This window comes from Schistocerca gregaria, chromosome 10 (genome assembly GCF_023897955.1).
Source record: "Schistocerca gregaria isolate iqSchGreg1 chromosome 10, iqSchGreg1.2, whole genome shotgun sequence".
Lineage (NCBI taxonomy): Eukaryota > Metazoa > Arthropoda > Insecta > Orthoptera > Acrididae > Schistocerca > Schistocerca gregaria.
In genome coordinates this window covers 134,548,530-134,620,618 of record NC_064929.1, presented here as the reverse complement: position 1 = coordinate 134,620,618, position 72,089 = coordinate 134,548,530, and positions in this window count along the sequence as shown.

Here is a 72,089-nt window from a genome sequence, read left to right as displayed (position 1 = left end):
GTAAGTTCTCGTGACCTGCGATTGCTCTGGAAAGCACCAGTCCTCCTATGCATGTGGTAAGTTTTCGAGAATGAGGCATATGCTCTTAAGACTGAATATATTTGAAACTTCCTGTAGTTGTTGCGAGCTCGAAAGAGCAGCTGAACGGTTGGACAGTGTCTTGAAAGAAGCGTGTAACATTTGTATTAGCACAAGCAGAACAAGGGTAAGGGACTATAGTGGTATTAAATAAGACAATTCTGAAGGAATTAGATTAGGAAATAAGACACTAAAAGTAGTATATGAGTTCGCTATTCTAGCTGAAGTAGAGAGGATAAAAATCACTGACAAAAGCAAGAAAAGCATTTCTGAAAACAAAAGGAATGTGTTAAGACTGAATATAGATTTAAGAACACAGAAATGTGTTCCGAAAATATTTCTTTGGTGTGTAGCGGTGTCTTAAGGTGAAATGTGAATGGTAAGCAGTTAAGTCAAGAAAAGGGTAGAAGCTGTAACATGTGGTGCTACAGAAAAATGCTGAAGGTTAAGTGATTGAAAGGAATAACTAATGAAGAGGAATCGAATTGGTGGAAAAAGAAATTTATTGCACAAATTGATTAAAAGAAGAGCTGGGTTCATAGCTTGCCTCAAGAATTGGTGGGTTGTACAGAGAGATTAAAGCCTGATGACCACAGAAAGGCACAAATGTATCTAGGTTCCAGTAGTTATGCAGAGACGTAGAGGATTGTGACGAACTTGGAACCGAAGAGCATGCTGCTATTGTTTGCTCAAATTTTAAGTCGAATGAAGTCTTAATCGTCCTTTCTTTTGCAGTGGAGACTAACGCTTTCGAAAGATTACAACTATTAGTCACTCCAGTGGTTACTGCGAAGCTCTCTCTGATTTTATTGCACAGTTTTGCTTCTCAAAAATATGGTTCAAATGGCTCTGAGCACTATGGCACTCAACTGCTGTGGTCATCAGTCCCCTAGAACGTAGAACTACTTATACCTAACTAACCTAAGGACATCACACACATCCATGCACGAGGCAGGATTCGAACCTGCGACCGTAGCAGTCACACGGTTCCGGACTGCGCGCCTAGTACCGCGATTTTGCTTCTCATCTGTAGTCCAGAAATGTATACTTTTCAGAGGAAACTTTTGGGAACAACACAGCGAACAGTTTGGCTCTGTTACATTTATGGAGACTCGACCGTTACTTTACGCGCGCGCGCGCGCGCGCACACGCGCACACACACACACACACACACACACACACACACACACACACACACACACACACACACACACACACCACTCACGGAGGCCTAGTTAGCGCCGCCACAGCAAACAGCGGTCGGTGCCGTAATGTTGGCGAGCCTGCTTGTCGACTGCGCGCGGCCATTGTTTGCCGGCCAGCGATATTAACTCCGCAGCGCGCGGACGCCATGTTGACGAAACTGTCACTAGTACCCGAAACAAACAAACAAACACAGGAAAATAAAAAAAAGCGCACTGAAAAGCGGAAAAACTGTCGGAGTGGGGGGTGGGGGGGATGGAGGACGGATTCGGCAACAGAGAGGGCAGCTGATCCCTGTCCGAACGGTCGTGGTCCTCTGGCCGAAAACAGTTTGTTCAAATTTGCCATTTCGCCGGATATGCGCGTGAGTGGCAAATAATCCCGCTGCATTTAAATGTAATCTCGTTTGCAGCCGTAGCCTGTAAACAGGTCACAGGCGGGGCGCCATCAATGGCCTGTACATATTCGCCACAGGGCCTCGTCTGTCGGTGCGCGTGTTTTCTCTCTGCATATCCTACTTTGTCATACAGCCAACAACAGTGACGCCACACTGGGGAGTTGGAATTGCATTCTCTCCACGAACTGCAAATTATTTATCCTTTCTTACAATTTTTCCCATGCAGCATGATGGAGATCCGAAATGTGAAATAATTTGGGTGAAGATCAGGCTCAGACATGGTAATTGAATGTCTCTATAGGCCCCCTGGCTCTGCAGCTGTTGTGGCTGAGCACCTGAAGGATAATTTGGAAAATATTTCGAGTAGATTTCCCCACCACGTTATAGTTCTGGGTGGAGATTTTAATTTTCCGAAAATAGACTGGGAGACTCAAACGTTCATAACGGGTGGCAGGGACAAAGAATCTGGTGAAATTTTTTTAAGTGCTTTATCTGAAAACTGCCTTGAGCAGTTAAACAGAGCGATAACATATTAGATAATTAGACCTTCTGGTGACAAACAGACCCTAACTATCTGAAACAGATAACTCAGAACAGGGAATCAGCGATCATAATGCGGTTACTGCATCGATTAGTTCTGCCGTAAATAGAAATATTAAAAAAAGGTAGGAAGATTTTTCTGTTTAGCAAAAGTGACAAACAGCAGATTACAGTGTACCTGAAGCCTCAACACAAAAGTTTTGTCTCAAGTACAGATAGTGTAGAGGATCAGTGGACAAAGTTCAAAACCATGGTACAATATGCGTTAGATGAGTATGTGCCAAGCAAGATCGTAAGAGATGGAAAAGAGCCACCGTGGTACAACAACCGAGTTAGAAAACTGCTGCGGAAGCAAAGGGAACTTCACAGCAAACATAAACATAGCCAAAGCCTTGCAGACAAACAAAAATTACGCGAAGCGAAATGTAGTGTGAGAAGGGCTATGCGAGAGGCTTTCAATGAATTCGAAAGCAAAGTTCTATGTACTGACTTGGCAGAAAATGCTAAGAAATTTTGGTCGTATGTACAAGCGGTAGGTGGATCAAAACAAAATGTCCAGACACTCTGTGACCAAAATGGTACTGAAACAGAGGATGACAGACTAAAGGCCGAAATACTAAATGTCTTCTTCCAAAGCTGTTTCACAGAGGAAGACTGCACTGTGCTTCCTTCTCTAGATTGTCGCACAGATGACAAAATGGCAGATATCGAAATAGACGACAGAGGAATAGGGAAACAATTAAAATCGCTCAAAAGAGGAAAGGCCGCTGGACCTGATGGGATACCCCCCCCCCCCCCCTCCTCCTAGCAGCGGTGTACCGTAGAACTCTATAAGAGCGTAGCGTTCCAAAGGATTGGAAAAGGGCACAGGTCATCCCCGTTTTCAAGGAGGGACGTCGAACAGATGTGCAGAACTATAGACCTATATCTCTAACGTCGATCAGTTGTAGAATTGTGGAACACGTATTATGTTCGAGGATAATGACTTTTCTGGAGACTAGAAATCTACTCTGCAGGAATCAGCATGGGTTTCGAAAAAGACGATCGTGTGAAACCCAGCTCGCGCTATTCGTCCACGAGACTCAGAGGGCCATAGACACGGGTTCACAGGTAGATGCCGTGTTTCTTGACTTGCGCAAGGCGTTTGACACAGTTCCCCACAGTCGTTTAATGAACAAAGTAAGAGCATACGGACTATCAGATTAATTGTGTGATTGGATTGAGGAGTTCCTAGATAACAGAACGCAGCAGGTCATTCTCAATGGAGAGAAGTCTTCCGAAGTGAGAGTGATTTCAGATGTGCCGCAGGGGAGTGTCGTAGGACCATTGCTATTCACAATATACATAAATGACCTTGTGGATGACATCGGAAGTTCACTGAGGCTTTTTGCAGATGATGCTGTGGTGTGTCGAGAGGTTGTAACAATTGAAAATTGTACTGAAATACAGGAGGTATGGTGCAGGGAATGGAAATTGAATCTCAATGTAGACAAGTGTAATGTGCTGCGAATACATAGAAAGAAAGATCCCTTATCATTTAGCTACAATATAGCAGGTCAGCAACAGTTAATTCCATAAATTATCTGGGAGTAGGCATTAGGAGTGATTTAAAATGGAATGCCCATGTAAAATTAATCGTCAGTAAATCAGATGCCAGACTGAGATTCATTGGAAGAATCCTAAGGAAATGCAATCCGAAAACAAAGGAAGTAGGTTACAGCACGCTTGTTCGCCCACTGCTTGAATACTGCTCAGCAGTGTGGGATCCGCACCAGATAGGGTTGATAGAAGAGATAGAGAAGATCCAACGGAGAGCAGCGCGCTTCGTTACAGGATCATTTAGTAATCGCGAAAGCGTTACGGAGATGATAGATAAACTCCAGTGGAAAACCCTGCAGGAGAGACGCTTAGTAGCTAGGTATGGGATTTTGTTGAAGTTTCGAGAACATACCTTCACAGTCAAGCAGTATATTGCTCCCTCCTACGTATATCTCGCGAAGAGACCATGAGGATAAAATCAGAGAGATTAGAACCCACACAGAGGCATACCGACAATCCTTCTTTCCACGAACAATACGAGACTGGAATAGAAGGGAGAACCGATAGAGGTACTCAAGGTACCCTCCACCACACGCCGTCAGGTGGCTTGCGCAGTATGGATGAAGATGTAGATCTTGGTTTGTTTTGCTAAAGTGTTGCAATATTGTCATGTCATATATGTTGGCTTTTTAAATTGTTCTGACTGAAGCCTGTTTATTATAATACACAACCTGACAAAAAAGGCGAGGCACCAAAAAGAAGAGGATGAAACAAAATGAGACCTCACGAGTGGAGACGGTATGTGATGCTATTTCACTGGTTATGAAATAATGTCGATTTTACAAAGAACTGCAGTTTGCGTCCACTTACAGCATGGCGTCGCATTCCCTTTGGTCTGGGTACAAGGCCTGGAGGGAAGAATGTCTTAATGACTTTGTCTCCTGTTCTGAGATAAGTTGGCCCACAGCAGGTCCATGATATCTCGGATACAGCCATGGGGATGGAGCTGATGTCAGAGCTGTTTCGACACATGATATTATCAGGGGCAGGTAAGAGTATGTAGCTGAAATCAAATGGTTCTGAGCACTATGGGACTTAACTTCTGAGGTCATCAGTCCCCTGGAACTTACAACTACTTAAACCTAGCTAACGTAAGGACATCACACACTTCCATGCCCGAGGCAGGATTCGAACCTGTGACAGTAGCGGTCGCGCGGTTCCAGACTGAAGCGCCTAGAACTGCTCGGCCGGTAAGGTGGTTGTTGCGGGTTCTGATTTCTCAGGAGCTATGCACCTAAATTGTGTGAAAATGTAATCACATGTCAGTTCTAGTATGATATATTTGTCCAATGAATACCCGTTTATCATCTGCATTGCTTCTTGGTGTAGCAATTTTACTGGCCAGTAGCGTAGTTAGGAATATGAACAGTATTGCATTCTTAGGATGGCGCCAATATTGATAAAATGACCCTACCAAGAGTTTTTTTTCCCCTGTAGAGACGTTAAAGGTAATGTAGTAGATCTCACCCCACATTTATGTGAATGTATTGACTGCGAGGAGTGTGGCACTCTTTCGTCCAAATCCGGTGATAGTACCTGTAGCAAGGTGTGAAATCCATGTTTGTGTCATCAGCGTCTGTGCTTTGACCTTATGTGGAGGAACACTTGCATAATTAGCCGCAATGGGTGTTTTGCTGCTGCCACTGTGCGCTCTTGTAGTCCTTACGGTTTTTTCGCCCCTGGCTCCTCTCGCTCCTTGTGTAGGAAAGGGTGAGATACGCAAAAAAGGAGAGAGAGAGGGGAGGGGGGGAGGTGGGGGGCCAGTGGCGTGTCTCAGCTTTCATTTGGAACCGAGGCGGGGAGTTCGCACCAGCAGATAGGCGCTTACGACTTCCGCTCAGCTTCTCGCCCTGAATGCCCGCCGGTCTTTTTCGCGTGTCGCGCCACCGCCGCTGACGCGTCAGATACCGCGGCGGGAGCGTGCGTACGTGAGCGCGCGGGTAGGGGCGGTCGGGAATGGTGGCAGCCCTGCTCGCCGCGGGAGCAGCCGCGCGTTAAAAACACTTTGCCGGGTGTCGGGGGTTGGGGTGGCGTGGTGGGGGTGGCTGAGGCGGCGCCAGCTGAACTTCACAGACCAGTGAGCCGTGTGCTGTCTCCCCCACACCCACACACGTGTTGGGCAGACTGCGGCGCGGCGTATGTGACTCTTGGCGACGCCCACTGCTGCCAACATCACACACTGAGCTGCAGGTGCTAGCGTGGGCCTGCATGTGTTTGGTTTCTGAGGATCGCGAATGTAGTCTTCTACAGATTGTTGTTGTTGTGGTCTTCAGTCCTGAGACTGGTTTGATGCAGCACTCCATGCTACTCTATCCTGTGCAAGCTTCTTCATGTCCCAGTACCTATGCAACCTACATCCTTCTGAATCTGCTTAGTGTATTCATTTCTTGATCTCCCTCTACCATTTTTACCCTCCACGCTGCCCTCCAATGCTAAACTTGTGATCCCTTGATGCCTCACAACATCTCCTACCAACCGGTCCCTTCTTCTTGTCAAGTTGTGCCTCAAACTCCTCTTCTCCCCAATTCTATTAAAAACCACCTCATTAGTTATGTGATCTACCCATCTAATCTTCAGCATTCTTCTGTAGCACCACATTTCGAAAGCTTCTATTCTCTTCTTGTCCAAAATATTTATCGTCCATGTTTCACTTCCATACATGGCTACACTCCATACAAATACTTTCAGACACGACTTCCTGACACTTAAATCTATAGTCGATGTTAACAAATTTCTCTTCTACAGAAACGCTTTCCTTACCATTGCCAGTCTACTTTTTACATCCTCTCAACTTCGACCATCAGCAGTTATTTTGCTCCCCTAATCTAATTCCCTCAGCATCACCCGATTTAATTCGACTACATTCCATTATCCTCGTTTTGCTTTTGTTGGTGTTCATCTTATACCCTCCTTTCAAGATACTGTCCATTCCGTTCAGCTGTGCTCTTCCAAATTCTTTGCTGCCTGTGACAGAATTACAATGTCATATGCGAACCTCAAGGTTTTTATTTCTTCTCCATGAATTTTAATGGTTCAAATGGCTCTGAGCACTACGGGACTCAACATCTTAGGTCATAAGTTCCCTAGAACGTAGAACTACTTAAACCTAACTAACCTAAGGACATCACACACACCCATGCCCGAGGCAGGATTCGAACCTGCGACCGTAGCAGCCCCGCGGTTCCGAACTGTACCGCGGCTAGCTAATGGAAAGTAGTCGAATTAAATCAAGTGATGCTGAGGTGATTAGATTAGGGGAGCAAAATAACTGATGATGGCCGAAGTAGAGAGGATATAAAATGTAGACTGGCAATGGCAAGGTAAGCGTTTCTGAAGACGAGAAATTTCTTAACATCGAGTATAGATTTAAGTGTCAGGAAGTCGTTTCTGAAAGTATCTGTATGGAGTGCAGCCATTTATGGTGTGAAACATGGACCATAAATAGTTTGGACAACAAGAGAAAAGAAGCTTTCAAGATGTTGTGCCACAGAAGAATGCTGAAGATTAGATGGGTAGATCACATAACTAATGAGGAGGTGTTGAATAGGATTGGGGAGAAGAGAAGTTTGTGGCACAGCTTGACTAGAAGAAGGGATCGGTTGGTAGGACATGTTCTGAGGCATCAAGGGATCACCAGTTTAGTATTGGAGGGCATCGTGGAGGGTAAAAGTCGTAGAGGGAGACCAAGCGATGAATACACTAAGCAGATTCAGAAGGATGTAGGTTGCAGTAGGTACTGGGAGATGAAGAAGCTTGCGCAGGATAGAGTAGCATGGAGAGCTGCATCAAACCAGTCTCAGGACTGAAGACCACAACATCCTGTAGGTTGCTAAGCGATTTACGAACAGTGTACAGAATGACCTGTAGGTAGCAGCATATTGCAGATGCACACATACCGTCACAGAATCAGTATGAAGATAGCTGCCCCACTTGCGACTTGCACCAGGGAAGAACAGCGTTCTGTTACTCGGATTTTGGGTAGTGAAGGTGTGAAACCTATTTAAATTCATCGACGAATGAAGATTCAGTACGGTGATGCATGTTTGTTACAGCAGCAAGTCTACGAATGGAGTAGGAAGTTCGCAAATGATGCGACATCAGTGAAAAATGTTCCTTGTAAAGGTCAGGCACAACGAGTTGTGACTCCACAGAACATTGCAGCAGTTGAAGCTGTAGTGAAGTAAAACCGCTGAGTGGCACTGAATGACATTGCAGCATGTTTACAGATTAGGTATGAGTGAGTACACCACATTGTGCATGATGTGCTCCAGTTTCACGAAGTGTTTGCAAGATGAGTGCCACGGCAGCTGACTTCTGAAATGAGAGAACGAAGTGTTGATGCTTGTGAAGAACTTCTTTGTAGCTTTGAACGAAAAGGTGATGGCTTCCTTGCAAGAATCGTTACTGGGGACGAAACCTGAGTTCACGCCCACCAACCGGAACGAAGAGAGCGAGCGAGGAATGGCGCCATTCCACATCATCAAAACCAAAGACGTTTCGAATAGAACCATCAGCACGGAAGGTTATGCTGACGCTCTTTTGAGACGAAAAAGGCGTCAGTTTGAAACATTACATACCTAGAGGGACCACTGTCACCAGAGCATCATACACAGATCTGCCAAAAAGTCTTCTGCGGCCTGCAATCAAATCGAAGTGTCGTGGAATGCTGTCAGCAGCTGCCCTTTTGCAACACGACAATGCAAGGCCCCACACTGCCCGTACAACAGTTGAAACAATCACAGACCTGCATTTCGAGTGTCTTCCTCATCCACCATACTCACCAGACCTTGCCCCAAGTGATTTCCATATGTTTGGACCACTCAAAGACGCAATAAGGGGAAAGAAGTTCCGTTCTGATGAAGAGGTACGTCACGCGGTGCATGAGTGGTTGCACAGACTACCAAAAGAATTTTTTCTAAAGGAATTTATGCAATTTGTAAGCGCTGGAGGACTTGCATTGAGTGTGGGGGAGATTATGTTGAAAAGGGATACAGCTTTGTACCAATTCTGCAGAATAAATAATATTTCAAAAAAATATTTAAGGTTTTCATTTGTCTCACCCTCGTATTAAAAAGTAATATCAGGAATCCCTTAAGGTTCGGTTTTAGGTCCTGTAGTCTCTCCATTGTGACGCTTGGCTACACCCAATGTTGCCAATAGAGCTGCAGGTTATAATGTAGACGTGTAGTTGTCTTCAGGAGTATCGTGAAACCAGTTACATACAGTCCATACTCTGTCATTAAGCAGAAGTGCATGGCAGAGGATATTGTTAGTGCGCCATGTATTAATGAATGGTGGTATTATGTATGCCCTTAGTATTGGGTCCTACACTCTTGTCAGTGAACACCAATGAATTGTTACCTCTTCTCTGCTACTGTTAATAGCAGGTATGTGTTGATCACGTGTTGCATTTAAGAGCAAAACCAATAACCTTGGACACATCTATCGATAATTTCCATGCTGCCCAGCGTGCATTGTCGAAATTGATACAATATATAACGTCGAACTCCATTCCATCCTTAGCCCAAGCAGCCCTGGTTGATTATTTTAGACTCATTACCCCGAAATATCGAGAATACTTAGCATTTTTAATCCTAAATTGCTCAGTTACCAACATCTCTCCCTCAGCCAAATGTCTGGGATTAATAATTGGTGAAAATTTAAACTGGGCTAAACACGTCCTTAAAATGTGCAAGGAGGCCTCAGCATCTCACCATGCCCAACAAAAACATAAAAAGCTCTTCCCTTTTTACCTGAGCCGTAAAGTTCTAAATACGTTTGTAGTTCCTGCTGCAGATAATTGATTACAACAATGTTATCTTACAAGGTCCTTCTCAGGAAATCTCAGTACTTGTAACTAGTGACAAACGGCTGCTTTTGATGTATCTGATAATATTGCAGCATCATATTTCACGCAGCTATGTCCCCTATGTGCAAACAAGCGCAGAGATTTCTACATGCTGTGTCTCCTCTACCGTCGTACCATCATACACAGCTCCTCATATTCGTCCTCGGCGATGACTCTCATGACTGAACTACATACCAGAAATTCCTATCAGGGTAAAATCCTTTGTGTACCATTACATCGCTGAGCTAATTTCAAAAGTCTCTGTCCAGTAGCAAGAATCCCAATATGGATTTACCCCCCTCACTACACCACAGAACTGAACAACAGCCAGTTCCAAATACAATGAATCCCACACCTACTAAAACAACAAAAATGTTTGCCTTTGTTTCTGTACACAGTGCTTTTTCCATCCACATGTTCCTTGAAACTTCCTGGCAGATTAAAACTGTGTGCCGGACCGAGGCACGAACTCGGGGCGTTTCCCATTCGCGGGCAAGTGCTCTACCGACTTTTTTGCTCTATATTGGTCGAAGAATTTGTTCGTGGCGGATGTTCGATGAACGCCGCTCAGGTTCTTTGTTGATCCATTCACTTAGTTTTTTATTACAGAGGGTAGCTAACCATGTGACCGAGCACGCTGAGTTACCGTGCCAGCATTCCGACTGAGCCACCCAAACACGAGTCGGGACCCGTTCTCAAAGCTTCAATTCTGCCAGTACCTCGTGCTTGGGTAGCTCAATCGGTAGAGCACTTGAAGGGCATATTTCAGTAGTGGTACAAGTCTATTTTTGTTCATTCTGAGATACAGAGTCCTGAAGTTAAATGACCACTGAAAAATCTGCAGTTGAGATACCAGAAATATTCAAGTCTATATACTCAAGTATATATTCAAGTATATATACTTGAATATTTCTGGTATCTCAACTGCAGATATATATACTTGAATATTTCTTGTATCTCAACTGCACATTTTTCAGCGCTCATTTAGCTTTAGGACTCTGTATCTACGAATTAACAAAAATTGACTTGTACAACTATTGAAATAAGCCCTTCACTTGGCCGCTAAAGGCAAAGGTCCCGATTTCGAGTCTCGGTCTGGCGCACAGTTTCAACATGCCAGGAACTTTCATATCAGCGCACACACTGCTGCAGAGTTAAAATTTCATTCTGCCAGATCTCCCTTATTTCCCGAAGCTCTTAGCTGGTACAGTGTGCCGAAATTTCCCTTCCATAGAACTACTCATCACAAAAATATCAGTTCTGCACTCCCATAGACTTATTTTGCATCTGCTGCTATCACTATTGTTGTTGTTATTATTATTAATTGTTTACGAACCCATGGTGTTATGGCAATACACTATAAAATTTGGGTAAATGTTGTCGAACTTTCGGCAGAGTTTTCATATGATTGCTGCCAGCGTCTTTACAGAGGCGCACTTCCTTTTGTGACGTCACATAATTATGCCAATGTTTGACTGTGATCCTTCCGAGCGCAGTTCAACCTTCCGACGGTCGGCTCTGATGCTGTACTTTGCGCCCGCCGTCATATTTGTTGATGGTGGTGTCTGAAATTTTTATCTCGATCGCTTCTTTATGACAGCATACCGGAAACTATTTGTCCGTTTCGTAACGGATTCCTCGTCGAAGGCAATTCGTAATCAGTTTCCCAGAACGTGCCCTGCTACGGCTGATTTCTCATATCATTGAGGGGACCCCTCCAGTGTTCTACACTGGGCTTCTCAGTAGTGGCCACAATCTGTCCAACATGAAACTGTCCACCCATCCGCCATTCTGGCTTTCTAAGGCATCATGAGTCGTCGAATATTTTTCTGGAGGCCTGAAGACCTAATCGGTTTCATGCCCCTTTAGTAGATGATTAATCTTTCCTGTCACTGAGCCACAGAACGACAAACACGCAAGCTTCTTCGGATTCTGCTCGGTGGCATTCTGCCTACTTGTTGTCAGAGAGACGGATTGTGAAATCTATCGGTTGTTAAAGCCGTTTTCGTGGAACACTTCCCGTCAGAGACTCGGTTCCTTCGTCACCTTCATAGCGTTGTAAATGACTTCTGCTCTATGCACCAAGTCCCACGGAACAGATAGTTTCTGCGGTGGGTGGTGGCAGCTGGTGGCGTGCTGATACTGGTTCATATGGGCGCGCCTCCAGTAAACACTGTGGCTGAGACACCTTTGTTGCATTTGAGCGGACGTGGACGTCAGGAAACGACAAGGTACCTCCCGTCTCGGTCTACATCGTAAACTCGATGTTTTCATGGATGATGCTGATGTGGTCCAAAACTTTGCCAGTATTGCGCCAATAATACGCATCGTGCCATTTAATTTACGTACAATGGAACGTATGTGATGGTCCTACCTCACAAATCTACACATTTGCCACTCTGAAATATTTTCATTTTACTACATTAAGCGATAGTTACAGTCAACGTACGTGGTCTACACTTAACCGAGGCGTAACCGAATATTACTTGCAAACACAGTCCCCTAGGGCGCACTTTATGTTCTTTCAGTGCCTTTAGATACACTGCATCCAAAACAACAGGTAGAATCCTCCTCATTGGGAAAGTGTAGAGTCGGTCACTCATAGGAACGTGTTTTCTTTAGAACTGAGGTCCACGTGATGACTGTTCTCTGAATACCCGTACATTTCTGCAGAGAACATTATTTTGTTCAAAGCAGATTATCGTACTTCACATGGGAATATTTTCTTGGGTTGTGATGATAATAGGTAAGATCGATTCTACTTCCTTTTCTGTAGAAAAGTGCAGCTTTTTCTGTTTTCCAGCCATGTAAAATATTTAGCCTGCCAAAAGCTTAGCGGTAAGTAAAATTTGACAACGCAGATAATTCACGCGCCAGTTCTCTATACAGCTTGATGAGGATTTGGGAGCCACTTTATACTATTCAGTCAGCACTTAATTGTCGTACACCTTCGCGTAACGTAATCGTCCTATGGTTTCATATGCCCAAATTGTCGTACGTCTTCCGATAATCTACTCGTCCTCCATTTTCACATAACGTAATCGTCCTATATTTGCATATGTCGCAATCATTCAAAATCTTTGTACATCCTGACCGTCGTGTGCCTTCATAAAACCAAATCATTCTATGGCTTTGCGTAGCTCAATCGTCCCCTGTCTCAGATTATTGAACTGAAGGGCTCGGCGAAGAAAGTACTGCTTATTGTATGATTAATTAAACTCAAAGACAAGAACATAAATTCAGTAAGACAAAAAAATAGTACACACATCTTTCTAGCTGCACATGTGGCAAAAGTTTTTGCCAATACGTGTTGCACTCGAAAACAGAACAGACAGTTTGATTAGACTAATCCTTACTTCAATGAGTGTTAGCAGTCTCGTTAGTCAACGCCCTTCACTTTCTCTGTGTATTCATATATCCTAATCGCCCATTTTCTTTGTCTACCCTAATCTTCCTATGTTTTTCCATAACCTAATATATCTTATGTCTTCATTAACACTTACTGTCCTATATCTTTGCATAACCTAATCATCCTCTGTTTTTGTATACCCTAGTTGTAGTATGTCTTCACATATCCTAATCGTCATTTGTCTCTTTCTATATAATGATTTTGCTACTTTACTACATATCCCAATCATTAAATGTATCTTACGCTTATTGTCTTATGTCTCCTTTTCCTCCACTCTTTCTTCTTCCTTACTGTACATTCTTTTACTCCGTAATCATCCTTCTTTTATTCTAGTTGACCTTCCTTTCTTCCCTTTTTCTCCTATTACTACTTCTGTAATCCCTCTGCTCCTTCCTGTATTCCTCTACTCCTCCTCTGATTGCCCTACCACATCTCTGACACTAGCTCTTCCCCTTTACCCTTCCTCCCTACTTACTTCTCCTTTTCACATCTTCTATCTTCTTCCTCTCATACTAGTTCAACTTTCTTTCATCTCCTCTTCCTCCCCCTCTCCTTCATCCACATTGGCATCTCTTACTCCTGGTCATACTTCTCCTCTGCCCTTCTTCTCCTCGATCTTCGTTCCTCCTCCTCGATCTTCCTCCTCCTCCTCTTCCCCCCTTTCACCTACTCCTCTTCCTCCCTTTCACCTACTCCTCTTCCCCCTTTCACCTACTCCTCTTCCCCCTTTCACCTACTCCTATTCCCCCCTTTCACCTACTCCTGTTCCGCCCTTTCACCTACTCCTCTTCCTCTCTTCCACCACCACCACCTCCTCCTCCTCCTCTCGCGTCTTCCTTCCTACTTCTACTCATACTCGTATTAGTGCCAGTCCATAACTGCAGCCTTTTTTTCCTCCACTTGTTCCTTCTCGTCTTCGTCATCCTCCTCCCCATCTTTGTCCTCCTCCTTCTCCTCCTCCTCCTTCTCCTCCATCATTTCCTTCTTCTATACTCCCCATATGAGACGGCTGTGTTTTCATATGGTTCAAATGGCTCCGAGCACTACGTGACTTAACTTCTGAACTAATTAAACCTAACTAATCGAAGAACATCACACACATCCATGCCCGAGGCAGAATTCTAACTTGCGACCGTAGCCGTCGCTCTGTTCCAGACTGCAGCTCCTAGAACCGCACGGCCACTCCCGCTGGCGACTGTGTTTTCAGATATTGCGTTTAGATCCAACTTAATTTCTGGTGTCCACTGGTTGGTACAATATCACTTGCTTCATTGATGATTTTCAACTATTTTTCCGAAATGTCCTCGTCTCTATAATTATAATTGCATTTGTTGTTGCCCACAGCTTTTCCATCCGTCTCTTGCCTATAGTATTCGACGTCCTGATGGTCAAGTAGAGACCAGAGCCGAGAGCACGACCACTGCACTCGCTCTGCAGACTGAACATTAGCCACGCAGGTCGGGGCATGACGTGCTCGCCGTCTAGACGCCAGACTGGCCGAGCGCCGCTCGTCCCACGCTCAGAACAAACACAGCCGCGACGTAACCGGCGGGGCCGGAGCTCGCAGCATGCAGCACGCAGCCAGCACCCAGCCACTTGCACACCAGCGGCCGCCTCTAAATGCCGGCAGAAACCCTACCGCTGCTACACAGCGCAGCCACGCTCCATTTCCTCCCGGCCGGCACGCTTCCTGCCGACTAATTAATTAATTAACTAATTGCTCCGGCGGCGGAAGCCTCGCATTCCACCCGTCTCCCCCTCCCCTCCTCTCCACCTACCACTAACCCTACCCCTGCCTTCCCTCGACTGCTGCCACCAGCTTCACTTACTCCCACTCCTCACACCCCCTCAGCTCTCTTCGCCCATGCGATCCCTGCGCCGAGGACACACCGCACTGCTGAGTGTCGGCTCCCTGTGTGTGTCGTTTGCGGCTGGACTCGAGAGCAGACGGCGTCTCGTTTGCCGTGTGTGTGTGTGTGTGTGTGTGTGTGTGTGTGTGTGTGTGTGTGTGTTTGCCTCCTGTTGCTTCACGGCCGCCGCTTATGAAACTCCATCAGGCGCAGCGAAGACCTCTGTTTGGCTTCAACTAGCGAAAACACACACACACACACACACACACACACACACACACACACACAAACACACACGTGGGCGCAGCGTTACGAAAACATTTCACTGCGGAATTCACAGCCGAAGCATGCGAGATTCATAACAACACGAAATCCCGAAGATAGGCTAAAATTTACAGACGCGCGAAATTTGGGACGGACTTCAACGCGAGATCCCTATAACAGGTTCCACAACGAAACATTGTCCCCAAATTTGGTAGAAAATCCGAAGAAATTCTGGTCGTATGTATAGTACACAAGCGGCAAGACGCAGTCAATACCTTCGCTACGCAGTGCCGATGGTACTGTTACCGACGACCGTGCCGCTAAAGCGGAGTTATTGAACGCAGTTTTCCGAAATTCCTTCACCAGGGAAGACGAATGGAATATTCCAGAATTTGAAACACGAACATCTGCTAGCATGAGTTTCTTAGAAGTAGATACCTTAGGGGTTGCGAAGCAACTCAAATCACTTGATACGGGCAAGTCTTCAGGTCCAGATTGTATACCGATTAGGTTCCTTTCAGATTACGCTGATACTATAGCTCCCTACTTAGCACTCATATACAACCGCTCGCTCACCGATAGATCTGTACCTACAGATTGGAAAATTGCGCAGGTCGCACCAGTGTTCAAGAAGGGTAGTAGGAGTAATCCATTTAACTACAGACCTATATCATTGACGTCGGTTTGCAGTAGGGTTTTGGAGCATATACTGTATTCAAACATTATGAATCACCTCGAAGAGAACGATCTATTGACACGTAATCAGCATGGCTTCAGAAAACATCGCTCTTGTGCAACGCAGCTAGCTCTTTATTCGCACGAAGTAATGGCCGCTATCGACAGGGGATCTCAAGTTGATTCCGTATTTCTAGATATCCGGAAGGCTTTTGACACCGTTCCTCACAAGCGACATCTAATCAAGCTGCGGAGCTATGGGGTATCGTCTCAGTTGTACGACTGGATTCGTGATTTCCCCTCAGGAAGGTCGCAGTTCGTAGTAATAGACGGCAAATCATCGATTAAAACAAGTGATATCAGGTGTTCCCCAGGGAAGCGTCCTGGGACCTCTGCTGTTCCTGATCTATATAAATGACCTGTGTGACAATCTGAGCAGTTGTCTTAGGTTGTTCGCAGATGATGCTGTAATTTACCGTCTAGTAAGGTCATCCGAAGACCAGTATCAGTTGCAAAGCGATTTTGAAAAGATTGCTGTATGGTGTGGCAGGTGGCAGTTGACGCTAAATAACGAAAACTGTGAGGTGATCCACATGAGTTCCAAAAGAAATCTGTTTGAATTCGATTACTCGATAAATAGCACAATTCTCAAGGCTGGGTGTTAAAATTACGAACAACTTCAGTTGGAAGGACCACATAGATAATATTGTCGGGAAGGCGAGCCAAAGGTTGCGTTTCATTGGCAGGACACTTAGAAGATGCAACAAGTCCACTAAAGAGACAGCTTACACTACACTCGTTCGTCCTCTGTTAGAATATTGCTGCGCGGTGTGGGATCCTTACCAGGTATGATTGACGGAGGACATCTAAAGCGTGCAAAAAAAGGGCAGTTCGTTTTGTATTATCACGTAATAGGGGGGAGAGTGTATCAGATATGATACACGAGTTGGGATGGAAGTCATTAAAGCAAATACGTTTTTCGTCGCGGCGAGATCTATTTACGAAGTTTCAGTCACCAAATTTCTCTTCCGAATGCGAAAATATTTTGTTGAGCCCAACCTACATAGGTAGGAATGACCACCAAAATAAAGTAAGAGATTTCAGAGCTCGAACAGAAAGGTTTAGGTGTACGTTTTTCCCGCGCACTGTTTGGGAGTGGAATGGTAGAGAAATAGTATGATTGTGGTTCGATGAACCCTGTGCCAAGCACTTAAATGTGAATTGCGGAGTAATCATGTAGATGTAAAAGTCACCTACAGCACTAACACAAGTGAAATACAACGTACTGATTTTGCAGACCACACTGATGAGAAAGTAAAGGAGAACTCCGCATTCTGGCCCTGATGAAACAATCGAGACCGACCGACCGCCGTGTCACCCTCGGACAATGGCGTCTTTACACGTGGTGTAGAGGGGCGTGGGCCAGCACATCGCTCTTCCGGCAATTAGTGGCTTTGTTGACGTTGCAGCCTCTACTTCCCACTCACGAAGATCCTCAGCTGGCCTCGCGAGGCTAAGTGCGCCCGTTGTAGTTCTCACACGAAAGAAAAATAAAGGGTGGCTCAAGAAATGTGTTACCGAGCGAGGTGGCGCAGTGGTTACACACTGGACTCGCCTTCGGGAGGACGACGGCTCAATCCCGTCTCTGGCCATCCTGATTTAGGTTTTCCGTGATTTCCCTAAATCGCTTCAGGCAAATGCCGGGATGGTTCCTTGGAAAGGGCACGGCCGATTTCCTTCCCCATCCTTCTCTCACCCGAGCTTGCGCTCCGTCTCTAATGACCTCGTTCTCGACGAAACGTTAAACACTAATCTCCTCCTCCTCCTCCTCCGAAATGTGTTACCATTTTCTTTTTAAATATATACTTTATTGTCAATACAATCTGTAAGGAACATATACTACAATGAAGAGCCGTCCATGGAGATTCGTTCTAATTCAGCATATGCTCAGTATGTCATCCATTTCGTTTCCTAACTTCCTTCAAACGAACACTGAAGTTAGTGATTACCCTACGGCACATGTCTTCCATAATATCACTGCAAGCGTGCACAATAAGTCTTCAGAGCTCCATGAAATCACGTGGACGTTTCGGGAATTTTTTTTCTTTTAGGTACCCCCAAGAAAAAAGTCACGTGGGTTGAGATCTGGACTATAGGGGGGCCAATTTTGTCTGTCATTGAAGCGACCTTGAAACGAGAGTGAAATCCGCATGTCGAAATGCTCGTGTAAAAACTCCAACACAGTGTTTGCAGTATGTGGCCTTGCTCCATCTTGCATGAACCACTGCGTGCTGAAGGGCAAGGCAGTAGCAAGAAGCTGTGGAATTTAATGGAGCTCAGAAGACTTATTCTTCAAGCTTACAGCGAAATTACGGAAGACCTGTGCCGTAGGGTAATCACTAACTTCAGTGGTCGTTTGAAGGAAGTTAGGAAACGAAATGGTGGCATATCTAGCATGTGCTGAGTTATAACAAATCTCCATGGACGGCCCTTCAATGTATTATATGATCCTTTCAGATTGTATTGACAATAAAGTTTATCAGAACGAGATTTTCACTCTGCATCGGAGTGCGCGCTGATATGAAACTTCCTGGCAGATTAAAACTGTGTGCTCGACCAAGATTCGAACTCGGGACCTTTGGTTTTCGCGGGCAAGTGCCCTACCATCTGAGCTACCGAAGTACGACTCACGCCCGGTACTCACAGCTTTACTTTTGCCAGTACCTCGTCTTCTACCTTCCAAACTTTACAGAAGCTCTCCTGCGAACCTTGCAGATCTAGCACTCCTGAAAGAAAGGATATTGCGGAGACATGGCTTAGCCACCGCCTAGGGGATGTTTCCAGAATGAGATTTTCACTCTGCAGCGGAGTGTGCGCTGATATGAAACTTCCTGGCAGATTAAAACTGTGTTCCTGACCGAGACTCGAGACTCGTGTAGGAAGCAGATACGATGATCCCTTGCCTACCGTACTCTGAGGAGCCAAGATATTATTGCTACTGTTCACTGGCTTACTGAATTCCCTCTGGTGGCGGTGCTACAACGCGACCAGCAAAGTTGAGCTCTACCAAAACTACGGTTCGATAGTTTTGGTATGCTACATAAATGACATTAGTAGATAATAGATTTATCGATAGTATTTGCAGAACTGGTAGGGAAAGAAAGATAAATGATTCTTTAACATAGAAACTTGTTTACTGTTTCGTTTCGCACATAATTAGAGCCACACGTCATTCAGCGTTAGTCCATCGTAATTTTATATCCTTACAGATGTTCCGTTTTATAGGTAATAAAAACTAGTTGACCACTTAATTTCCGCGCTTTTATGTAACCTTAGGAATGAATTTTGATGCGACTACAGTTATCGCGCACAAACACAAAAAACAATAATAATTATTGTTGTTATTTTGTACTCAATAGCACCTTCGTCGTGATCAAAGGCATGAAATTCCTGTTATTATTGACATACGATAAAATCTTTATGAATAACAAAAACATGTTTTATATATGTTCAACGAAGTATTGAAGCGATTTTTTGTATACTATTCTTTTGTTTTTCTTTAATTTTACCTTTTTGTTGAGGAAATTGCGTTTCCTAACGCTGTATGATGAATCAGTACGGTTTTCTTTACTTTTAACACAACATCCCTATGTGCTGCGATTATTTACCATTTATTATTATTATTTATCTTGGAAATGGATAAAGATATCAAGAAAATTTTCAGGGCTGTCCGAGATCGCGATCTTAAGATTATCGTAAAAAATTCAGCGTCTTTCTGCGAATCGGCTGCAAAGGTTTGATCCTCTAGTGACGGTAAACATACAGTAAAACGCCGTCCTGAGTTTTGATATCGATACTGTTTATTGTTAAGTAACAGATGGTAAGATAAATATGTAGAACAAAATAGTTCTGTAGGTAACCTGGATCTTCGTGTATTCTCACTCAGTCTCTAGACGTTTCACCAGCTCCGGTTTTTAGGGACTTTAGTAGGGCACTGATTGCATACGTAACGAAAGCGAGCGTTATGAGGTAACGCCTGATAAGTATGCAACACATCCAACATACATGTAACGTGGGTTCGGACTTTAAATGACCAAAGCTACAAGGAGAACTACCGTAGTCTACGGTTATTTATGGTAGTCTGCGGTAGCTTACGGTAGTTTTTTTAGCGAGCAGTTAAGTAGAATGTACAAGTGGAGCAGCTACGAACAGAGGAACCATTCAAGTCACAGTATGAGGAATCAACTGAGATACGCGACTCTGACAGAGGGCAGATTGTTATGCTCTAATGCCAAGAAACGAGCATGTAGGAGTCGGCTGACCTAGTTGGCCGAGCATCTAGGAATCGGCAGACCTAGTTGGCTGCTCACGTCCTGCTCTCGTGAGCATCTATACAAAAGTGGTTGAAGGACGGTGAGACCATGAGTAGGCGGCAAGGTGTTGGACACACACGCCTCGTCACAGAATGTGGAGTTCGGCGGCTGGAACCCAGTGTGAAGCAGAACAGGAGACGTTCTGTGGTGCTTCTGACGTCACGGTACAGTATTGGTGCACGCACAAAGTGTTTTGGAGCTCACCGCCCAGCTCACACTGTTGAATATGGGGCTCCACAGCATCTGACTGCTAGGGATTCCCATGTAGACACGATGACACAGTCCACTGCTTCAACAGAGTATATGCGTCTTGAGAATTTATTCGTTCGAACTAAGTGCAGAAATCACTAAGTTTGACCATTTCAATTACTAGTGCTCGTCAACAGACAGTCCCACATTTGTCATTCGAATACGTTTAGTTAGCATTTTCAGACGGAAAATGTTTATAGCTGTTGAAGGAAACAGGACAATTTTTTTTAAAAGGAATAACTTTTTAACAGTAGATACAAGTATTAAAATAATTATTAGCCTAATAGCGTAAGAAAGTAAACTTTTGTGCCGGTTTTTAAACTAGACTGTCAGACACTGATATAGTTTTGTTCTCATTGGCACCCACTTCGCTGACGAGTGATGAGTTTGTCTCCTGCAGCATGTAAATTGGAAAACTGTACACAGCACGTGTCTCTGAAATTATTCATCACCATTGGTATTAAGTTAATGGTTTACAGCAAGAGGAGTTTCCTTCTTTAGATGACTGAGATATTATTAAGGACAAAGCTGTTCAATGTTCGCGTAGCAGCTTGGAATGGAAAAGTAGAACCGGTTAGTAGTCGAAACTTCCAAGAAAGATGCGGCACGTACAGAATTTTTCCTGCTGAAGAACTGGAGAATTAACACCGTTTTTTTTTTTGTTTAAACTTTAACGTGTATCTTTGCTGAAATACCTGAGTTGACATAACGCTATAAATTGCAAAATTATACAAAGTTCTTGCTTTCTCGTCTTCGTTTTCTCCTGGAACGCTACAGCCCATGGGGCGCTTTTCCTCCAAATCTGTACTAACACTCTTGCATTGCAGGCATTATATGCGCGGCATGGCATCATCAACCTTAATATGTGCTACTTTCTCAAATTTCATCCACTGGAGGCATTTAAAGTCTACAATAAGCTTGAACAATTTCGTTTTTTCACGAAAAACTTTACATTCCTTTTAAAATTCTATTTTCATGCGACAATTCAGTGAGTTTCCTACGTCTAGAGCTAGGAATTCATCAGTTAACCCGCAGTTCTTTAGAAAATGAACCTCCCATATATAAAACAGCGCCAACGTCTGATTATTTTACAAATGAGTAAAATTTCTGATACTCTCTGCAGGCTGTGTCACGAGTAGGGTCGGTAGTAGCAATAAATTAAAACGCCATGCGTAATGCTTAAGTTTTACTACATAAACAGCGAAAATGTAATAACCAATCAACTTCTTTCGTGTGACCATTTTTATGGGAAAGGGGGAGATGGATGGGGCAGGGAGGTGCGGGGGTGGGGGGGGGGCATGAAAAAGCTTTGCAAAGGTTAAAAATTATTTGAAATAATGAAATAATATTTAAAGTTTGTAGGAAGTCAATAAGTGCTCTTAGTCTCAAATACTGGACGACTAAATCCCGGATATTTGCTCACCATCAGTTACGCTACCTCAAAACAATCACGCAATTTCTAACCTCAATCCTTGTTTTATTCTGTTCATCTTTCAACATAACTGTATACCTCTTTACGAATAGAATATGTCAGCATTTTAAATTTTTAAATTCTGTCAATAATAACTCGAAATATTGCCGATCAAATGACTTGTTGCTCCTGGAACTCGTTAGATAGGCAACATGCAGCAACCAAGGGATACTGGGTTCCAGGTTCCCGGGTAATCACTCAGTAATGTAGACTTTTCAGTCCGTACTTTCAGAGATGCAAGAGGAGAAAAAAACTGTTCCACGTACTTCAACAATGGAATAATATTGCCCTTTATTGCAAACATATTGCAATAAGATATAACTATAGTGGAGTGAAACAACCAACGATATGAGTTCAGACTATTTCTCTTAAGAGAATGACCTGATTAATACTGATGCGGATTAAGATTGTCGAAGAGAAAATAATACTCTAGAGCAGAGCACATTTTAACAGGTCTCTCTACGGAATGATATAATCTCACGTGTCTAGTTTTGCAAGAACTCAAAACGTCTGGTATTAGTCGACCACGATACTGTTGCACCTAAGAGTGAGGGTGTTTCCGGTCGGTATATCGTGAGATTGTATCGTGATATTTCACGATGGCATGCTTAACCACTTCATAATACGTGCACAGCTGTCCTAAAAGTATTTACTGAATCAGTTTACAGTAACGTCACCGCCTGTTTCTAATAACGGCCACAGGAGGCCAAGTACAATAATATCGTTGACCAGTAGTAAGTGTTATTCCTGTTATTGTTACTGTTGTTTTTTTGTTGTTGTTGTGGTCTTCAGTCAGAGTGCTATGATACAGGTCTCCGCGCTACTCTATCCTCTGCAGGCTTCTTAATCTCGGAGTAACTACTGCAACCAACATCCATCTGAATCTCATTACTGTAAGCAGCTCTTGGTCTCCGTCTGTAATTTTTACAGCCTACACGAAACTGACCATCACCTGACGTCTCAGAATGTGTCCTATCAACAATCCCTTCTTTCAGAGAAGCTATGTCACAAATTTCTTTTCTTCTCGATTCTCTTTACTACTTCCTCATTACTTACACTATCGACCCATTCAATATACAACATAGTTCTACATCACCACATTTAGGAAGCTTCTATTTTATTTACGACCAAACTGTTCATCGTTTTCGTGTCACTTCTGTACGAGGTTGGACTCGAGATGAATGTTCTCAGACAAGACATCCTAAAACTTAAATCTATATTTTTGTTATCAAATTTATCTTTTTCAGAAACGCTTTTCTTGTGATTGCCAATCTACATTTTGTATCCTCTCTACTTAGGGAAACGTAAGATATTTTTACTGCCCAAATACCAAAACTCATCTACTACTTTTGGTCTCTCATTTCCTTATCTAATTCCCTCTACATAGCCTGCTTTATTTCTGCTACATTCAGTTGTCACTATTTTTCTCTCGATAATGTGCACCTTCAACTCTCCTCAGCAGACTGTCGTTTCCGTTCAACTGCACTTCTAATTCCTTTGCTATCTCTGACATAATTACACTGTCGCCAACAAACCACAATGTTACTATTTCTTCTCCCTCGAATTTAATCGTCTTTCCATATTTCTCCTTGCTTTCCTTCACAGTTTGCTCATTGTAGATGGTGAATAACATCGGGTATAGCCTAACGCTGCCTCAATCCATTATTAACCGCTGCTTCCCTTCCACGCCCCTCGACTCCTATAACTGCCCTCTGGTTGCTGTACAAGATTTTGATAGCCTTTTGTTCCCAGTATATTTTACACCTACTGCCCTCAGTATTAAAAAGAGAGCATTCCTGTCAACACTGTCAAAACCTTTCTGCAAATTCTATAAACGCAGGTTCGCCTTTCCCTAACTTATCATCTAAGATAAGTGGTAGAGTCAGTGATGTCTTTCGTGTTCCAATATTTATGCGGAAGCCTAAGTGATCTTTCTCAAGTCACTGGTAAGCAATATGAACTGCTTCTATCTGGGGTGGCCACTCACAGTTAAGTGACAACGAGATGACGTCTGGGTACGATTACCTTTTCTGGAATTTCACAGCGCACTGAAAGCCAACGCAGGTGTGCACTCTGTTAAATCCTGTCATTGACCTAACTACAACGGTGGCCATCACGTAGATTTCGTACATGCGGGAACGTCCCTTTGCTTAAAACAATTCCATGTGCAATATTGTAATGTCACAGCTTCATATTTTTTCACCCGATCAAAATACAGACCTTGTGAATAGGTTGTTGTCCTCCCTCGTTCAGTTTTGAACGCTGGTTTCTGCAAGAGGCTAACACATACCCTGAGTCTCCTAAGGCTGTTTGCTTTACGGATGGGGCTCAATTTAATGGCGATGGCATGTGACCCTCTTGTGTGATACGTTTGGCTATTTGCGTGATTTGAAAAAAATTACCTTATTGTTGTTTTAAGCAGCAGAGGCATGGAAAAGTTACTTTAAGCTTGCAAGACGTGGTCGTACTCACAGGACACGAATCTCTGCTTCATGCACGCTAACAAGTTCTCATTGCGTGCGCTGGGAATAAATTATTTAACCAAATTAATTGCTTGGGAAATAATTTCTGTTGCACGACAAATTCTTCACCAGCTCACAGCCACCTAGTTGGCCCCTCCATCCCTTGCCATACAGTAAAATTGTGCAATAATTTTAGTTTCCCTCAATTCGAATAGCTACCCCTGCAATAATCTTCAGAACTTTTATTTAATACCACATTTCAGAAGATTCTGTTCTCTTCTTCCATGAGCAGTTTGTCGTTCATATTACACTTTCATACATTAAAAATATATTTTCTGTTTTCCAGAAACGCTTTTCTTGCTACTGCTACTTTGCAATTTATAACCCTCTACCTCCGGCGTGATCAGCTGTTTCACTGCCCAAATCGCAGAATCCGTCTGCTACTCTTAATTTACCATTTCCTAATTTAATTTCGTCAGTGTCGTTGGAAATAATTTGGCAACAATCCATTACCCTTGTTTAACTTAAGTTAATATTCGTCTGGTACCCTCATTTTAAGACAGCATCAGTTCCGCTCAACTGATCTTCCTTATACTTCGCCGTACCTGCCAGAATTCAAATGTCTTCGGCAAACATTTACTTTCTTTTTTTCTTTTCCTTGCACTTCAATTTACTTTCCGTACATCTCGATGGTTTCCTTTGTCACCTATTCAATGAACATATTGAATAACATGGGGATAAGCTTGAACCATGTCTCATTCTGTTCTCAGCTACCGCTTCCATTTCATGTACGTCGATTCTTAAAACTGCCACGAGGTTTCGGTACGAGTTATAAATAACCTTCCTCTCCCTGTATTGTATTCCTTCTACCTTTAGAATCTCGAAGAGAGTACTCCAGTCAACATTGTCAAAAGATTTCTCTACGTCTACATCAACTAAACATGTTGGATCGTCTACATTCAGTACATTTCCTAAGATAGATCATATTGTAAAATTAACTTGCATCTTCCTATAGACTACTTCTGCGGAACCAAATTTGACTATTCATACACAACGGAAACACGTCGTTAATTTATCTGAAAAATAAACATGTCGGTAAACAAATCTGAGTAAAATTTCTGTGTGCACAGTCCTGATTCCCACCGTAGATTTTTCTTGAAAACATCGCGATAATATAGTGACAAGTGTTTTGTATTAATGTGAAATTTAATTATCGACCTCTTTTAATACAGTGGTTGCACAGAATAGTATAATAGCTGCAGAATAGATGAAGCACAAGTCTGGACTTTCGCGGGTCACTGTACGCCCGATGGAGCATCTACGAAATCTCTTGGTGCGTTTGCCATTTGCCATTCCATCGGCACTGGACTGTACATGCTTGGATTCCTTTCCACGCGAGCGTTTCTATAATTCCGATCATATTTCCGAGTCGTATGTTTCATTACTTCCTAATTTGAGGTTAATGCCGATTTTCACTTACAAATCTGGCGAATACTTTTTGTTTCACTTTGGGTGCTAGTAGAGTTTGCAAGCTCTTCAAGATGTCTCCCGAATCAGTATGCTGCACAAGCGCCTTTAGACATTACGCTAAGTTGTAACTTTACACGAAGCTCATTCGTAACAAACACGCTCATGTTCCTATGCTGTTACGATAGCGTCACTGGCAAAACAAATGTTGCACAACAACCGCGTGTACACGAGAATGTTTGACCGAATAGCAGATAGATGTTTTAACTTCAGGAAAAATCAGCATGCATAATGCCGAAACTGCGTATTGTCTGGAGTCCTCAGTGTTTTTTACTGTAAGATTCCGTATGAAACTGGAACATCCTGAAGAGAGTACGAGTTAAATGTAAGTGTAGCGTTGCTGCAACATAGGAGAGGATAATAAATTTGGCGTCTGCGCTGACAAAGCACCCCCGTGTTCTTCCGACGGATAATTTGGATGGAGGCAAAAAAGATCCTGTGATTTATGAGAGCCGCGGTGAAACGCGTTGAGAGAGACTTCATTAATTAATTGGAGGCTAGAGCAAGCAGACGATGGTGGAGTGTGGGGAGGAAGGATGGTTTACAGTTAGCTCAGAAAGATGGCTAGTGAACGACAGTCGTGTGAAATCCATGGCGCTCCCTTCGTTCACCTGACGCAAAAGGCAGAAGACACCGGCGGCCAGGTAGATGCCGCCTTCCTTCACTTCCGGAAGACTTTCGACAGATTTCCACTCTGTGGCGTAGCGAACAAACTAGGAGTGTGCGGTATATGAGACATGTGTGACTGGAGCCAATAATTACTACCAAACAGAAGGCAGCATGTAATTCTCAAAGAAAAGAAATCTTCACATGTAAAAGTATTTTCGTGCATACCCCAAGGCAGTGTTAGAGGAATACACCGCTTCACAATATACAGGGTGTAGATTTCAAGTTGGCAAACCAGAATAACTCGAAAAATAAGCTTCACACGAAAAAATGTGTAGAATCCAAAGTTGATTATTTTCGAGGGGGACATTTGCTGGTTCTAAAATTAGCCTGCCCCTGCGGGTGGGGCGAGAGGCAACTTTAAAATTTCTAATGGGAACCCCATTTTTTATTGGACAATCAGATTCTACATAAAAAACTACGTACATTTTGTCTTAAACATTTGTTTTGATTCTTGGTAGTTGGTGCTGTAATTGAAGAATATCCATGTTTTCATTTCTGCGTGGAAAATGGTTACGGATAAATAAAAAATACTTATTTACTTCGTAAATTTTGATTTGATAAAATTAAAACTCCCCCTCTCTCCACATATGGTGGTGTTTAAGAGCGAAGAATTAGAATTTTACAAATGTTGACTCAAATATTAATTTTTTCCGAATATTTGGGTAAGTTTAGGGTCAACATCTGTAAAAATCTAATTCCTCTCTCTCAAACCCCACCCTATGGGGACAGAGGGAGATTTTTAATTTTAGCGAATCAAAATTCACGAAGTAAATAAGTATTTTTTATCTGTCTGTAACCATTTACCGCGCAGAAATGAGAACATGGATTTTCTTGAATTACAGCGCCACCTACCAAGAATCAAAACAAATGTTTAAGACAAAATGAACGTAGTTTTTTTATATAGAATCTGATTCTGCAATAAAAAATGGGGGTTCCCATTAGAAATTTTAAAGTTGCCTCTCGCCCCACCCCTAAGGGGGCTCGGGTGGCAGGCTAATTATAGCATCAGCAGATGTCCCCCTCGAAAATAATCAACTTTGGATTTTACACATTTTTTCGTATGAAGCTTATTTTTCGAGTTATTCTGGTTTGTCAACTTAAAATTTACACCCTATATACACTCCTGGAAATTGAAATAAGAACACCGTGAATTCATTATCCCAGGAAGGGGAAACTTTATTGACACATTCCTGGGGTCAGATACATCACATGATCACACTGACAGAACCACAGGCACATAGACACAGGCAACAGAGCATGCACAATGTCGGCACTAGTACAGTGTATATCCACCTTTCGCAGCAATGCAGGCTGCTATTCTCCCATGGAGACGATCGTAGAGATGCTGGATGTAGTCCTGTGGAACGGCTTGCCATGCCATTTCCACCTGGCGCCCCAGTTGGACCAGCGTTCTTGCTGGACGTGTAGACCGCGTGAGACGACGCTTCATCTAGTCCCAAACATGCTCAATGGGGGACAGATCCGGAGATCTTGCTGGCCAGGGTAGTTGACTTACACCTTCTAGAGCACGTTGGGTAGCACGGGATACATGCGGATGTGCATTGTCCTGTTGGAACAGCAAGTTCCCTTGCCGGTCTAGGTATGGTAGAACGATGGGTTCGATGACGGTTTGGATGTACCGTACACTATTCAGTATCCCCTCGACGATCACCAGAGGTGTACGGCCAGTGTAGGAGATCGCTCCCCACACCATGATGCCGGGTGTTGGCCCTGTGTTCCTCGGTCCTATGCAGTCCTGATTGTGGCGCTCACCTGCACGGTGCCAAACACGCATACGACCATCATTGGCACAAAGGCAGAAGCGACTCTCATCGCTGAAGACGACACGTCTCCATTCGTCCCTCCATTCACGCCTGTCGCGACACCACTGGAGGCGGGCTGCACGATGTTGGGGCGTGAGCGGAAGTCGGCCTAACGGTGTGCGGGACCGTAGCCCAGCTTCATGAAGACGGTTGCGAATGGTCCTCGCCGATACCCCAGGAGCAACAGTGTCCCTAATTTGCTGGGAAGTGGCGGTGCGGTCCCCTACGGCACTGCGTAGGATCCTACGGTCTTGGCGTGCATCCGTGCGTCACTGCTGTCCGGTCCCAGGTCGACGGGCACGTGCACCTTCCGCCGACCACTGGCGACAACATCGATGTACTGTGGAGACCTCACGCCCCACGTGTTGAGCAATTCGGCGGTACGTCCACCCGGCCTCCCGCATGCCCACTATACGCCCTCGCTCAAAGTCCGTCAACTGCACATACGGTTCACGTCCACGCTGTCGCGGCATACTACCAGTGTTAAAGACTGCGATGGAGCTCCGTATGCCACGGCAAACTGGCTAACACTGACGGCGGAGGTGCACAAATGCTGCGCAGCTAGCGCCATTCGACGGCCAACACCGCGGTTCCTGGTGTGTCCGCTGTGCCGTGCGTGTGATCATTGCTTGCACAGCCCTCTCGCAGTGTCCGGAGCAAGTATGGTGGGTCTGACACACCGGTGTCAATGTGTTCTTTTTTCCATTTCCAGGAGTGTATGAATGACCTAGTGGGTAAGGTCAGAAGTCCCATGAAGCTTTTCATGAGTGGTTCTGTGAAATCCGGAGATGTTACAATATCAGAAAACTGCACCAGCTGACGTTGTACATAAATAATTGCAGCGCGTGTAGGTGGAAAAGCCCTTAATCGTATGATCGTAGGGCTGCCTAAATCATTCGAAGCATTCATAGCCATTAACTATCTGAGTGTGTTCGTATAGTGTGTTTAAAACTCGAACTATCGTATAAAACTAACCACAAGTTAAGCTGATGTTAAACCCAGATTCATTTGGAGACTCCTCAGGAAGTGTAGTCATGCTACAAAGGGGATATCTTATTTGGATCAATAGTTAAATATTGCTCGTCAGTGCGTGGTGCATACCAGATAGGAATGAGAGAGAAAATAGACTAAATCCCAAGAAGAATAGCAAGTTTCGTCACAGGTTCTTTTAGCAAGTGCAGATGTGTATAAGGAAACTCCAGAGGCAGATGGTAAAAGAGTGGCGTTGCGCATCACCGTCTGATTTGTCTGTTGTTATTCCGAGATCATACGATCCTCGCATTATCAGTCGATATGTTGCTTTCCCTTACCTATGTCTGGCGACAGGGCCATGAAGACCAAATGAGAGGGATCCGAAATCACACAGTGGCCTATCAGAAATCATTTTCGTCGCATAACGTTCATGACTGGAATATGAAAGGGGGAACTGTCAATGATATCCTCCACCACAGTCTGTAAGGTGGCTTGTGAAGTATAGCCGTAGATGCATGACAATCGATCAGAACTAACCAGTTACGGAGTTGGTTACATTCGCAAGCAGCCTTCAACGCGTTCTTGAAGATAGCTAGATTGCAATGCACGTGTTTTTCTGTTGTCTCCGTATGACCTGTTACGAGAAGTTAAATTAACTGAAATTTAAGCTCCCACATCTAAACATCCATGCTTTGGAAGGCATTCTAAATACGCGTGGTAGAGGGTATTTTCCTTTGTTTCTCGTATTGAATTTTGTTGCTCTTCCAAACTGAATTGGCCCACACCGGATTGTATGTAGGGAAACTAAAGCCCAGATAGAAGAGGAGGAACAGGAAGAGGAGAAAGACATCAGTGTTTAATGTCCCGGCGACAACGTGGTCATTAGGGGCGGAGCACAGTCTCAATTAGGGAAGCATCGGGAAGGGAAGTGGCCGTTCGCTTTCGAAGAAACCATCCCTTCATTTGCCTTAAGCGATTTAGAGAAATGACTGAAAACCAAAATCAGGATAGCCGGACGCGTATTTGAATCGTCGTCCCGAATGCGAGTACAGTTTGTTAACCACTGTCCGACCCCACTCGGTGTCCAGACGGACAATGAGAGGCAAGTTTGTAGAAATGAACATAGAACTGCAATTCTCCGTCTTCGGCGCATAAATACACAGCACAAGAAATTGTCGGGAATGAAGCATCTGTCTTTGAAGTGGGTGAGATACCCAAGACTGGTGGACCGTCAGTCAGTGACAACTGGATCGCAGTTACTAGAATCAAGGTACTGGTTGACTAGGAACTGGTCGTCTCTAGTTTCACACACGCTATGATGGGCTAAAGTATCAAAGTCCTAGAGGTCTGCCCTTTAATGCACAAGCCCCTGTGTAGCTCAGGGGCGACTGCTGCTGCACTATCAGAAACGAAGAACCCAAACAGGTAGAGTGGCATCAGACAACTGTATTGCAGGAGAGTTTGAGAAATTGCAGAGAACTCTAACATCTAATTCGGTGTTATGACGTTCCATGTTCTTAGGGAATATGACCTTTATTGCAAATTTTGACTTCATACGTCATGATGATGGTGGGCAGTACTTACTGTTCTTATCTGCATGCTCTAGGGAAGGGATAATGGTAAGATTTACCTGCATTCAAAGGAATAGGGTCTTGTTTTAAACAACTTCAGTAAAAGTGCATGGCGACAGTGGACTGTGGGAAGTGCATTTCTTCTGTGAAACCTGGGGGAGACGTTTCCAGACAGCCGAGATTCGCAGTCTTATTCTGCAGGCACTTTGGTTGCCGCCGGTTGGGAGGCAGCTGCGTCCAGGTGGACTGACCACCGCCAAGAAGTCACTGCTGCAATGGCCAGTGCGTTGTAGACCGGCGGTAAAGCAGAGGACAGACTCTTGTTAGGCAGGAAGCCGACAAAACAACTGTGAGCGTTCTGCGAATTTCTATGAGACAGGTCACTGGGGCCCAGACATTCAGACTCTCTTACACAACATATTTGTAAAAGCAAGAGGCTTTTAGCGAGTTTATGGACGTTCTTTGGAAACTCTGAAATAGACACAACAGGAGAGATAACAAGCTGTTGTGGAGGGATGTAGTTCCATACTGATCATGTTTTTAGAAAAAAGACATGGCAAACTCACGGGTAGAGGCAACGAAGCTAAATTTCTTTCCCTTTTCTCACAATTAACTTTAAAGTCTCTGATTGGTCAAATCGGTGTATGCAGAGGAACAGCCGCTCTCCCAGCTTCGAATGCCGGGTACCAGCGCGTGATTGGCTTTTGCTAAAGTGGGGGAAGTGTAAGATGTAAATGTGCTTTGCTACTGAGCTGAGGAGGAAGCGGACGGAAGAAGAAGAGAAGTGACTCTTGTAGTGTCGCTTCGCTAGTAAAGAACTGCAGGTCTCTACCTAAATGCTGAGACTTGTGTCCTTTCTTAGTGTGCCACAGAGCCTGTTCCTCTCACCTTCTGAACCATCAGAAGTACTGCTTCTAGCAACGCATACACGAGTAGGGCTAAAATATGTGTTTCTCAGCACCCTGTTCTTTCGAACTATATTTTTCTTTATGGAATGGTAGAATATAGATGCTTCATGGTGGCGTAGTTTTGTGCCATAACCCGGATTCACATGTATGAAGTCAGATAAAGCGATTAGTGTTCCAGTTAGTGTCATGTGTCAAGCTCCAGCTGATCACTTTGTCCACCATAGAATCTATGGTTGTGTGACGCTTCTTTAGTCATTTCTGTTGTCTTGTGAATTTAAGAATGAATAAATCTATGATCATTTAGATCACAACTTTTCCCAGAGTTCTGATTAACAGTACCTTCCCATTTTATTATTAAAATCGAGATTTGAAACGGATGTAAGAGATTTCAATTGGGTCCCCTGCCACGATCTCTTACTTCATTAACGTTATCCTTGAAGTTCCTGATTGAGGAATCGCGCCAGCAGTCGGCGTAAGACCCAGCGAGTTCGTCTGTGGAAAGCTGACCAGCTGTAGCCGCGCAGCGGTCTAACCACCGTTGAGTTGCCAGGATACGGTGAGACCTATTTTCGAGAACATGAACCAGCGGAAACCAGTAGGATCGATGTCGCCGCAGCCTGTCGGCGAGTGGTGCTCTCGGCACTGCTATTGTGATTTGCGCCGTTGTAGCCTCTGCGACTTCTGCTATAGGCCACCCGTGAAGCAGCGATGTTACGCTGGACGGCTACGAGCCCCTTCATTGCAAGAATGACTGCTTACCACTCCCACCACAGCGATACCCAGTGATACTAGGAAGAACACACCACCACCTGAGACAACAATGGCTAACAATTTCATTGTTGCAGTTTTTTTTGGATAAGCATATTCAACGGTAAAGTTCATTATTCAGTTTTCATAAATCTTAAATTCAAGAAAAAAATAATTTACATGGGAGCCATGTTGACCCTTAGAGGTATTCAGTTCCAAAATCACGAATAAATTTTAATGCGTTTTGAAAAATAATAGTTTTGGAAACGATAGAAATATGTGTCTGCAATGAGATTATTGACTCGAGTGTACTAGTAAGGTTAAATGCCTTGGTGGAGATGGTAGTTGGTCTAATCTACTTTTCGCAGTCCCTACTGCTGTGATAAGTATGGAATGCACAACATTCCTAGATTCTTCAATTTATACTCCTACATGAAAGTTGCTTAAGCAGGCTTTCGAGGGATTGTTAATGCGATCTTCAAGAGTTTCACCTGAGGTCCTTCAGCTTTGCACTGATGTCCTCCCTTGAGTTAAACACACCTGTGAGCACTGTGGCTGTCCTCCTTTGTTTACTTTCGGTATTCGCCGTCAGACTTATTTCGTACGGCTCGTAACACTCCAGCAAAATTATAAAATCTTATGCACGACTGTTTTGTAATCAGTTTCGTTTATTTCGTTTATATAGTTCAAATGGGTCTGTGCACTATGGGACTTACGCCGCGCGGGATTCGCCGAGCGGTCTAAGGCGTTGCAGTCATGGACAGTGCGGCTGGTCCCGGTGGAGGTACGAGTCCTCTCTCGGGCATGGGTGTGTGTGTTTGTCCTCAGGATAATTTAGGTTAAGTAGTGTGTAAGCTTAGGGACTGATGACCTAAGCAATTACGTCCCATAACATTTCACACACATTTGAACTGTGGGACTTAATATCAGAGGTCATCAGTCCCCTAGAACTTAGAACTACTTAAACCTAACTAACCTAAGGACAGCATACACATCCATGCTCGAGGCAGGATTCAAACCTGCGACCGTAGCATCAACGCGGTTCCGGACTGAAGCGCCTAGAACCGCTTGGCCACAGCCGCCAGCTCAGCGTAAATCAGTGATAGTGAAAATGCGGCCCACGGCCCGATTCAAGTATCGATGCGGCCCGCAATTGTCAGCCGTATTTCGTAATAATACGCATCTAGCAGGTGACAAGCTTCTCCAGAATCGTCAACAGCTTGCTAAGAGTGTGTAGTTTTCCTGCTCACTAACAAACAGCAACCCTTAGGGAGACAGTAATAGTCCAGTGAAACTGTCAGAAAAAAACGCCTGTACCTTGCTAAAGGTGGGGTAGATGATTTTTTTTTTAACTCGTTCATATTGTTGGACAGGTTAGAAAACCAAGTTGTGCCAACAAAATTTCTCTTGGGGAAAACTTTCTGCAGTCAAAAAACTTCGAAAATATCGGATTTTTTCAGTTATTTTCAAAATATCTCAGTTCATTTGCTCCTATCGCTTTGACGTCTATTTTCTTTTTTAAAGAGCACAAAAGTCTCTACAAATTTGATTTTTACTATTTTTTTCTACTCCTAATATCTAAGGCGCTACAGCGCGTCAAAAAATACCAATTTTTCAAATTTCGAGAGAAGTGGCAAATTACGTAATTTTTGAACACTGTTATTTCAGTTTCTATTTGTGTGGTATAAACATATTACTCATCATATTCTTCATTGGAATTTACCATCTCACTCTGCTGCAGGGCCAGGACAAGCAGCATCATATTCAGTAACTACGAACACATTCACGTCGCACTGCGTGAAGTTTATTTGTGTTACAATATGTAATACGATTGCATGTAGGTGCCGTACATTTTCTACAGTTGATTGACGTTAATGATCAGTTACAAGAAAAAGTATGTAGGAATTGTTCTTTAGCGGACAAGAGAGTATTTATTCTTTGGCGGGCGGAAGGCAATTACCTATAGTGATTGTTCACAGCGCGCTGACAGCTATTAGCACACAACAAGAAGGGTCCTACAGTTTGGAGTTGCTTCCATTCATTATATGTAGTGGTGCTGAAAATGAGTATGTCTGACATGAATTTGTGTTTCATTTGCGAAAAAACTGTGGTGAGTGGTGGATGCGATGTGAAAAAAAAAGGACTGAGCACACTTATCGATTGTACTGCTAAACGCAGGGAGTCTGCTCACACCCGTTTTTTTGAAAACGCTCAGTGAAGTGATGGTGCATGAAGCATGCTACAAGAAGTACATTAATGAGAGAATGATAGCAGCTAGCCTTCGACATCCTCAGTTGCTTCTTATGTGCTAAAGGGAATTCTGATGACTTTTTAACCAAGCAGTTAAGACTGCCATATGTCAAACGAAATTTTGATGGAGGGTACCTTACCCCCAAAGTGACTTGGACTCGAAACGTTTGCTTCAAGTCAATAGCCTAAAGCTGTGTTTCCTACCTGCAACTTCAATTTGTATCTCAATTTGCTATTGTATTTGATGGGTATCCATGTGAGAGAGACAAATGTAGCACAAAGAGTGCTGAGAGGATTCGTAGGTCCAAAAAACATTCTTCGATTGACGTTGTGGTTGAACCATAGATGGTGAACCAAGTCCCTCAGGACAAGTTCTTGTACAACAAAAGAAACAAGATGCGTTTGATCGCACTTCTTAAAAATGAATTTCTGGAGTGTAGCGTTGAAGTGCACCAGCCACAAGAAGATGCTGGCGTTATGATTGTAACATCTGTCATTTCAAGAACCAAAGATTTTGGAAGTGTTGTCATTGTAGGAGAAGATGTTGACCTGCTTGTGCTCATGACCGGTTTGGGTCAAGGAATTGAAAACTTATTTTTCTTAATACCAGGAAGAGGAAATGCAGAAGACAAGTGGTTTTCCACTGCATCTTACAAGTTTGACAGTGAATATATTCTGTTCTCACGGCTTTAGCGGATGTGATTCAACATCCGCTTTTTTTGGTCAAGGAAAAATTAAGTGCATCAATATTGTTGCGAAAAATGAACACCTAACCTCAGCGCTTTGCACGCTCAATAAACCACATGCTACCCGTGAAGAAATAATAACAGCAACAAAACAGGTTACTATCGCATTGTATAGTGGAGGTGTCACCAGTTCCCACACATCAGACCATTTGCAGTACCAGCTATTCGTCAAGTCTGCCACAAAAAACAAACTAAATCTTGCACGGTTGCTACCTACACTAGATGCTGCACAACATCATTCGTTGCGGACTTACCAACAAGTCCAAAGTGGGGTGGGAAACTGGAAACCTCCTGAGAAATGGGGCTGGAATCACCATGACCACGGCCCAATACCCGTTATAATGAGCCAAGATCCAGCACCTGAAGCACTTCTTCAAATTGTTTCATGCTCATGCAAGCTGAACTGTGGCGGAGCGTGGTCCTGCAGAAAAGCGAGTTTGAAGTGTTCTTCCATTTGCAAGAAATGTATTGGGGTCAACTGTGAAAACGTGCCAAAATTTTTATATGAAGACAGTGAAGAAGATGTTATGGAAGATGTTGAGGAAACCGCTGACGAAATCAACGAACTTGCTGAGGCTGACTCGCTGTTTAAAAGAAGAGGTCAATCTGGGATCAACTCTAGGTACAGACCCTGAATCCGTAACTCACGGATCGCTGTAAAAGAAAAATATTTCGTAATTCACTGCTAATTTTACCTGCTCCCCATTTACAGGTTTGGTTAATTTTATAGCGGAACAATTTTTTAAATGTGCCGCCACCGCAAATCGTTCGGTCGCGGCACAGCCCAGCAACACCAACGATAATCGCTAAAAGTGCTGAAAATTCTTTAAAGAAATATTATAGATGACATGGGCAAGCTAATTTACATGAGTAATACAAAATTTTGATAAATTATAATGTATTTAGACCATAACAATAATTAAAATTACACACCTTTATAATTTCTCCTCTAATGGCGGCTAAAGATAGAAACAGACAAAAAGAAGTCTACTCATTCATATAATGCTACGTCACAGGTTCCTCTCTCTCTCTCTCTCTCTCTCTCTCTCTCTCTCTCTCTCTCTCTCAGCTCTCGAGGAAGGCGACAAAGAATGCTCATTATGTAGTGCCATTTATATTATTGCTGATTGTGAATGTCTCTTTGTATACTTACAACATTATTTTCCTCTGTGGCTATCTTTTACATTTTTTCATCGCAGATATTAACATATTTTGTAATTACATTATGAGTATAGAAATATTACACTCATAAATACATCGAGCATATTATTACAGAAAATATTACAATAATAACCAACGTCCTGCACACAAAATTAAATAATATTTTTTGCTAAACAATTACAGTACATACACTGTACGTAGTGTACCGTACACGTTCCTAACAGGCGTGCCACAGTTGTTGTTAAGCATTTGCAAATGTGCACGCTCGAGTTCAACAATTCTGTGTGTCATTTCATTTTATTAACAGTGTATGTGCTGCCAGGCAACACACCACCACTGTGTCAGGAAATAACAGTGACACAGCGACATAGCTTTGAGGTCACTGAGGGTGGTAGCAATCTGAAAGTATTCCGACTTTCAACGATCAGTAGTTGGGGGCCGCCGGCCAACGTATCGCGTCCCTGCTATGGCTAGTCTATGGGCATGAGGGACCTCGTAAAATGCTGGTTATTTAGGTTACTAATCAATGTTAAGTTTGTTACATGTACAGCCACGGTGGTGTCCCACAATGTCAGGAATCCACGAAGTTCCTTCGATGTTCTGCTGAGAGGCCGAATACCCAGCAGAACACGAGCTAGCGCTAGTGAATACGAGCCGAACGCTACCGAATGCTGTTTCGTTCGCAGTCCTCACTACCGTTCGCACCGAAAAGACTTTGAATTCGGTGATGCTCGTACGCGTATGTGTTCGCTACGGCGTGAACCGGTCTTCAGAGGAATCACCGTCGCGACACTGCTGACGACCCTCCTGCCCTTTAGGTCGTGGCCTCCTGCCCTTAAGGGCTTGTGCGGACAGCCCTTTCGCCCTGGAGATCGCGGATCCTGCCTCAGGATCCCGCGAGCGCAATCCTCAGGCGTGCAATTCGCCGCACGGAGCAATAATGCCGACCGCAGTGCCAGCTGGTGCGGATTTAATTAACTAATTAATTAGGGCCCGCCGAGCACAAGGCGAGGCGCAGCGCTGGAGCCCGGGGGGGGGGGGAGGGGGGGGGTGGCTGACATCTTGCGCGAGATTGGCCCGCGGAACCTTTTCTACCACCCCCTCCCCCCCTCCACCTCTGTTTTCCGTCTGCTGGTCTTCAACCTGGAGCCAGAACCGACTGGTCATTCCCGGCCTTTGTGCACCGGCGGCTTCTAATTGGCCGTCCCTGCCTTCCCCTCCCCCCTCCACCCCTACAGCATCTCTTTGTTGTTTTCACCGGGAGGACGGGGAATCCCCGTGTGCAGCGGCCCTCTACGGCCGAGAGTTTTTAAATTGGTGTTACTCGAGAAATGAGATTTCGTCAGAGAGAGAGAGAGAGAGTGTTAGAGTGGTGAGGCAGGGATACATAGAAAGGAAGAGGAAGAAGGGATACATAGAAGGAAGAGGAAGAAGAACAGAGACATATTTAACAGGGATCGTCAGGTGGAAGTGCAGAAGACCTGGATAAACGCTTGTCGGTACAGGAGGAGGCGGGGGTAGAGCATTTGGCATTTCCGTCTGGTGGATCTGTTTAATCTCTGGGGCTCTGTTGACTGCGCTACGAATTTAAATTGCTCTCCGCACTAGAGCGGTTTTCTCCGGTAAGCGTTATAAAGCAGTGTAACGAAACGACGTATTGCGAAATATATCTACATCTCTTCACTGCAACCAACTTTACGGTACGTGGAGGATAATACCTTGCCTGCCACTGTTAGGGAACGATCGGATGGTGTCGGACACGCAAGCTTTTTCACACTGTTACTCCCCACTGTCTTAAAACTGGACTAAATAAGTGGAAGTCGTGATAACATGTAATCTCGTCAAACTCAACAACAAAATGGCTCCCAACTTCATATGTTCATACTTTCTCTGTATAATTTAAAAATGAATTATGCAGTTTGACTAGGTGTTTCATTTTCTGAGGCTGGCCGCTATGACCGAGCGATTCTAGGCGCTACTGTCTGGAACCGCGCGACTGCTACGGTCGCAGGTTCGAATCCTGCCTCGGCCATTGATGTGTGTAATGTCCTTAGGTTAGTTAGGTTTAAGTAGTTCTAAGTTCTAGGGGACTGATGACCTCACAAGTTAAGTCCCAAAGTGCTCAGAGCCATTTTCATCTTCTGAATTTTCACTATGGCGTCCTGTCTATTTGGTCAAATTCTCCGTTGTAATCCATGAATTCAGTATCCATTTCACTATTAACTGTAACAAACGTCACGTCGATATTCCTTTCATAATGGTCTTCCAATTACAATACATTCTGGAAGATGACTGCCAACAGCCGTTAAGAAATGAATAAAAAGCGTATTTGGACCATCGGCTGTCGTTATTTGAAACATAAATTCTACCGGCTTCCGTTTAGTACCATCTTCAAAGATGAAGGGTTAAAATCATTTAAGCCTCCATATTGCATTATCCATTATTTAAAAAGGTGTAGTGCGTGCCATGAATGTAAATACACTACTGACCATTGAAATTGCTACACCACGAAGATGACGTGCTACAGACGCGAAATTTAACCGACAGGAAGAAGACGCTGTGATATGCAAATGATTAGCTTTTCAGAGTATTCACACAAGGTTGGCGCCGGTGGCGACATCTACAGCGTGCTGACATGAGGAAAGTTTCCAACCGATTTCTCATACACAAACAGCAGTTGACCGGCGTTGCCTGGTGAAACGTTGTTGTGATGCCTCGTGTAAGGAGGAGAAATGCGTACCATCACGTTTCCGACTTTGATAAAGGACGGATTGTAGCCTATCGCGATTGCTGTTTATCGTATCGCGACATGGCTGCTCCCGTTGGTCGAGATCCAATGACTGTTAGCAGAATATGGAATCGGTGGGTTAAGTAGGGTAATACGGAACGCCGTGCTGGATCCCAACGGCCTCGACTCACTAGCAGTCGAGATGACAGGCATCTTATCCGCATGGCTGTAACTAATCGTGCTGCCACGTCTCGATCCCTGAGTCAACAGATGGGGACGTTTGCAAGACAACAACCATCTGCACGAACAGTTCGACGACGTTTGCAGCAGCATGGACTGTCAGCTCGGAGACCATGGCTGCGGTTATTCTTGACACTGCATCACAGACAGGATCGCCTGCAATGGTGTACTCAACGACGAACCTTGGTGCACGAATGGGAAAACGTAATTTTTTCGGATGAATCCAGGCTCTGTTTATAGCATCATGATGGTCGCATCCATGTTTGGCGTCATCGCGGTGAACGCACATTGGACGCGTGTATTCGTCATCGCCATACTGGCGTATCACCCGGCGTGATGGTATGGGGTGCCATTGGTTACACGTCTCGGTCGCCTCTTCCTCGGATTGACGGCACTTTGAATAGTGGACGTTAAATTTCAGATGTGTTACGACCCCGTGGCTCTCCCCTGCATTCGATCCCTGCGAAACCCTACATTTCAGCAGGATAATCCACGACCGCATGTTGCAGGTTCTGTACGGGAATTTCTGGATACAGAAAATGTTCGACTGCTTCCCTGGCCAGCACATTCTCGAGATCTCACAGAACTGAAAACGTCTGGTCAATGGTGGCCGAGCAACTGGCTCGTCACAATACGCCAGTCACTACACTTGATGAACTGTGGTATCGTGTTGAAGCTGCATCGGCAGCTGTACCTGTCCTGTACACGCCATCCAAGCTCTGTTTGACTCAATGCCCAGGCGTATGAAGACCATTGTCACGGCCAGAGGTGGTTGTTCTGGGTACTGATTTCTCAGGATATATGTACCCAAATAGCGTGAAAATGTAATCACGTGTCAGTTCTAGTATAATATGTTTGTCCAACGAATACCCATTTATCATCTGCATTTCTTCTTGGTGTAACAATTTTAATGGCCAGTAGTTTAGATTTAAGTTGTGTATTACGAATACTATGACGTCTATGAACTAGTCAAAAAAAGAAGCAGCGCAGAAGCTGCACAAATCAGTGTCTTACTTTTCGTATCGCATAAACATCATGCAGAGAGCTTAACATGTCACCGCCATGCTATGAACTGGAAAAACACTTATTAGAACGCCATTACGGCACCAGCCTGATGAACAGTATCATGCACTTTGCTTCTGAGAGACGACAGTTAATACGAGGGTTGTCCATCAAGTAAGTTCTGATTGGTCGCGAAATGGAAACCATTGGGAAAATGCACTAAAGCTTTGTACAGATGTGTTGGGCAGTGTCTCTAGTATGTCCTTCGATCGTGTCGCATCGTTCTTGCGTAGGGAATAACTCTTCTGCCAAGTATGAGGGCCTGGTTAGAGATTTCGTGGGTGTCGTGCATCCCACTTAACACAGTTGTCGAGTACTTCCTTCCTCAAGCCAATTTTCCGCCGCACAATGCAAGGACAATGAAGACGCTCCTGCAGTGATTCCGATGAGAAGTGTTTGATCACCCACAATATAGTCCGTAATTGGCTCCCCGAGTCTCATCTCTGCTCACAAGAACCCCTCGGCATGAAAAAAAAAAAAAATTGCACTGACAACGAGCTGCAGACCAGTGCAGATAGCTGGACGAAAGCACTGGCGGCTGCTTTATATGACGAGGATACTGGAAAGCTGATACAACACTACGACAAAACTCGAAGTTCGAGCGGCGACTATGTATAGAAGTAATCGGAAGGTGTACCTAACTGTCGCAGCCGGCAGTTGTGGCCGAGCGGTTCTAGGCGCTTCAATCCGGAACATCGCTGCTGCTACGGTCGCAGGTTCGAATCGTGCGTCGGGCATGGATTAGGTTAGTTAGTATCTCTAAGTTCTAGGCGCTGATGATCTCAGATGTTAAGTCCCATAGTGCTTAGAGACTTTCGAACCATTTTAACTGTTGCAAATAAAACGTTTCTGGTTTTCACTGTGGTTTCCATTTCGCGCCCAATCGGAACTTACTTTCTGAACAACTCTCGTATTTATCACTTGCATCGCTGATTGTTACTTCGTTGTGCCTGAGATTTTCTATGGTTATTTCGTTTTACTTTCGTCTCATTGATATCCCAACGTCTCTATCTTTACTTGTTAAAGAGAAAAATACCATACAAATTGTTTATCTGTTAAAACACAAAATTTCTTAGTCCGGCACTAATTGAACGTATTGCTTAGGTAGTTCAACAATCCCATTATTATTACTTGCGCTAGATATAGTCATAGCCTGCAATACGCTGAGGTGATAAAAGTCAAGGGATTCCTCCAAGCCGGCCGCGGTGGTCTCGCGGTTCTAGGCGCGCAGTCCGGAACCGTGCGACTGCTACGTTCGCAGGTTCGAATCCTGCCTCGGGCATGGATGTGCGTGATGTTCTTAGGTTAGTTAGGTTTAAGTTGTTCTAAGTTCTAGGGGACTGATGACCACATCAGTTGAGTCCCATAGTGCTCAGAGCCATTTGTACCATTTTTTTTTTTTTTTTTTTTTTTTTTTTTTTTTTATTCCTCCAAATATTGGTTCGGCCCTCCTTTTGTCCGACATAGTGTAGCAAGTCGACGCAGCATGGACTCAACAAGCCTGTGGAGCTCTCCTGCAAAGGAATATTGAGATCAAAAATGGTTCAAATGGCTCTGAGCACTATGGGGCTTAACATCTCAGGTCATCAGTCCCCTACGAGTTAGAACTACTTAAACCGAACTAACCTAAGGACATCACACACATCCATGCCCGAGGCAGCAATCGAACCTGCGACCGTAGCAAAATATTGAGCCATGCTGCCTTTATAGCCGTCCATAATTGCAAATATGGAGGATTTTGTGCACAAACTGGGTGATCTGGCTAGGCAGTTCATGTGCTCTAATTGTCCAGAGTATTCTTCAAGCAGTCGCGGACAACTGCGGACCAGTTACATAGCACAACAGCGTCTATAAGAATTCCATTCGTATTTGGGAACATGAAGTCCATGGATGGCTGCAAATGTTCTCCATGTAACCGAAAATAATCATTCCTAGTCAATGATCGGTCCAGTTCGACCACAAGACCCGGTCCATTTCACGCGAGCATAGCACACACCCTTATAGAGCCATCAACAACCTGCACAGTGACTTGTCGACAACTTGGGTCCATTGCTTCATGCATACTAGCGCTCTGCTATCAGTTGTTACCAACTGGAATAGGGATTCACCTGAGCAGGTTACAGTTTCCCAGCCGCCTAGGGCCCAAACTATATGGTCACATACCCACGAGAAGCGCTACAGGCAATGTCGTGCTGTCAGAAAAGACACTTGCATCGGTCGTCTGCTGCCACAGCTCATTAACACCAAATTTCGCCGCACTGTCCTAACGGTCGCAATGATTTCTGTAGTTATTTCACGCATTGTTGCTTGTCTGCTAGCACCGACATCTCTAGGCAGCTGATCTCAGTCGTTAAGTGAAGGCCAGCTCGTTGTCCATGATGAGAGGAGATGCCTGAAACCTGGTATTCCCGGCACTCTCTTGACACTGAGGATATATGTATGCTGTTTTCCCCAACGATTTTTGAAATGAAACGTCCCATGCATATAGCTTGAACTAACATTCCGCGTTGAGAGTCTGTTAATTCACGATGTGCGGTGAAAGTCAATTTGGAAAACTTTTCATATGAAATGCTTGAGTACAAATGAAAACTCCGCCCACGCACTGCCCTTGTTTTCCAATGTTCAAATGTGTGTGAAATCTTATGGGACTTAACTCCTAAGGTCATCAGTCCCTAAGCTTACACACTACTTAACCTATATTGTCGTAAGGACAAACACACACAGCCATGCCCAAGGGGGGACTCGAACCTCCGCCGGGACCAGCCTCATAGTCCATGACTGCAGCGCCTAGACCGCTCGGGTAATCCCGCGCGGCCCCCGTTTATACCATGGGTACGCAATACTACTACGAGCTTGTAATTCTTCACGCTTTCCCGGCGAGGCGTTGTCATGTTGATTAATTGGGTGGTGGTGGTGGTGGTTAGTGTTTAACGTCCCGTCGACAACGAGGTCATTAGAGACGGAGCGCAAGCTCTGGTTATCGAAGAATTGGGAAGGAAATCGGCCGTGCCCTTTCAAAGGAACCATCCCGGCATTTGCCTGAAGCGATTTAGGGAAATCACGGAAAACCTAAATCAGGATGGCCGGAGACGGGATTGAACCGTCGCCCTCCCGAATCCGAGTCCAGTGTGCTAACCACTGCGCCACCTCGCTCGGTGATTAATCGGGTTTCTGCCGGTTATTCGCGGCTTTCCTGCACGACTTGTAGTCTTCTTCAGCACCTGAAGAAGAGTACGAGTCACGCAGTTGAAATATCGTGCAGGAAAGACGCGAATAACCGGCTGAAACCCGATTAATCAACATATTACGATCTTATTTTTTTTGTTGAATATCGGTATCCCATGAAAAAAAATGGCTCTGAGCACTATGGGACTTAACATCTGAGGTCATCAGTCCCCAAGACTTAGTACTACTTAAACCTAACTAACCTAAGGACATCACATGCCCGAGGCAGGATTCGAACCTGCGACCGTAGTGGTCTCACGGTTCCAGAATGTAGCGCCTAGAACCGCTCGGCCCCACCGGCCATCTACCCGTATCCCATGACTTTTCTCGTTTCATTTTGTAGTGAGTAGTATCAGTTTGTCTAAAGATACTGTAAAAAGTATTACTTACTTGCAAACAAAGCTCTAGGTTACGCTCCAAAGTTAACATCGTGCACCGAAAAACTTACTAGGAAATAAAAATGAAAGAATGTTGCATTGTTCAACTCATGTTCGTAACTTCGTATCTCTTCGTTAATTCCAGTGGCTAAAAGTACGAGACCGACGTATAACGCTGGAGAATTGGCGCAAAGAGCGTTTCCTAAGGCTAATACCCATTTTGATTAAGTTACTTCACCAGCTATTACTACAAAGAAACGAACTGGAGCGCTTGATGCAAATGTTAGTACTAGTGCTTCAGAGCACACAGTAGCACGACATGAGTCGGGCTGTTGTAAGCACTCTTACAAACGACTGGCGACACTCTATTCAGAAGCTACGCGGCTGAGACGAGGGAATAAAAAAAAGGCGTCGTTCTTTGGCAGCGGACAGGGAGCGCTGTGGAGCAGCCAGTATCAACAGGGCGCGCGCCCGGCGAGTATAAACAGGGACAGCGGGACAGGGCGGCCCTGGGCGCGCTTTTAAGCAGCCCTTTTGTGGGCCTAACGGCCGCGGGGGAGCGCGGCGAAAGCGCCGTATATTTTTTAATTATTACATAACGCGTGTGCGTCCGAGTTATTAGTGGGTACCGCCCCCGCCTTAATAACAACGACACTTCCGTTTTACGGCGCGGGCTAAAGTTTCGGCCGCCCGAGCGGGGAAATTTTTGTTCGTTATGTTGGTAGCTATTAAGCGTCCTGGTGCACGCGTTGCTTGGCTGCTTGCCCACTCTGCCTGTTGTCTTTCGTCTCCTCCACTTTTCTCTGCTCCGTGGGCCACTGTGTGTGTGTGTGTGTGTGTGTGTGTGTGTGTGTGTGTGTGTGTGTGTGTAACAGGCCTCTTAGGTCTCTAAAAGGCAGTGTTTAACTCCGGAACGAGGGTACGCCTTGTTCAGACGCATAACCATGCGTGTGGCGCGGGAAAGAAAGAACTAACTGAGTAGGGAGAAATATAAATAGTCAATGATAGTTGCTAAATGAGGGCAACGGACTTGCTTCAGTGGATACACCGGTTTCCGTGAGATCACCGAAGTTAAGCGCTGTCGGTCGTGGTCGGCGCTTGGATGGGTGACCGCCCAGCCGCCATGTGCTGTTGCCATTTTTCGGGGTGCACTCAGCCTCGTGATGCCAACTGAGGAGCTACTCGACCGAATAGTAGCGGCTTCGGTCAAGAATACCATCACAACGACCGGGAGAGCGGTGTGCTGACCACACGCCCCTCCTATCTGCATCCTCGACTGAGAATGGCACGGCGGTCGGATGGTCCCGGTAGGCCACTCGTGGCCTGAAGACGGAGTGAGCTGCTAAATGAATGCGGCACTATGTGGACTACTGATCATTTCTTACCATGTAAGATTCCAAGAATAATTCCAATTCCAAACAAAGCAGATGTTGATTCTTACGCATTTTGCCGAAATAACAGTTTAATAAGTCAAGGTTGCAAAATACTAACACGTATTCTTCACAGAAGAATGGAAAAGTTAGCAGAAGCTGAACTTGGAGTAGAGTAGTTTGGATTCCGGACTGCGATTTATCTTTTTACAGACGCGATAAGGAGAGGCAAACTTTCTTTAATAGCATTCGTAGACTTAAGCCTTTGGCAGTGTTGACTGGAACACTTGAAATTCTGAGAGTAGTAGAAGTGACATAAGTGGAGCGGAAGGCTAAGACGGCTGGGCTATTTACGGCTTTATACGGAAACCAGCTGGCAGTCAGAGTCAAAGAGCGTGAAACAGAAGCAGTGATTGGGGAGAGAGTGAGAAAGTTTTCCAACCTATCACCAATGTTACTCAGTCTGTACTTTGAGCAAGAAGTAAAGGAAACCAAAGAAAAATTTGTAGTACGAATTAAAGTCCAGGGAAAAGAATAAAAATTTTCATGTTTCGCAATGACATTGTAATTCTGTCAGAGACGGAAAAGGACTTGGAAGAGCAGTTGAACAGAATGGACAGTGTCTTGAAAGGAGGGTGTAAAATGAACAACAACAAAAGCAAAACGAGGATAATGGAATGTAGTCGAATTAATGCGGGTGATGCTGAGGGAATTAGATTAGGAAATGAGACACTTAAAGTAGTAAAGGAGTTTTGATGTTTTGGGAGCAAAATAACTGATGATGTTCGAAATAGAGAGGATATAAAATGTAGACTGACAATGGCAAGGAAAGCGTTTCTGAAGAGAAATTTGTTAACGTCGATTATAGATTTAAGTGTAAGGAAGTCGTTTCTGAAAGTATTTGTATGGATTGTAGCCATGCATGGAAGTGAAACGTGGACGATAAATAGTTTAGACAAAAAGAGAATAGAAGCTTTCGAAATGTGGTACTACAGAAGAAATCCTATTACAATTTTGAATCGAATAAACATGTACTTGAGACTTAAGGAGGTGGCGTAACCATCCAGGCAACTTATATTACTGTCTTAGTATAACACATCCATGTGTGAGGTTCAAGTGCTAGTTTACTAGAACAAAGTTAGAATAATGGTGTAAGCTAGAACATCCATTAATTCAAGAAAATGTTGCTAAGGAACCAAATTGCTGAGGTCATCGGTCCCTAGACTTACACACTACTTAAATTAACTTACGCTAATATCAACACACACACACACACACACACACACACACACACACACACACACACACACACACACACACACACAGAGAGAGAGAGAGAGAGAGAGAGAGAGAGAGAGAGAGAGAGAGAGAGAGAGAGAGAGAGACTCAATCTCTCTCTCCGCGCGGCCTTCCATTAATTTACATGAGGTCACTGCACAGGTTCTGCACAAAATAATTTAAACGTAATAATTCTCTAAGAAAGCAGACGAATAGATGAACAGAATAAATAAACGGCTTGGTGTATACAGGTATTATACAAACCGTCCTACACGTAATGTACCAAATGCTTCTGTCATCGGTGCTGAATTTCTTTTTCACTTTATCCAAACATTAACCTCCAATGAAAGAACAATACATTTACATAATTCACAAAATTGCGAAATACCCTGCTTATTAGTGGTAAGAGGGGTCCCATCTCTGTTCCCTAATGCTTTTACATCATGATCAAATTAATGACATGTTTATCTCAAACAGAAATTAGCGGCATATTGTTGAGTAGTCCTTCATTCCGTCGTTCATGCTCGTCATAGCCTTTGTAATTCGTAGCTGCATGTCGCCGTAGCAGTTCGGAGATTTCTGTTTCAGAATGCTGGGGGAAATGTAGGGGAGTGCTGGATGCAGTTAAAGGGCATGTTCCATATGGTTTTTCTTAGCCACTCGTTAAAGATGAAAGAAGGTGCAGGTCCACCGTTTTAAAGTCATTACATAATTATGTCAAATAACAGCAACCGGTATATTTTGAGTCACTTCGTGAGGAAGACCTTATGTAGCCAGTTTAAGTCATGGTGGAATGCTCCCATGGCAGTTTGGGGCTTTCTGCTGTAGAAGCTTGGTAGCACCATGGGACAAAATTGGGTGCATCGCAGGTGCAGATTACTTACATTATATCTCAAACATTTATTAAAGATAGATAGGTCTGTACGATAGCTTCTCTAGAGCAATTCTATCACTACCTCATTTATAGCACCATTATCTCATGTAACAGTTAGTGGTACAATTTTGAATCACTTTCTATACCATGGGATAGGTCAACAGAGATAATGTAGTTAGTGATGAAAAATTGACAGTGTTGTTTGGTGAATTCTGATGCGTAATGATGGCAGCACCATGGTACAGCACCGGGTGTCGAGTAGCCCCAGATCATTATAGAATCTCGCCAGAGCAGTTCGGAGCTTTTTGCTGCGGAATATTGGTAGCACCGTTCGATAATGTCTTGCGCGTAGTAGCTGCCGGTTGTGTCTTCAACATACGTCAAAGATGAATAAGATTCTAAGCTAGCTACCCAACTGTATTTCTATAGTTACCTTTAGCCATGGCAAAAATTGCTGTTTTGAAGAGCACGCCCTCCGTTTATGGCGGTAGCGCCGTTGTGGCAATCGCAGCTTCGGTGTCTCCCTCTGGTGGGAAAGGTTGGCTGTTCACGTGCATTTAAGGGGCGCTATGAGCTCGCCAGTGGGTCAAACTCTCGTTCCCAGCTTGCTAGTCTGTCTCTCGTCCGCATTTGTTAGGCAGTTAGTGTCTGTCTGTCGTTCGGATCAAGCTTTAAAGCCGGCAAAATGAGTCTTCATACTCCGCCAGTAAGTGAACTCAGCGAGTGGTCACCCGGTCGGGGCTTCGTTCCTGCATTTGAGTCTGCGCGTTAGGCCACCAGTCTTCTCGAGTTTGCTCAGACAACGGTCATTGGCGGTTGGATCGGTCTGTTGTTCGGTCGCGCACTGGGACACGAGATGACTTGTCCGTCTTGAGCGTCGGCGCATGTAAGGTCGCCACGTGAGTCCAGTGGGCCTCGCCGTATAGCGAGGGGTAGTGGCTTCGCGGCCGACACGAGAGCAACAGGAGTCAACCCACGACATCGGTCTGGCCGGTGCGAGTTGCGACGCCATGAGACGGGAGATCGGCGCGCCTTCCTGCGTCCGTTGAAGCGGCTGGCAGCGGACGGTTCGGGAGAGCGATTTGGGGGTGCTGCGCCAGGTCATTCGAGAAATCGCAGTTTATTAGAAATTAAGTGATTGGTGATATGTTGTTTGATTTACTCTTGTTAAATTCTACTTGTTTTCTTGGTGGGGTCACCAGCCGTTTTGCTTTGGGGTCCTCCCACCATTCTTCTCCGTTTGCCTACCCGCGAGAAGGTGGTTGTTTATAAATTGGGTGGTCCGTTTTTTCCCTTGTGGAGTAGGGGCGGGTTAGAGCAACCTGCGGTTCGGTTTGTGTGCTAATCTCCCTATCTATCTACCGTACGTCAAAGAACACCATTATCTGAATAATAATTGCTAGTGCAATTTCGAATCATGTTGTGTTTCGTACGATTGGTCCTATATAGGTTGTGCAGTTCACGGAGAAATTTTGGCAGCTCTGACTGATACTTTCAGTTGTGGAATGTTGGCAGCGCTATACCACAGCACCAGGTGAAGAATACTCACAGCTTTCACATCGTTCCTAAACATCCATTACAAACAGATACAGCGACACGAAAGGTCCTCTAGTGCACAATCATCGCTACCCTAGTGATGGCATGATTATCTCAAGTAATAAATGGTTCAAATGGCTCTGAGCACTATGGGACTTAACATCTTAGGTCATCAGTCCCCTAGAACTTAGAACTACTTAAACCTAACTAACCTAAGGACAACACACAACACCCAGCCATCACGAGGCAGAGAAAATCCCTGACCCCGCCGGGAATCGAACCCGGGATCTCAAGTAATACTGATACATTTTGAGTCAGTCAGTGCTTCACGGGAAAGGTCCTAGGTGTCTGGTGTCATTTGCGTCGAACTGTTGGCAGCGCAGCTTGGCGCTTTCATCTGCTGAATGTTGGCAGCGCCGCGGCACAGTGCCGGGCCAGGTTCTTTACGGTGTTTCTTAGACATTCATTAAAGGCGGCGAGGGTCCTAAGAGCGCCATGGCGGCGTTCATTAACAAAATTCGCTCCGCCGCGTGTCGCGCCGGCCCTTAATGAAGTTTTCTATTTCCCCCCGCGCCTGACTTTAGTCGCGCTTAAAATAAAATCCGCGGCGCCTAAACTGTGCCCTGTTTACCTGCTTGATTAAGGTGCGGCGGCTGGAACGAACATTAAGTACGGAATACAATGGCATTTGTGCATAGCGACGATCTAAGGGAGGCAGGTTGTTGGTTAAATCTACAACTGCCCTTGTAGTCTTAAAGAATGCGATGTCGGGTGACCCGGGAGCCAGAAAAACAGATGACTCCGGACATTTCGTACTTTATTGGCCACTTTCGGTGATTCACCTTCTTGTTTATTTATTTAGCCGATTCCGTGGGACCATGTGAGCCTCAATCGACACGTTCTTACAAAATTCTGAAAAGAATTAAAAAAAGTAATAAAACAAGAGAAGAACTGTGAGAGAGTACACTAATGAACAACTCATCACAGAATAGGAGGGGCTATGCCACTGGAAAGTCTCTCAACTTTGATTTAATTACTTGGGGTTTATCAGTCATCTTTTACAGTTCTGATAGAAGCCTACATCATATATAAGACAAGCAACGGAACCAGATCAGACCCCTGTGGTATCGCTGGAAGGAATGGGCGAGCGGTTCTAGGCGCTACAGTCTGGAACCGCGCGATCGCTACGATCGCAGGTTCAAACCCTTCCTCGGGAATGGATGTGTGTGATGTCCTTATGTTAGTTAGGTTTAAGTAGTTCTAAGTTCTAGGGTACTGATGACCTTAGAAGTTAAGTCCCATAGTGCTTGGAGCCATTAGAAACCTGTGGTATCCCCCATTTTCCATAGCCCCAGTCAGATTTAAACCTCTTTCCATTTTGTTGACAATGGAGGACAGCTTTCTGCTTCGTACTTTCCAGATATGACGGTCACACAATGAGCTTCGTACTTTCCAGATATGACGGTCACACAATGAGATTCTCCCGTTATAAAAAGTGTACAGTCTTCAGACTGGCACTTAACCCTACTGCTGCCTCATACACAGAAGAATATATCATATTTTCTTTGAACACTCCGGCCTCGTAGACAAACTGCTAGTCTGGCAGAAAATCACGTATAATGATTCAGCCACTGTTCTCCTTACAAATTAACATTGCAAATTGATAACGTTACCCTACACAATTCTTTAAAAATATTTCTTTCATTTACTGATATGGTCTTACTCATTTTGGTTTGACAAAAACGAAACTGCGAAAGAAAATTTTTTTCTTGGTTCTATTGATTTTTGGTACTCAGTTGTGCGAAATGTTTTAACAGGTTAACAGTAATAACAATTAAGAGTTCTAAATTGATGGAAGAGTACCTGGTATTTGGTGAGGTGTGCAGAGAATTATGTGGTGGCTATATAAGGCTGTTGTCTCTTGGTCGGACCCTTGAAAGTGATTCCTGTAGCATCCTTATATACAGATCAGCTGTTGTGGCATAATATGGCTTTGAAGCTAAGCTTTGAGAAGTACATGCATATTAATCTTCCACATCCTCCATAGTTGCAAAAGCTTTATCTGCTATAGTGTGTCGTTTGCAGAGTTTAAACCTGTTATTAGAACTACAAAAAGTAACTTCCAGATTGTTATTGACATACATATTGAAATATTTAGAATACTCCGTTCTATTTGTTGATTTTCTCATATACATTTCCCATATACATTGTGCAGTTCAGTGTCGTATGTTTGTGTTTTAAGTACATTCAGTGAAAGTCCATGAACAGACAGTAACCTTCCACGAACAGTTTACCTGTAGCTTCTCCATTAGCTTTATACTTGCATCATTTGCAGAAGGAAATGTTTCGCCGGTCAGGATTAGCCGATCGGTCTATGGCGCTGCAGTCATGGACTGTGCGGCTGGTCCCGCCGGAGGTTCGAGTCCTCTCCCGGGCATGGGCGTGTGTGTTTGTCCTTAGGAAAATTTAGGTTAAGTAGTGTGTCAGCTTAGGGACTGATGATCTTAGCAGTTAAGTCCCATTAGATTTCACACACATTTGAATATTTTTGGCACTCTTTCAGCGTCTTAAAGTTTAGGCAGCTTATTTCAGTGGACCTGATATCGACCCCTGCGGTAAACCTGTAGTAAATACTCTTCACTCCAAAGGTGTTGTTTCCGTTGCCTACACTCAATGGATATTATACCACTGATGAAAAACCAGTTGTCAGCAGTATATCTGACATCATAATATGACTGTTTATATGATTGTTTCTAAAGGAATTTACTTGGAAATACGTAATCATATCTTACTGGCAAGTGTAAGAGTTGATCTGTATAAACCATTCAACAAACTTGAGCCTCTTCATTTAATGTCGTCACTGTGCTATAACCATACTGTTAAAATTTCAAATCAATAACTTGAGAACTTCCGGAGATAAAAATTTCACCTAAACTGATTATAACCGTGTTAGCATTGTCAAACTGAGTTAGAACTGTAATGTATTCATCTACTGTATCAATTTAAACTACAAACAAGAGGATAAGCTCATACAATGTAACTGTCTGGAATTTTCATTAGTTTCATTACCACCGATTTCTGACGCAGTTAAAAGTACTTTTGAAAATAATTATTTCATCAAGTTTTCGTTGCGTGAGTCTTTTGGAGAGACACAGAGAGTAAATGGAGGGCAAACATAAAGTGAGAATGTGGTATTTTAATAAAACTATGTAAATGTATGCGTGAGTTAGCCTGATAGAGTGAGCCTGATTTTTGTGGAGGCAGCCAGAAGGGGCGTTGAGTGTTAAATTTATTAGTGATGTAGTTCGTGGAAAGGAATCATATTTTGTTTTCATTATATTTTATATAGTTTCGGAATTACGAGATTTCTAGTTTAAATTACTTCTGGTAATTGGACTGCTAACATTAGAAATACCGCGAGTATACAATCCCTCGTTGATGATAAAAAAATGTTTCAAATGGCTCTGAGCACTATGGGACTTAACATCTATGGTCATCAGTCCCCTAGAACTTAGAACTACTTAAACCTAACTAACCTACGTACATCACACACATCCACGCCCGAGGCAGGATTCGAACCTGCGACTGTTGCAGCAGCGCAGTTCCGGACTGAAGCGCCTAGAACCGCACGGTCACAGAGGCCGGGTGCGTGTTTCGTGCAGATAACGAGACATTAAGGAGAGCGCTTCTTTACAGGAAGCCTACTGAACGACCGAATGTGTTAACTCACAAGTAGCCGTAGGTCATTAAATAACATTGAATAATTGATATCGGGATATTAAATACGGGCTTGATAGGCCATGTTTTAAAGAAAATAAACCAGCTTAAGGGAAATTTAGACTTTTTTTCTTTTCTTTTTTAACGAGTCAGGCAAGAGTTCCAAACGCTCGATAGTTTAACTAACGTTCAGCTACTGCCCATGGGCTAGAGTTATGTGGCCTTTGCGTGGCAAGCAATTAGTTTAATACTCGTTATCGCTGCTTTTGTCGGCTAAACCAATATGCACCATTGCAGAGTGAAGGGGCAGACAAACTGAAAACTCGCCAGGAACGTATACTAATTGTTTAAAGGACAGTGAGAGATCAACCCACCGCGCACCAAGCTATTTTGAGCACTTTTAAAACTAACCTTAAACTAGAGAAGGAAATAACCCGTAGAACCGAAAACCGGTTGTTTTAGCTATAATCTACGTCCCTGACATGCACGTACTCAATGTAATCAAACTTTGCTCCCCCTCTACCAATTTTGTCTCCCAAACTGACGATTTCGTGATTCTGAAACATGTGTTCTGTCAGCTGATCCCTCCCTTTGCGCGATATGTACCATTAATATGACCTTGTGGATGACATCGGAAGTTCACTGAGGCTTTTTGCGGATGATGCTGTGGTATATCGTGAGGTTGTAACAATGGAAAATTGTACTGAAATGCAGGCGGATCTGCAGCGAATTGACGCATGGTGCAGGGAATGGCAATTGGATCTCAATGTAGACAAGTGTAATGTGCTGTGAATACGTAGAAAGAAAGATCCTTCATCATTTAGCTCCAATATAGCAGGTCAGCAAGTTAAAGCAGTTAATTCCAAAAATTATCTGGGAGTAGGCATTAGGAGTGATTTAAAATGGAATGATCATATAAAGTTGGTAGTCGGTAAAGCAGATGCCAGACTGAGATTCATTGGAAGAATCCTAAGAAAATACAATCCGAAGACAAAGGAAGTAGGTTACAGTACGCTTGTCCGCCCACTGCTTGAATACTGCTCAGCAGTGTGGGATCCGTGCCAGATGGGTTGCTAGAAGAGATAGAGAAGATCCAACGGAGAGCAGTGCGCTTCGTTACAGGATCATTTAGTAATCGCGAAAGCGTTACGGAGATGATAGATAAACTCCAGTGGAGGACTCTGCACGAGAGACGCTCAGTAGCTGAAGTTTCGAGAACATACCTTCGCCGGCCGCGGTGGTCTCGCGGTTCTAGGCGCGCAGTTCGGAGCCGTGCGACTGCTACGGTCGCAGGTTCGAATCCTGCCTCGGGCATGGATGTGTGTGATGTCCTTAGGTTAGTTAGGTTTAAGTAGTTCTAAGTTCTAGGGGACTAATGACCACAGCAGTTGAGTCTCATAGTGCTCAGAGCCATTTGAACCATTTTTGAACATACCTTCACCGAAGAGTCAAGCAGTATATTGCTCCATCGTACGTATACCTCGCGAAGAAACCATGAGGATAAAATCAGAGAGATTAGAGCCCACACAGAAGCATACCGACAATCCTTCTTTCCACGAAGAATACGAGACTGGAATAGAAGTGAGTACCGACAGAGGTACTCAAGGTACCCTCCGCCACACAACGTCAGGTGGCCTGCGGAGTATGGATGTAGATGTAGAATATCATTTTTCGTTCTCCTTTTGAAATTGTGAGTGAAATGAAGAAAACACCACACGCGTATTTCTCTTTTTTGGGATGTTAAACAGGCTACGCGCCTTAGTACTTCCGAAATTATAAAATTCTTCTATAGCTACTCTCGAAAAAATGTCCAATGTAAGAAGAGGAAAAGTATGAACTATTTGCAGATTACACCCCTCTATCCCGGTGGTGGGATGAGTGGGCTGCCCCCGTCTCGGGAAAGCCCCATTCACGCCGGGCTTCACTCAGCACGGGCCTAATCGATAACCGATGGCAGCCCCGGTATGTATCTCGTATGAGAGGGGGGATTACCGCCGAAATCCAGCCGGTGTGGGGTATTAAATGCTCTGCAGGGTAATTAGTTTAGGGGGATCCACGTGCCCGCCCGCCCGCGCAAGTTTTGGGGGCTTCCCCGCGGGACCGACCCGGGGAAGTCCCGGCAGATCAGCGCTGTCGATGGAGCGGCGTGGGCGGCTCGAAACGGACGCAACTCTCTAACTACCTGCGCCCGGCTGCAAATCCACCCAGCCACGGATCTAAACTCTGCGGGCCCCCTCTGCTCGCAGCAGTACTTCATACTAGGAATACAGTGGCACATGGTCAGTAAGTGGTTGATACTCATCAGTGGTGAGCTTCATGTCGTATTCGTTAGCTTCAAGATGGCGTTGGACTTACAGGGTGAAGCACGAAATGTGTTACCAATTGTTTCTTCCACAATTTACGAAGCACATTAGATATCCCGCTGGGATCAGCAGAGCATGGGAAAACAAATGAGTTACGAAATGACGTGTAATTCACGATACTGCCGCTAGGAGACTAGTAAGCAGTAATGGCTGACAATGGAAGACTGACGACACAGCAACGATCGGCAATTGTGTTACTTTTTCATGAAACGAAAAGTCTTGTTGAGACCCAGAGGCGTTTTCGACAACAGTTTAACACGCGATGGATCCCTTGCAAGGAGACCATCCACAGGTTGTCCGATAAATTTGTACAGGAAGGAACAGTACTGGAAGCGAAGCCACCTCGGCCTAAACCTGTTTGTTCGCCGGAGAATATTGAAGCGGTACGAGTTGCTGTATAGAGAAGTCCCGGGAAATCGTATAGAAAGGCAGAAGTGGAACTGGGAATATCCAGACGCTCCATTCAACGCATTCTTAAAAGTGACCTCCATATGTACCCATACAAGATGACCTGTGCACAGAAGCTCACTGAAGAACACAAGCAACAGAGGCTACTGTTTGCTGAATGGGTGGAGAATAGGGAAGAAACTCTCAACAACGTTTGGTTTTCAGACGAGGCGCATTTTCATTTAGACGGAGTGGATCACAAACTAAATGTACGCTTTTGGGGCACTGAAAACCCACAAGTTCTTCATGAACGACAACCTTATGCTCCAAGGATTGCAGCGTCGGCAGCAATTTCCAGTCACGGACTTATTAGACCCTTTTTCTTTGAAGACACTGTGAACAGCGAGCGTTATTTGAGCATGCTTCGCAATAGCTTCGTTCCACAGCTTCTTGCTACTGCCTTGCCTTTCAACACGCAGTGGTTCATGCAAGATGGAGCAAAGCCACATACTGCAAACACTGTGTTTATGTTTTTACACGAGCATTTCGACATGCGGACCATTGCACTCAGGTTTCCAGGTCCCTTCAATGACGGACAAAATTGGCCCCCAAAAATTGGCCCCCCAATAGTCCAGACCACAATCCATGTGACTTTTTTCTTTGGGGGTACCTAAAGGAAAAAATTTTCCCGAAACGTCCACGTGATTTAATGTAGCTCAGAAGACGTATTCTTCAAGCTTGCAGTGAAATTACGGAAGACATGTGCCGTAGGGTAAACAGATTGTTAGAACAAATCTCATTGTAGTATATGTTCCTTTCAGACTGTATTGACAATTAAGTTTATATTCAAAAACAAAATGGCAACACATTTTGTGCGCCACTCTGTAGCTCTTCTTCGTCAGCTAATGAAGAAAATAATTACTTACAAAATATCAGAGCAACTCAACGACTGGATTCCAGAGCTCCTCAGTGCAGAAGAGTTTTCTGACTTGAAAGTAGTTTCCGAGTAAATGGCTCTAAGCACTATGAGACTTAACTTCTGAGGTCATCGGTCCTCTAGAACTTAGAACTACTTAAACCTAACTAACCTAAGGACGTCACACAGGTCCATGCCCGAGGTAGGATTCAAACCTGCGACCGTAGCGGTCACGCGGTTACAAACTGAAGCGCTTAGAACCGCACGGCCACCCCGGTCGGCAGTTTCCGAGTACCCAGAGAGCATGTGTATTGTGAACCATAATGGTCCTATAACCAGGGTGAGTCAAATGGAAACCTTAAATTTGTAATAACAAATCGAAATTTCGCGCCGTTAGCCCGTAAGATGGCAAGCGTGCTACAAACAGCGTGCAGAAGGGCCTGTAGGTGGCAGCATAGGGCAGATGCACACATACCGTCGCAGTGTCAGTATAAAGATGGCGGCCCCACTTGCGACTTGCACCAGGGAAGAACAGCGTTGTCTTATTCGGTTTTTGCATAGTGAGGGTGTGAAACCTATTGGAATTAATCGACGAATGAAGGTTCAGTACTGTGATGCATGTTTGTCACAGCACCAAGTCTACGAATGGAGTAGGAATTTCGCAAATGGTGTGACTTCAGTGGAAGAAGCTCCTCGTCCAGGTCAGGCACAACGAGTTGTGACTCCACAGAACGTTGCAGCAGCTGAAGCCATAGTGAAGGAAAACCGAGTGACACTGAATGACACTGCAGCATGTTTACAGATTAGTCATGGGTCAGCACATCACACTGTGCGTGATGTGCTCCAGTTTCACAACGTGTCTGCAAGATGGGTGTCACGGCAGCTGATTCCTGAAATGAGAGAACGACGTGTTGATGCTTGTGAAGAACTTCTTTGTAGCTTTGAACGAAAAGGTGATGGCTTTCTCGCAAGAATCGTTACTGGGGACGAAACCTGGGTTCACTTCCACCAACCGGAAACGAAGAGAGCGAGCAAGGAATGGCGCTATTCCTCATCACCAAATGATTTCCATAAGTTTGAGGCACTCAAGGACGGATAGGGAGGAAAGAAGTTCCGTTCTGATGAAGAGGTACGCAACGCGGTGCATGAGTGTTTGCGCGGACTACCAGAACTATTTTTTTCTAAAGGAATTTATGCACATCGTAAGCGTTGGAAGACTTGCGTTGAGCGTGGTGAAGATTATGTTGAAAAGTGATACAACTTTGTACCACTTCTGCCCAATAAACAGTATTTAAAAAAAATTTAAGGTTGTCATTTGACTCATCCTTGTATAACAATGACCTAGCGGACAATGTCGAATGATGTATGGTGCTGTTGTATACTTAATAGGGAAGGGCAACCTGATTATAACCTCGGGAAAAAATTCTCCAAAAGCCCATGGATAATATTTGCACAATTGTGGAACTACAACCATAAAATAAGAACCACTCAGCGAGGAGAATGAAGAAGTGTGTACATATAAAAGAACTTGTTACAGCTAATACCTCTTATGCAGACAGTGTAATTACAAGTTTCAGTTCCTAAAGACTGTAGTTTCAGGTGGCACAGTGAATTAGAGAGACCGTATAATGGTAAATCTATCGTAAAAGATCTTCACTGATTTTTTTCCGTAATATTCTGGTTTGCAAAACTTGAGGACAAAATTAACTTCTAGAGGCCAGTATATTCATGCAAGATTGGGCTGCACCATACCATAACACCTTCAAACAATACCACCACTTGAAAAGTAGGTTAGAAATCAGATTAATAATGTTGCTCACGCAGCATATGGTCGCTCTATCGGGCAACAACAAAGTTATTTATTATGTATGGTATCGTCAGAATGGAAATAATGAAGTCACTGTAAAAAAGTCATTAATTTTGGCACTTATCTTGAATGGATTCCCACGAAGATTTCGTCGAAGTTGTTATGTCTCATCTTGTTGATTCTAGGGTGATTCCATTTTGACTGCTAGAAGGTCCAGATCTGTATTTTAGCAATATTTGAAGACCTAACAAATGCGTTTTTCAGGAAATTCTTAATGTTCAAACAATCCCAGATCAGAACAATAATAATATTTGACTTAGTGTTCACGATCCACATTTTTATTAAACTTCTTGTAAATTCACATATACTACTTCTTAACTGTCACGTCATCAAAAAGACAGTTTCGTATTAATCTTAATATACTTAATTTCCACTTTAACCAAACATAAGACTTGACTGTCCTTTTACAAAGCGAGATAACAACCTGACTTTTGCAAAGTGAAACAAAGACTGCTCTATCCGTATTTGTGCCAAAACGGTTACAAGTAAGTCAAAGATTATGACAGTCTCACAGAAATGAATGCACACAAAAACCATATAACTTTAATATATATCGATACATCGGAGTACCTATACATTAATAAAACCATATGTGAATATTGTCACAAAAATATGTAGGTTACTTCGCAAAAAAGTAGTACGATATTACTGGTATCGAGAACTGGGGTTGGAGTGCAGTAAAGGTCACGTCAATAAAGAACCATTCCAACTTGCAGTACCACCAAAACGATTATGTTCGACAGTAGTGGACGTCCTCTTATATGGCGAGAGGAGGGAACATGTCATGCACCCAAGAACATGGTCGAACATGATTGGTTTGGTGGTCCAGGTGTAATGTTGAGGACAGGTGTAATGCTGCACGGGACTACTGGCCTCGAAATCTTCGGGCACGATACGCTCACAGGTCAGTGTTGTGACACTGTACTCTTTCCCCACGTGGGTGTTCTCAGGAGTGCACTCAGAGCGCCTGCTATGGTCGCAGGTTCGAATCCTGCCTCGGGCATGGATGTGTGTGATGTCCTTATGTTAGTTAGGTTTAATTAGTTCTAAGTTCTAGGCGACTGATGACCACAGATGCTAAGTCGCATAGTGCTCAGAGCCATTTATGGACGTCGATGCGCGACTACATAGAACTGCTCAGGCCGTGCAGCTCTTGGAAAGAGAGGATATTCGGCGAATGGACTGTACTCCTTTCAATCCTCCCCCCCTCCCCCCCCCCCCCCGCCTCGCTACCTTCTTACTCAAATGCCATCGATCTCCTGTGGGATACGTTTGGGGAAACGTACTGACGTACTGCAGCAGGTCCTCATGAGCGTGAGACCGTCGTACGAAAGGTCCCGCGTCCAAACCACATTGTTGAAAATTTTTTTTATCTGTTTACGCGTGAAACTGTTATATGAGAGAACATTTTCCTGATACGTAAAAGGGCTTTTCGGAGCTCGTAGTAATGTTCATTTTGGCACTCTGCTTTCGCTTCGTTGGTTGACAGTACTAAGCCTATTGCTTGCATGTGTGTAGGTAGACATGGTGGTCTTTCGACCGTTTCTTTGCTACTTTCGACTACCGAAGGGGAAGTGGACTGCTGAAAGGACATTGCTACGAACTCCGAAAAGTCCTTTTACATGCCACGAAGATGTTCACCCATATACGTTTCTCGCGTGAACAGTTAAAAAAATTGTCATCAGTGGAGTTAGAACGTGGGTTCAAAGTGGTTCAAATGGCTCTGAGCACTATGGGACTCTACTGCTGTGGTCATCAGTCCCCTAGAACTTAGAACTACTTAAACCTAACTAACCTAAGGACATCACACACATCCATGCCCGAGGCAGGATTAGTACCTGCGACCGTAGCAGTCGTACGGTTCCGGACTGCGCGCCTAGAACCGCGAGACCACCGCGGCCGGCAGTTAGAACGTGGGATCTTAGATGACGCCACGATCTACCAACCTAACCCAGAGGCGAATACAGATGAGGGGGGGATGCGTCCCTCCCCCCTCCCCCCGTCACTGCTTGCGGATCCGCATTGTCGCCCCCGCCAGTCAGCTCGCACGCTATTCGTTCTTTTCTTTCGTCAGTCGTCTCGACTGAATGGAGTTATCGAGTAGTTGTACTTTTCTATGTAGCACTCGCGTCCGCACCTTCGTTTTTTATTGGTTTCTGTGTGGCACATACATTGTTAACACACACATACGAGAAAAGCCGCGTCCATTCTGGGGATCTCGATACTTTATTCTGTCTGGCTCTTGTTCGAGAAAAGTCGTGAATATTCTAGTGGTTTTTTTTTTGTTTATTTATTTTTTTCTACAGAGAACCTTCAATACGAAGCTCTATAAATACGGACTATTCGTGATAAGGACTCTTTGTGATTAAAAGAGAGACTAATGGGAGAGTTGCTTCAATACAAGCAAAATAGCATAAATGGCCTTGATGATTGTGATTCTGTTATGCAAGCGTTGTTTGTTTGTATTAGGCCTAACTATCCTACTTTGCACGCGCTGTACAAAAGTATTTGCTTGTCTACCTGCATCTATTGCTGCAGTAGAAAGAAGTTTTTCAACACTGTGGCGCACAAAGACGTCGTTCAAATGGCTCTGAGCACTATGGGACTTAACAGCTGAGGTCATCAGTCCCCTAGAACTGAGAACTACTTAAACGTAACTAACCTAAGGACATCACACAACACCCAGTCATCACGAGGCAGAGGAAAACACATCCATGCCCGAGGCAGGATTCGAAACTGCGACCGTAGCGGTCGCGCGGCTCCAGAATGTAGCGCCGAGGACCGCTCGGTCACCAGCGGCCGACAGGAGAACTTGGGAGCATTAGGAATTTTCACAGGTTGGAGAGAGTCTGCGAGAGATAGAAGGCGGTGAAAGACGTCGATAATGCAGCGCGTGGTCTACAGGGCCTGAGATCGCTGAGAAGAGAGACAGAGACAGAGATCTGAATCTTACATTTGGGAACCGCCGCTGTTACAAACTACGCGCCCCCACCTGCCAGCAGATAACCGCCCACATAGGCTGGCGGCTGGAAGCCACACTGCGGAAAACGCCATCCATTCGCGACTTTCGGCGCAGCAGGGCTGCATCGGCTGGCTGGGATCTGTCGCCCATCGCCGCTAATGGCAGACACACGGGGTCCCCCTCCTCCCCCCCCCCCCCCCCCCCCCCCCCGCCCCACATCCATCCCCAGAAGCCAGCTGCACCCGAGGCGCTGTGTACATTGCAGAATCGGGCACGCAACTCGTCTCGCGGCAATTCAGTTTGCAGCAATACCGCTCGGACCACTTAACCATTCTGCGAGTTGCGTAATAGCCGCTGACACCGGCGAGGCGCAGTACCACTGCTGCGGCTGTTTATAGAGCATTTCGCTGTTCCACCCCCACCCCACACCCCCTTCCACTGCCACCCTCATCGCCCCCTCCCCTCCCCCTATCATCCACCGACGCTCTTTCCCCAGCAACGACTGCAGCAGAGGCCCAACACGCGTACTGTTGCCATTAGCAATGCTCGCCAACCCTCGCCGCACAACATTTTCTCCCTACCTTTTCTGTGGTAGCGGCAACATAGCCTGCAGACTTTCTCGTCTGCGCCAGTTTACCACTTGTAATTACGGCCTTCCCGTAAACTCGAGGATACAGTCACACACACACACATACACACACACACACACACACACACACACACACACACACACACACAAACTACGAAAAAAAATCTTCGCGCAGCGCTGAGAGTCTGACCTACCATCTGTTATGCAGTTAAAATTTGCGATACATACTTTTACAATCTACTTGCTGCGTTCTCCATTCCCGAAAGGTTTTTAGTAGCCTACATACCTGGAGTGGTTTCCAAAAAGTGCATACAGTTGGGCCATTTTTTAGGGCAATATTTAGCCGCATTAGCGTTGCTGCCAACATCGCTGCAATGTGACAGCAACAGGCGGCAATTTTTCGATGTGATTGAGCAATATTGCTGATGTTGCAGCTTACTGAAAGCAGCTGCCGACCTAATGCCCAGGGGTTGTCTGTTTTTTCCACCAAGGGTTGTGCCCACACTGTTCTGCCCACACTGCTGCTGGCTTGCCTGACATTATCTACCGAAATATGTAAGCTGGTTTAGGGGAGCCACTTCAAAGGTATGTGCTGAGATTCGATCAGGATAGAGGCAGTGAAAAATGTCGATAGTTCCCAACCGCAAGTTTGGACGAGTATTACACCTTCGAGTAGTAAGATCTTTGACAGCTATCAGAGCTAGGTGCACGCGGTAAAAGTTTGAGTGGTGGTGAGGAGACGGGCAGAGACAGCAGACATGTTTCGAGTCGGAGCTAGATGCCTGCAGGAGGCAGTGGGGTCGTGACAGCATCAAAGTAAGAATTGGCGCTACGCACATAATAAGCTATATATTGGGAAACTAGAAAGAATAATTAATGAAATGGGTTTTCTTTTGTTAAATAATGTCTAAAAGCTAGATACAAATCCCATTGTTGATACAATAAGCGTTTTGTGAAACTTTGTCGTAAATCCATGCTATAGAAGTCTTTTTTTTTTTTTTTTTTTTTTGGTTTTCACATGTGTCTTCAAAGTTTGAACAATAAATATTTTTTAGATACAATTAGAGTTTCATCTCACACCTTACGTCGTTCTCCGCATCCTGTGCTTGCATTGAACCAATAGGTTAATTAAAGTAAAGTTCCCATGAGTAAAGCTAATAATTTCATTTATCAGAGTAAAATAATCTATATGCCATTGCACAGTTGGCAAATTATTCAGATCAGGACAGAATTTTTATTAAGTAACAAACAGGCCCAAAATGAGTAAAGTTATCTAGAATGACAGTTTTATGCCATTGCACTAAGTTCAGTTCAGTTAAATACGCAGTCAGATGCAAGTTTTATTAAAGACTAAAGCAGTCACATGCAGTTCAGTCTAGTTTAAAAAGAGAATCTTAATTAACAACACTTTCACACTCAACGTTAAAACACAACACTGCCTGGTATGAACAACTATATTCTAAGACGTTAAGAAATCACAGATTGCACTGTTTACACTCTAAGTCGTAAATGTTTATCCCAATTAACAATCTTGATGATTATCTGTCCACAATATCACTTGGACGAGCGTATGCGTAACCGACACGACGCGGGTGATTCTTGATTATGCGGAACCCAATTGATCGCACTGAAGTTCTTAGGCTCGTCACGCATACACAGATATTTGGTACCAGTCCTCCAGTCCTCCCAGACACTAGTAATAATATAACACTGCTCGTAAAGTTAATTTTATCAGATCTCAGTTGTTACGGCGCGGCTGATTGTCGATAATGCGGAAACCCGATGATCGAACACACGTTCTCACGCTCGCAACAAGACACTGGCACTTGATTGCACTCTTTCATGGTAACTAATTTCTACTGATTCACTAAGTTCATTCTGGGACACCGAACACGGCGCCGGTGATTGATGATGTGCGACACGCCACGAGAGGATACACAAATACGTTGTAAGTAGGCTGTTTAGGTCTTCTTATTGGTAACGCCACATCGCGCTCTGTACGGGAAATCACTGGCTGTGCTGTGCGCAGTCTGTGGCTAGTTTGCATTGTTGTCTGCCATTGTAGTGTTGGGCAGCTGGCTGTTAACAGCGCGTAGCGCTGCGCAGTTGGAGGTGAGCCGCCAGCAGTGTTGGATGAGGGGAGAGTAATGGCGGAGATTTGAAATTTGTAAGACTGGATGTCATGAACTGCTATATGTATTATGAATATTAAGGTAAATACATTGTTTGTTCTCTATTAAAATCTTTCAGTTGCTAACTATGTCTATCAGTAGTTAGTGCCTTCCGTAGTTTGAATCTTTTATTTAGCTGGCAGTAGTGGCGCTCGCTGTATTGCAGTAGTTCGAGTAACGAAGATTTTTTGTGAGGTAAGTGATTTGTGAAACGTATAGGTTAATGTTAGTCAGGGCCATTTTTTTTTGTAGGGATTATTGAAAGTCAGACTGCGTTGCGCTAAAAAAATATTGTGTGTCAGTTTAAGCACAGTCATGTATAAATTGTTCTAAGGGGACGTTTCAACCTTATTGGCGAAACTGCTCATTTTTAATTACATCTTGACGCACTTTCCACTGAATCACTTCCATATTTCATCTCTTTACTGTAATAGCACTTGTAGCAACACTTCAACTTCCATACTAAGAATGCCTCTCACATGCAGAGCAACCAACAACACACAACAGTTCCGTTTCCCGCGCTCGACTCTGCAAACACGCTGTCCACAAAGATACTGCACAACCAAGCCAGCGATATGACAATACGCTTACAGGGTGGAGGATGTTTCTTATTGTAGGGCCGTATCTGCATCTGCACTTGTATGCGAATGCTTCCCATTCACTTTCAGATTTGTTTTATACCGCTACCCGCCACTTACTAGTGAAAACAGTATCTAAAAGAATCGTTGGTATGACAAAGTTGCTTTAGGCATTGAAATAATTCAACAACTCTACTTGAAAATTTCTCTAGAACGACTCCATTAACCTCCTTGGCCATCCTGACAAGCTTTGCATCCGACCCCAATTCCCAGCTGGCGCCGTTCATTTTCCCCGTTTCTTCCAACCACACTATCTTCTCGCAAGGTGACGAACAATGGTACGCATCCGCAGAGAAATAGTCCTATACCAATCGAGGCGTATATACAGGCATACAATATGTGTGCTATCTGTTTTTTCAGGCATGTCCGAAAGCACTAACTCCACACATATAGACTGAAGCGCCAATGACATTGGTATCGGCATGCGTATTGAAATACAAAGATATGTAAACAGGTAGAATACGGCGCTGGAGTCGGCAATGTCTATATAAGACAAGTGTCTGGCGCAGTTGTTAGATCGGTTACTGCTGCTACAATGCCTGGTTATCAAGATTTAAGTGAATTTGAACGTGCTGTTACAGTCGACGCACCAACGATGGTACACAACATCTCAAAGGTAGCGATGAAATGCGAATTTTCCCGTACGACCATTTCACGAGTGTACCGTGAATATCAGGAAACCGGTAAAACATCGTATCTGCGACATTGCTGCTGCCGGAAAAAGATCTTGCAAGAACGGGACCAACGACGACTGAAGAGAATCGGTCAACGTGACAGAAGTGTAACCCTTCCGCAAATTGCTGCAGATTTCAATGCTGGGCCACCACCAAGTGTCAACGTGCGAACCACTCAACGAAAGATCATCGATATAGGCTTTCGGAGCCGAAGGCCCACTCGTGTACCCTTGATGACTGCACGACACAAAGCTTTACGCCTCGCTTGGGCCCATCAATACCGACAATGGACTGTTGTTGACTGGAAACGTGTTGCCTGGTCGGAGGAGTCTCGTTTCAAACTGTATCGAGCCGATCGAGGTGTATGAGTATGCACACAACCTCACGAATCCATGGAACATGCGTGTCATCACAGGACTGTTCAAATTGGTTGAGACTCTGTAATTGTGTGGGCGTGCACAGTTTGACTGATATGGGACCCCTGATAATTTAGATACGACTCTGATAGGTAACACTACGTTAGCATCCTGTCTGATCACCTGCGTCCAATCGTGTCCATTGTGTATTCCGACGGACTCGGGCGATTCCAGCTGGACAATGCGACGTGCCACACGTCCAGAATTGCTACAGAGTGGCTATAGGAACTCTCTTCTCAGTTTTAAGACTTCCACAATCTACCAAGATTCCCAGACATGAACATTATTTAGCATATCTGGGATGCCTCGCATCGTCCTGTTCAGAAGAATGGTTCAAATGGCTCTGAGCACTATGGGACTCAACTGCTGTGGTCATCAGTCCCCTAGAACTTAGAACTACTTAAACCTAACTAACCTAAGGACATCACACACATCCTTGTCCGAGGCAGGATTCGAACCTGCGACCGTAGCTGTCGCGCGGTTCCGGACTGCACGCCTAGAACCGCTAGACCACCGTGGCCGGCTGTTCAGAAGAGATCTCCACCTGCTCGTACTCTTACGGATTTATAGACAGCCCTGCAGGATTCATGGTGTCAGTTCCCTCCAACACTACTTCAGACATTTAAATGTGTGAAATCTTATGAGACTTAACTGCTAAGGTCACCAGTCCCTAAGCTTACACACTACTTAACCTAAATTATCCTAAGGACAAACACACACAGCCATGCCCGACGGAGGACTCGAACCTCCACCGGTATCAGCCGCACAGTCCATGACTGCAGCGCCTTACACAGCTCGTCCAATCCCACGCGGCACTTCAGACATTAGTCGAGTCCACGCCACATCGTGTTGCGGCACTTCTGTCAGCTCGCGGAGACCCTACATGATATTCGGCATCTGCACCAGTTTCTTTGGCTCCTCAGTGTAATTCAAAACAGTATCGTTTCTCTTTCCTTCGAACGCTCGTGCGTGTACGTACTCCACTTGTTTTGTTATTTGTTTATAGCAGTGCAGAAGTGGATAAACGAAAGAACTACGAATTTCGTAAATGCAATTGATCTACGACCTGAGATATGGAACGGCGAAAGTAATCCAAATTGGCAACTTGTTGTAAGTAAGCTGTTTCGGATGAGGCTCAAAATCGTCCTCCCTGGAGCATAAAGAAAATTCCAGTCTTTGAACCTATACCACATGCGATGGAAAAATGTTGGAGAGGTACAGTGGACACGGTGGTGGGTCCTCATCCACATGGTTTCCATTTGATAGCGCAAGTTTCCGTACTGTCTCAAGACACGCCTGGAGCAACAGTTGATAGTATAAACAGTGGTATGTGTTGCGGTTGGCAGGAGAGCCAACAGTGTTAGTATTAAAGCAGGCCGAAATGCATTCGTTTGAGCTCACGCAGGCTGGCGTGATGTCTGGAACATGACAAGGGAATTAGAATTGAGGAAAACGGACGTAGCTGGTGGAATACTTAACTTTAATCCATTAACGGAGAACGTCGCTCTTTATGGTACATGATTCACAATATCAATAGTACGGATACTGGCGCCTTGCTAGGTCGTAGCAAATAACGTAGCTGAAGGCTATGCCAACTATCGTCTCGGCAAATGAGAGCGCAGAAGTCAGTGAACCATCGCTAGCAAAGTCGGCTGTACAACTGGGGCGAGTGCTAGGAAGTCTCTCTAGACCTGCCGTGTGGCGGCGCTCGGTCTGCAATCACTGATAGTGGCGACACGCGGATCCAACGTATACTAGCGAACCGCGGCCGATTTAAAGGCTACCACCTAGCAAGTGTGGTGTCTGGCGGTGACACCACAGTATGTATGCTGATGAGTAGAAATAAAATAAAAACTGAATTCTTGTTTCAGTGTTAATGCAATGATTCAGCCCTTGCATGAAATCATTGGATATTTCTTGTATCAAAACGCTTACTGATGAACAGTGAACTTCAAAGAGTACATTTAACTTCTGTAGCAATCACCAGTAGCTAGCAACCGAAGCGTGATCGCCAGTCGGTTTGTAACTGGCGTACACTTTCTCGTAATTGTACTGGTTTACGCAGGTATCGAAATCTCTCTTCGGCATTATGAAGAAACTCACGAGTTACATTTACTGGAGCATTCAGCTTACTTAACAAAAAGTGCAGTTCCTTGTCAGTGGCACTCACTCCCTCTAGCTCGCATTCTAACATTCTGCGGCAATATTGTGCCTTTTCTAAATATTTCTAGCCCGGGAATGTATTGCCGCAACCATTGGCGGGCAGTAGGGGCTAGTAATGTTCTAGTACATGCAGCTGCAATTCGTGTACCCGCAATGTTGACGGATAAAATTATTGGGATATCCTGTCAGCAATTTTGATTGCCCGTCGCGTGCATTTTCTCTGACTCTTCCGCAGATATCTGCGCTTCAGTTCTTCCAATTCATTGAGGAACAATGTTATCACCAAATTTTCAGTAAACATTCCTCACACACAGAGGGAGAAAATACATTATATGGCCACGGGTCCAGAAGCGCTATACTTCCACGTTAGAGCTCACTTTCTACGTCTCTTCAGGTCAAGTTTATCGTGGAAACACAAGGAAAAGAAACGTAGCAGCATTACATGAAACGTTTTCTTGCACGAACTGATCAGAGAACTTTCTTGCTTTCAGTATGAAATATTTTCCTAAGCGAAAAGTTAAAAATGCCCACCATCATCAAGAATGCGTTCAACAACCGGCCGTCGCGTCGAGTGTCTGTTACGCTGAGGTATCCCTGGAGATTGTATACTGTTCCACACCTGTCCTCAATACGAATACAAGAGTTTTCAAATGAAGCCACAAATAAAAGTCTAGACAATTAGGACTAAAGAGGGTGGAAGCCAAGAAATTTGTCGACCTCTGCCTATCCATTCGTTGAGGAATGTGTTGTTCAAAAGCCTGCAAACATTAACGATGAAATAGGGATGAATTTGCTCGTGCATGAAGTATATGTTTTGTCGCACATGAGTTGGTAGAACAGGTGAAGTATTCTGTAAGAAAGAATGGTAAGTTTCTTCGATGAGTCTGGGTGGAAGAACACGAGGCCCTAACAAGCGGTCATCAATAATACCGGCCAAAACCTGGCCCTAAATTATCATATTATGACACGGTTCTCCAGCTCGTGCTGAGGCGTTTACACAGTCGTTTTTCCCTTGTGCGATCCGGTAGTGGAACAGAGGAGGGGGGGGGGGGGGGGGGGAGAAACATGATTTTGGCGCGAAGTGTGCCCTCCGTCACACACTTCTTGGTGGATAGTGGAGTATATACAGGGTGTTACAAAAATGTACGGCCAAGCTTTCAGGAAACATTCCTCGTACACAAATAAAGAAAAGAAATTATGTGGACATTTGTCCGGAAACTCATAATTTACATCTTAGAGCTCATTTTAGTTTCGTCAGTATGTACTCTACTTGCTCGATTCACCGCCATGATTTCATACGGGATACTCTACCTGTGCTCCTAGAACATGTGCCTTTACAAGTACGATACAAAATGTGGTTCATGCACAATGGAGCTCCTGCACATTTCAGTCGAAGTGTTCGTACGCTTCTCAACAACAGATTCGGTGACCGATGGATTGGTAGAGGCGGACCAATTCCATGGCCTCCACGCTCTCCTGACCTCAACCCTCTTGACTTTCATTTATGGGGGCATTTGAAAGCTCTTGTCTACGCAATCCCGGTACCAAATGTAGAGACTCTTCGTGCTCGTATTGTGGACGGCTGTGATACAATACGCCATTCTCCAGGGCTGCACCAGCGCATCAGGGATTCCACGCGACGGAGGGTGGAGGCATGTATCCTCGCCAACGGAGGACATTTTGAACATTTCCTGTAACAAACTGTTTGAAGTCACGCTGGTACGTTCTGTTGCTATGTGTTTCGATTCCATGATTAATGTGTTTTGAAGAGAAGTAATAAAATGAGCTCAAACATGGAAAGTAAGCGTTTCCGGACACATGTCCACATAACATATTTTCTTTCTTTGTGTGTGAGGAATGTTTCCTGAAAGTTTCGCCGTACCTTTTTGTAACACCCTGTATATAGATGTAGGGATACAACAGCGCATCAGGTGTTCGCTACGGCGGCGAGTTGATGCATGTATCCTTGCTAATGGAGGGTATTTCGAACATTGCAGTTAGGAAAGTGTTTCATTCAGAAACCAAGAGAGTATACTGAACATTTCATGTAAGAAAACGTGACATATAATGCTGGTATGTTGTATTTCTGTGTGATCCTCAAGATTAATGTGATCATGCTGAAAAGTAGGAAATGAGCTGCAGCTAGGAAATAACGCGTTTCTTGTCCCATGTCCATGTAACACATTTTGTTCCTATGTGTGCGAGGGATGTTTCTTGAAAGTTTGTCCTGGATTTTTTGTTACTCTCTGTATGTGCACGTAGTCAGTCCAGACAAACCGCGCTAATACCGTGTTAACAACGCGTCTAGACTGGATAACTGCGTGAATTCCGCTATGAAAAATGTTCGCAAGATTCTTTACATATTCCTTACTAAACTGAAGACGCGAATTGGTGTTTAAATTACTTACAGCTATCAAATCGCAGGGACGTTCATTACTACGTTTAACCACTTTTCCAAAAAGTCTCTGAAATTTTCGACGGCATAGAGATCAATTGATTTAGCGGGCCAGACGGGGTGCAATGCAATGCGAGAAAGTTCGTAAAGCCAGGAACATATGGGTATAGTCCTGTGGACATAGTAATTGTCTTGGGAGGCAGTAGTGTCCACAGCATACCCATCTTTAAATGTAGAAGAACGGGCAACAATTTGCCGCAAAGACTATTCGACCAACCATCGTCGTTCCTTCTTCAAGTCCAGGAATCGACAGTGTGAGTTAACGAGGATTGCACTCACATTTAAGTATTTTGCCGAAAGGATCAGCCTGCAGAATTTGTGAAACGAATCCTGTCGTCCAGAAACGAGGGCCAAAAAGGACGCAGATTCACGTCGAGATGGGGAAATTCACAGGCCTGTATTGTCTATTGAGGCCTAAGCGCTATAGTGTGCGAGTCAGAGAGACGAGAACCTACGTCATAGGGAAACTCAGTGGAAGCGATTTGTGGCCAAGGAAAATGGTTCAAATGGCTCTGAGCACTATGGGACTTAACATCTGAGGTCATCAGTCGCCGAGAACTTAGAACTACTCAAACCTAACTAAGGGCATCACATACATCCATGCCCGAGGCAGGATTCGAACCTGCGACCGTAGCAGTCGCGTGGTTCCAGACTGAAGCGCCTAGAACCGCACGGCCACACCGGCCAGGCTGATCCACGATGACGTAGAAATGTGGAACATCAGCGTCAACGAAGAGTTAACGTGTGGATTGGGATGCTTGGTAGTACAGTTATTTCATCAATGGTAGTAGAAGAAGAAACAGGAGTCGATTTAGAAGAGATAGGGAATCCAGTATTAGAATCGGAATTTAAACGAGCTTTGGAGGACTTACGGGCAAAAAAGGCAGAAGGGACAGATAACATAACATCAGAATTTCTAAAATCATTACGGGAAGTGGCAACAAAACGACGATTCACGTTGGTGTGTAGAATATATGAGTCTGGCGACATACCATCTGACTTTCGGAAAAGCATCATCCACATAATTCCGAAGACGGCAAGAGCTGACAAGTGTGAGAATTATCGCACAATCAGCTTAACAGCTCATGCATCGAAGCTGCTTACAAGAATAATATACAGAAGAATGGAAAAGAAAATTGAGAATGCGCTAGGTGACGATTAGTTTGGCTTTAGGAAAAGTAAAGGCACGAGAGAGGCAATTCTGACGTTACGGCTAATAATGGAAGCAGGGCTAAAGAAAAATCAAGACACGCGCATAGGATTTGTCGACCTGGAAAAAGCGTTCAGCA